Source organism: Bos grunniens, chromosome 29 (genome assembly GCF_055505025.1).
Source record: "Bos grunniens cultivar Pamir isolate PY7600 chromosome 29, Bosgru_T2T1.0, whole genome shotgun sequence".
In the NCBI taxonomy this organism is placed as follows: Eukaryota; Metazoa; Chordata; class Mammalia; order Artiodactyla; family Bovidae; genus Bos; species Bos grunniens.
The window spans coordinates 50,410,935-50,483,023 of record NC_141193.1 but is presented as its reverse complement, the minus strand read 5'-3'; the positions used below and the strand labels follow the sequence as shown (position 1 = coordinate 50,483,023).

At 44.0% G+C, this 72,089-nt stretch overlaps 1 pseudogene; it reads right to left on the bottom strand.

Annotated features, from left to right (window-relative positions):
- Positions 1-41,839: 41,839 nt before the first annotated feature.
- LOC147342643 (etoposide-induced protein 2.4 homolog pseudogene) lies at positions 41,840-63,422 on the bottom strand (annotated as a pseudogene).
- Between the last annotated feature and the right edge of the window lie 8,667 nt (positions 63,423-72,089).

The window sequence follows — 72,089 nt, the reverse complement described above, 5'->3', positions numbered from 1 at the left end:
AGGATGTCTGGCTCTAGGTCAGTGATCACACCATTGTGATTATCTTGGTCATGAAGATCTTTTTTGTACAGTTCTTCTGTGTATTCTTGCCATCTCTTCTTAATATCTTCTGCTTCTGTTAGGTCCATACCATTTCTGTCCTTTATTGAGCTCATCTTTGCATGAAATGTTTCTTTGGTATCTCTGATTTTCTTGAAGAGATCCCTAGTCTTTCCCATTCTGTTGTTTTCCTCTATTTCTTTGCATTGATTGCTGAAGAAGACTTTCTTATCTCTTCTTGCTATTCTTTGGAACTCTGCATTCAAACGTTTATATCTTTCCTTTTCTCCTTTGCTTTTCGCTTCTATTCTTTTCACAGCTATTTGTAAGGCCTCCCCAGACAGCCATTTTGCTTTTTTGCATTTCTTTTCCATGGGGATGGTCTTGATCCCTGTCTCCTGTACAATGTCACGAACCTCATTCCATAGTTCATCAGGTACTCTATCTATCAGATCTAGGCCCTTAAATCTATTTCTCACTTCCACTGTATAATCATCAGGGATTTGATTTAGGTCATACCTGAATGGTCTAGTGGTTTTCCCTACTTTCTTCAATTTAAGTCTGAATTTGGCAATAAGGAGCTCATGGTCTGAGCCACAGTTAGCTCCTGGTCTTGTTTTTGCTGACTGTATAGAGCTTCTCCATCTTTGGCTGCAAAGAATATAATCAATCTGATTTTGGTGTTGACCATCTGGTGATGTCCATGTATAGAGTTTTCTCTTGTGTTGTTGGAAGAGGGTGTTTGTTATAACCAGTGCGTTTTCTTGGCAAAACTCTATTAGTCTTTGCCCTGCTTCATTCCATATTCCAAGGCCAAATTCGCCTGTTACTCCAGGTGTTTCTTGACTTCCTACTTTTGCATTCCAATCCCCTATAATGAAAAGGACATCTTTTTTGGGTGTTAGTTCTAAAAGGTCTTGTAGGTCTTCATAGAACCGTTCAACTTCAGCTTCTTCAGAGTTACTGGTTGGGGCATAGACTTGGATTACTGTGATACTGAATGGTTTGCCTTGGAAACGAACGGAGATCATTCTGTCGTTTTTTAGATTGCATCCAAGTACTGCATTCCGGACTCTTTTGTTGACCATGATGGCCACTCCATTTCTTCTGAGGGATTCCTGCCCGCAGTAGTAGATATAATGGTCATCTGAGTTAAATTCACCCATTCCAGTCCATTTCAGTTCGCTGATTTCCTAGAATGTCAACATTCACTCTTGCCATCTCTTGTTTGACAACTTCCAATTTGCCTTGATTCATGGACCTGACATTCCAGGTTCCTATGCAATATTGCTCTTTACAGCATCGGACCTTGCTTCTATCACCAGTCACATCCACAGCTGGGTATTGTTTTTGCTTTGGCTCCATCCCTTCATTCTTTCTGGAGTTATTTCTCCACTGATCTCCAGTAGCATATTGGGCACCTACTGACCTGGGGAGTTTCTCTTTCAGTATCCTATCATTTTGCCTTTTCATACTGTTCATGGGGTTCTCAAGGCAAGAATACTGAAGTGGTTTGCCATTCCCTTCTCCAGTGGACCACATTCTGTCAAATCTCTCCACCATGACCCACCCATCTTGGGTTGCCCCACGGGCATGGCTTAGTTTCACTGAGTTAGACAAGGCTGTGGTCCTAGTGTGATTAGATTGACTAGTTTTCTGTGAGTAGGCGGCTGCCACGGGCGTGCCACAGCGCAGGCGGCTGCTCCGGGCGTGCCATACCGCCGCCGAGAGGAGCCACCCCACGTCCGAGGTCGGGGGCAGAAGCCAGGAGGACCCCATGCCCGAAGGGCAGCAGCCAAGAGGAGTTACCCCACGTCCGAGGTCAGGGGCAGTGGCTGAGAGTACCAGACTGCGACAGCGCAGGAACGGCTGAGAGGATCTACCCTGCGTCCAAGGTCGGGGGCGGCAGCCAGGAGGAACTACCCCACGCCCCTAAGCCGGAGGCCCGGGGTGGCGGCCGAGAGGAGCAACCCACGCCTGAGGCCAGGGGCAGTGACGAGAGGGGTTACCCCGCGTCCGAGGTCAGGGGCGGCGGCCGGGAGGAGATACCCCACGCCCCTAAGCCCCGAGGCCAAGGTCGGCGGTGAGGAGCAACCGCACGACTGAGGCCGGGGCGGAGGCCAGGGGCTGTGGCCGGGAGGACCAACCCCACGTCCAAGGAGCTGTGGCTGCGCAGGCGCAGGAGGGCCTAGAGGAGCTATCCCACATTGAAGGTCAGGAAGGGCGGCGGTGAGGAGATACCCCTCGTCCAAGGTAAGGAGCAATGGCTGCGCTTTGCTGGAGCAGCCGTGAAGAGATACCCCACGCCCAAGGTAAGAGAAACCCAAGTAAGACGGTAGGTGTTGCAAGAGGGCATCAGAGGGCAGACACACTGAAACCATACTCATAGAAATCAACTATACTTCATTAAAAAAAAACACCCTATTTTTAAAAAATGATACAATAGCAAAAATGTATGAGAGGATTTATACATCTCCATCCAGTCTTGGTTCCTCTCCTAAGCGGCCATCACCATATTCATTGTCTTATATATTCTAAATGTTCTACCCTATGAAACCCTGTTTCATAATATCCCCTTGTCCTTTGAGCTTGCATTAAAAACTGAATATGTTCTCTTTTATCCTGTTTTTGGGACAACCTCCAGGACTGTCACAGCGAGTTGGATGATGTGTCTGCCAGCTGCTCACAAGTAGGGGCACATCCATTGCTAGAACTTGAGCGGTAGGAAACTACAGGACGCCAGGCCGGAAGGCGAGGGGCAGAGCGCCCACTAGTGGGCGGACCACGGTGAAGCAAGGTAACGCCGAATCACTAAAACGGTGCCATTAGCCAAGAGAGAGGAGTGTAACACGCTCAAGAGTTAATGGTAGAGAAATGGAAAGACTCTTTCCTTCTGTTTAAGAGAGTGGAGCAAAGGCCTATAAGGCCAGGAGGAAATACCCAACTAGAAAGTGAAAGAGTAATGAACAAAAACCTGTTCTACAGCACATGGAACTCTACTCAATGTCATGTGGCAGCCTGGATGGGAGCGGGGTTTGGGGAAGAATGGATACATGTATATGTGTGGCTGAGCCACTTCACTGTTCACCTGAAACTATTACATCACTGTTAATAGGCTATACCCCCATACAAAATGTTTTTGGTGTTAAAAAAAAATAAAGTTAGTAAAAAGAAAATAAAAGGGTACCAGGGATAGAGGGTCACCTACGTTGGTGACTGCAAGACTAAAAACACAAGTGCTTTTTCCTCTCCTGTTGCTCCCAAACTACCTCATCTTACATTCTTGCCAAAGGCGACTTCATTCCTTCTGGGTCCCACGTGCATTGTCCTGGTCCATTACACAACCTTGTTGTTGATTGTTGATTTCACTGAGAAGCCCTCACTGGGCTGCTCAGCCCTGGTTTTTACAGCATAGTCTGATTTCATTAATTTAATTTTATTTTTTAAAAGGTTCTTAAAATAATACTTATTTCTTAAAAGTTGACACGTGCATAATAGGAAACCAAAAAACACATAAAGCAAAAAACCAAGTCATCTATAATTACAAGCAGTTTACTGTTTGATATGTTCTTCTAGGTCTTCTTTGTGTATTTACACAACTAAGCATCCATTTTTATGTAATTAAGAGAGAACAGTTATGTATCATACTTTTTCACATACCATGAATATTTACTATATCAAAGTTGATTTCACTAATTTTACAAAGTCAATGTATTAGAGGCAAGTGGGGTGCCCCCAGACAAATAAATGGTTTGCTAAACCATTCACTTTAAATGACAATAATAAAAACATTAATAAGCAGCAATATTTGCATCATGATTTATGGTCATTTTTAACAAGCAATTCTGCTGTGATCTTTGAATGATTTTCTTTAATAGATGACCTCCGTGTTGTCAGATTTGGTCTTGACTCAATGTGTTTATGCTGCCCCACCACATGTGTGCTTGAGTTAAAAAGCCTCTTGGCTGAGTTCCACAACTAAACTCATGAGTCAGACTCCTTATGGATTTTTATAAGTGGTGGTCACTACTCTTCATGAGTTGGGATGGAAGTTGTTGGTGATTTAAATCATAGAATTAAAACCCACTTAGATAAATGACTAGGGCCAAAATCTATTTCCAGCGCAGAATTATCCACATTGAGTCTCTGGACAACTACTAATTACTTAAAATACTTTCAACGTTATGTTCTGCTCTTTAGACATTAAGTTAGGCCACAAAATTCTTAAAAAGAGACTGGGTTGAGTAATCAAAAGACTTTATTCATTCGGAGACCATTTCCACATCTATAAAATGGGAGTGATAATAACTCTTACTTCCCAGAGTTATATACAAGGCATACATGTAATATGTATATGTATATGTATATATCTTATTTAAATGAGATCCTGTACCCAGGTGGCGTTAGCAGTAAAGAACGTACCTGCCAATCCAGGAGACATAAGAGACACAGGTTCAATTCCTCGGTCAGGAAGATCCCCGGGAGAAGGAAATGGCAACCCACTCCAGTATTCTTGCCTGGAGAATCCCATGGACAGAGGAGCCTGGTGGGCCACAGTCCATGGGTCGCAGACTTGGACACGGCTGAAGCGACTTAGTTTGCACACATACCGAGTATCTAGCATAGTGGTGCCTGGTGTGTTATCTGTCATTGTAATTACCAAAAGCAGCTCCCTGTAAGATTTTCCTGAAGTTTCTTAGTCTAATGTGGGCTCGGTCTGGTGTTTCCCTATTTTGGCCTGTCTTTCACAGACTTTACAGGAATCTACAGACCATGCAGGCAGCGTTTTCTCAGATTATATCTACCCTCAAATGATGTTCCTCCATGGAGTCCCTTTGTGTTTTTTTTTTTTTTTCCCAGCTCTTTACCTATCTACTCTCATTGACATGGATCTTTTACAGAAAAGGCTTAGATGGAGGGTGGCATGTTCTGCTTATTAGAAGGTTAACTTAAACTTAACTATGAAACCTCTTTTGTCCAGATCTTGTTGAAAATATTTCTAAATGAGCAAGTTCATTTTTCTGTCCTCAGACAGTTCTATGAACATAGTTCATCTTTCTGTGATGATAGAAGGCCTTGGGCTTCCTGAGTTATCACTGCAAATGTTGGCTTTTATCATCCTGGCCTGAAAGGATGAAGACTGAAGAGCAGGTGCTGTAACCTTTGACTTGTTTCAAAGTTGGCATCAAGAGTAAGTGTTGCCTGGGTTTGCTAGGACCATGTCTTATACAGTTTTACATTGTAGGCATTCAGTACATATTTCTTAAATAAATGATAATTGCATCATTGCTTCCCCCAATCCTCAGTCCCTCCTGCCACCTCTCTTTTCCACCGTTTCCCCAAAATATTGAAGATAGCTTATGAGGATGCTTAAAACAGAGAATGGAGGAGACAACATTTAAGGAGAAATCAGTCTCAGCCCCTTCTTCCCTTTTCTCCTGTTGTAGCCACCTTTGTGCTGCAGTGGACCCTGTTCTGCTGCCCTGCTGATTGGGCCACGAGAGTGTTGTGGGTGGACCCTGTTCTGCTGCCCTGCTGATTGGGCCACGAGAGTGTTGTGGGTGGACCCTGTTCTGCTGCCCCTGCTGATTGGGCCACGAGAGTGTTGTGGGTTCAGGGCTAATCAGACTCTCCTGAGACAGTTCTCAGCGTCAGTGTGACGCCACTTCCTTCCAGAAACTCTTCTTTCTTGGTTTAGTTAGTTTGAGTGGATTCTGTGGGTATTTATTTCATCATAAAATAATAACTTACTTATTTATATTTTTATAAATTTATTTATTTGGATTTTCCTAGTGACTTAGCAGTAAAGAATCCATCTGCAATGCAGGAGACACAGGTTCGATTCCTGGATCAGGACGATTCCCTGGAGAAGGAAATGGCAGTTCATTCCAGTATCCTTGCCTGGAAATCCCATGGACAGAGGAGCCTGGTGGGCTAGAGTCCACAGGGTTGATATTTATTTATAATAAAATAATAAATTATTTATATATTATATTTTATTTCTTTATAATTTTTATCTTTTATTTTATAATAAAATACTTTCATTTTACAATAAAAATGATTTTGAGTGTTTTCTGTTCTTTACAAGAACAGTGAAATCCTTGATAAGCCAGACCACAGTTTAAAATTTTTTTAATTAATTAATCAATCAATCAATCAATTAATTATTTCTGGCTGCGCTGGGTCTTGTTGCTGCCTGCAGGGTTTCTCCAGTTTCGAGGCAAGCTTTCTATAGCAGGTGCAAAGTCAGGAAATGTAGAGGAAGTGTATTTTTATACAGTAAGTCAACTACTTTTTCAAGTAATATGCTTAAGCTCCAGACATCTTTGTAAATGAAGTACCTCTAAATTTTAAGCAGTGGGTCCAATTGTTAATCTGAAAAATGTGCAATAAATGTGAAACAGAGTGTCAAAAATAAAGGTTTCAATACACAGGGAAGACAACATATTTATTCTCATTTTTTTTTTCAGGTGAACAATCTGAAAATTTTTTGTGCATTTATTTTGGACATATATCCATATTAGTAAGCATATTAGTTAAAAACAACTAACATATCATTTAAAAATAAGTTTATCTTAGATTCCCAGACTTTTCAAACACCCTATGGTGGCCAGTGTGAACATGGAAGCTTCATCATTATATAGTTGAGAGAGTCATGAGATAAAAGAGAATGTAATTACTCCAGAGGTGATAGTCTACTAAGGCAGAGATTTATCCTGAATATCCTCATAAAATCTCACAGTTTACCATAACAGAGCGAGCAACATCCTCAGCTCCATCTTTACAACAGAAGAATGCAAATTTTATAGTATTGTTTCTTGTAATACCTTCCAATACTGGCAGATGGTGTTACCTGTGAGCACAACCCAGGAAAAACGCATTTTGAAGGCAAAGGAGACAGTGGGCACCAATCACCCTTTAGTGGCGTTGCTTCAGCCCAGTTTACCATCCTATGTTCAATTCTTTTCAAGAAATACTTATTGGACATTGGTGTGTGTGTGTGGAGTTGGGGGCACACGCTAAGTCACTTCAGTCATGTCTGACTCTTTGCAACCCCATGGACTGTAGCCCACCAGGCTCCTCTGTCCATGGGATTCTCCAGGCAAGAATACTGGAGTGGGTTGCCATGCCCTCCTCCAGGGGATCTTCCTGACCCAGGGATTGAATCTGCATCTCTTATGTCTTGCATTAGCAGGCAGATTCTTTACCACTAATACCACCTGGGAAGCCCAATTGACTATGTATACTGTATATATTGGAAAAATCTACAATTTTCCCTTCTTCCAGTGAGTCTTCCTTCTCAGAGCTGACACCTGAGGTCACCAACTGTGTGGGGTTTCCCTGTCAACAAGTGATTCTCTGAGGCACCAGCTGGGTATCCTACAAGTTAACTCCATATCTAAACCTCTCCACCTGGAGATGGTGTCAAATCCCACAAGCTAAGGTCTCAGGCCCCCAAGAACATTCCCCTCCTCCTTCAGATGCTGATTACGAGTAGTAGGTCTTGGTTACTAATTGGAGTGTCCCTTGTCCCCTCCTCAGGTTCAATTAGTTTGTTACATCAGCTCACAGAAGTCAGAGAAGCACATTTGTCAGTTTATTAAAGGATATGAAAAGGCAGCAGTCCCCAACCTTTTTAGCACCATGGGCTGATTTCACAGAAAACATCTTTTCCACCAACTGGGGTTAGAGGGATGGTTTCGGGGTGACTTAAGCACATTAAGTTTATTGTGCACTTTATTTCTAATCTAATGCTGCCGCTGATCTGACAGGAGATAATAGTCTGTGGCCTGTAGCTTGGGGACCCCCATGATAAAGCATACAGTTGAGCAACCAGATGAAGAGGTAGGAAGGGTGAGGTCAAGGAGGGCCTTGTGCACAGGAGCTTCTGTCTCCATGGAGCTGGAGTTTGTTCCCCTCCTGGTATGGATCTGTTCCCAGCCTGCAAGTCCCCTGCACCCCATGCAGCTGGGATTTTAATGAAGCTTGCGTATGTAAACAATCTATTGTTGCCTCCATTTCCAGCCTTTCTGCCCTCTCTGGAGAGAGGGGAAGGGGCTAAAAATTCCAAGTTTCTAACTGTGACTCTATCTTTCTAGTGACCAGTGCCCAACCAGGAGCCATCCGGAAACCCACCCAGAGTCAACCCACCCATTAGAGCAAAATATGGACCCAGCGCTCTGCTCCTTTCCCTTAGGAATTCATGTGGGATCTAGGGGCTCTACGTCAGGACAGGGTCAAACACCAAATACTAGAACAAAATATGCCCCCAGGGTTCTTAACATTTAGGAAATTAATTACAAGGGTTTCAGGAGCCCTGAGTCAGCAGCCACAGTTCAGTTCAATTCAGTTCAGCTCAGTTCAGTCACTCAGTTGTGTCCGACTCTTCGAGACCCCATGGACCACACCAGACCTCCCTGTCCATGACCAACTCCCGGAGTTTACTCAAACTCATGTCCATTGAGTCAGTGATGCCATCCAACCATCTCATCCTCTGTCATCCCCTTCTCCTCCTGCCTTCAATCTTTCCCAGCATCAGGGTCTTTTCAAATGAGTCTTTGCATCAGGTGGCCAAAGTATTGGAGTTTCAGCTTCAGCATCAGTCCTTCCAATGAACATTCAGGACTGATCTCCTTTAGGATGGAGTGGTTGGATCTCCTTGCAGTCCAAGGGACTCTCAAGAGTCTTCTCCAACACCACAGTTCAAAAGCATCAATTCTTCGGCACTCAGCTTTCTTTATAGTCCAACTCTCACATCCATTCATAACTACTGGAAAAACCATAGCCTTGATGAGACGGACTTTTGTTGGTAAAGTAATGTCTTTGCTTTTTAATATGCTGTCTAGGTTGGTCATAACTTTCCTTCCAAGGAGTAAGCGTCTTTTAATTTCATGGCTGCGGTCACCATCTGCAGTGATTTTGGAGCCCCAAAAATTAAAGTCAGCCACTGTTTCCCCATCTATTTGCCATGAAGGGATGGGACCAGATGCCATGATCTTAGTTTTTTGAATGTTGAGCTTTAAGAGAAGAAACACCAAAATTTATTTTTATTATCTCAGGCTGTGCTAATTGCTAGGAATGCATATATTAATAAGATAGAGTCACTGCTCTCATAGAGTTTACCATCTGGCAGGGATTAAAGACATTAACCAGGAGATTGCAACTCTTTACAAATAAAAACCACCTCCTAGGTGCCAGGCCTTCTCCTGGACACTTTACATCCATTGTCTCTATTAAGCAGATCTTGTTATGCTCAATTTAGGGTACTTAGATGCTTGGAGAAGTTGTTACATACAGATTTGGGATTTGAATTCAAGTTGGCATGATTTGCGCACCTCATGCCAAGAGTTGACTCACTGGAAAAGACCCTGATGCTGGGAGGGATTGAGGGCAGGAGGAGAAGGGGACGACAGAGGATGAGATGGCTAGATGGCATCACCCACTCAATGGACATGGGTTTGAGTGAACTCCGGGAGTTGGTGATGGACAGGGAGGTCTGGTGTGCTGCAATTCATGGGGTCACAAAGAGTCGGACACAACTGAGCAACTGAACTGAACTGAACTGGCATGATGTGATAGTCTAGAATCCTATGCTATCCAATATGGCAGCCACTAGTCAGGTGTGGTTATTTAAATTTAAAGCTATATATACAGATGACATCTAAGCATTTAGGTCCTCAGTCACACTGGCCACACCTCAAGTGCTCAACAGCCACATGGAGCTCGTGGTTACTGTATTGGACACTGCAGATTTAGGACATTTCCATCATCACAGAAAGTTCCATTGGACAGCACTGATCTGAACTCTTGAAGTCTAAACTCAAGTTCAACTTCAAGACCCTGTGCCCAGAACAGATTTTCAAAGCTCAGGAGTCACGATAATTAGCATTGTTTCTTTTCCCTGAGCCATCAGAGAAGAAGCTTCTGAATAGGGAGCTACCCTGGCACACTCTTCGAATGCTGCTAATCTTGGATGTGACCTTAAGGTTCTGTTTGTAATGAGAAGTGTGCACAATTTAATGAGATAATAAGCCACACTTTCAGTGGGAAGCCTGGCACATGGTAGGTACTCAACCAGTGCTCATATAATGTTAAAGAGTGTGGAACGTGGAGTCACATCACTGGATTTGAGGCCAAGTTTATCATTTTCCAACCACGTGGCCTGCACAAATCAGTCAGTTTCTCTGAACCCGTTTCCTTAATTATTACATGGAGACAACATCTGACCCTGGAAGACTGTAAAGACCATGAGCTAACAGATATGAAAGCACTCTGTTAAGTACAGGCTTTGTAAAGTAAGGTATTATTTCTGCCCTCTTTTGTGCCCTGAAAAACATTATTAAAATAATAAATTTCCGATCTTAACTTGTTTACCTGTGCTTTGCCTCTTTTCCCTAAAAATGGGAGACATAAAATATATGGTTTATTGAGGACCAGCATTTCACGAGATTACCCCAGTTTTACAGCGATAGAAAGAGGAAAGAAAGAATAGGGGGACAGTGGAAGCCAGCACAAATCTTTGCTAATTCCCTGATGGTCAGGATCAGGGCTGTGGAGATGGCCGGGTGTCTGTGGAGTGGATGCTGTCCTGGATCTTGCATTATTGAGTCCAGACAGGCCTCAGAGAAGGGTACCTGGTGGACCCATTGGCCACCTGTGACTGGGTGAGGGTTTATGCACAAGTCCTGGGGAGCTTCTGGGGCCTCCATCCTCTGCTGAACAGAGCTGTTCTGAAAACATCCAGGCAGAACACTGCCAGACATGCAGGAGAAACAAGTCACCCTAAATTTAGCTCTTTCCATTCAGGGAGTGAGGGCTAGGAGGGGGTTTTTAGCCCACTTTTGAAAAGGCTTGTTAGAACAGTTCTTTTTTTCTCTCACACCTGCAACCCACACTTATAACCCCAAAGTCAAGATCCTCCCCTGAAGTCCCCTGAGTCACCGGGATCATCGTTTCCATGTTGCTCACCCGTCCTCCTGAAGGAGAAGACGGCGGCAGAGGAGGATGGCATCACAGGTTCAATAGACATGAGTGTGAGCAAACCCTGGGAAGAGAGCGAGGGACAGGGAGGCCCGGGGTGCTGCAGCCCACGGGGTCTCAAAGAGTCCGACGTGACTTAGGGACTGAACAACACCAGCACCACCTGTGCTCACCACGTCCCAGCTCTGAGGTGGGTCACCTCGCTCTTGCTTTTCCCAGGGTATAGGCCTCCCATAGGATGCCGCCCCTGTGTGGGGCATCACTGAGGAGTACAAGTGGGCAGTGTTCACATGCCCTTTACTGTCCAAACCCTTCCCTTTCGACAACATCATCACCCAAGAGCCAATGAACGGGTGTATCAGGCTTTACCAAAGAGCCAGAGTAACTAGAGGGAAAGATAATGAAAGGAGATGCGGATCAGTGAGGGGAAGGGGCCTCAAGATAACCCTCCACGTGTCTGTCCTTGACGTCAATGGTGAAGCGCGAGCAGAACTCAGCCTTCGTAGGGGAACCTCAGGGGGCACACCCAGATCCCAGGCAGGATCGCCGTCCTAGGGAGGAGACATTTTCCCTCGAAGCTCAGAGTGTACCAGACCATCACCTTTAGTGCAAATTCTGCTCCCCACCCTTGGGGGTGTTAACTAACAAAAGTTCAACTGAGGAAATTTGAAGATTGAATTGGTTTTATTCAGCAACTCATGAACCAGGCAACAGCCCATCCAGCAATAAGAAGGAGCTCCAATGAGTGGTAGAAAATAAAAGTTTTCTAAAGGTGGAGAGGGACAGAAAAGGAAAATTATTAGCCCCAAATGCATTGTTTTAGGCGGAATTGCCCTCCGAAGGGAAATGGAAGGGGCCTATTTGGTGCTAACTGGGGTAATTCCAAGTAGACCGGTTAAATGTTACATTTCAAGGGAAGATTGTAGCTGTGGTTAGGTTGGGTATTATGTCTTGGTTTGGTTGGCTGACTTGGGCCCTTAAACACAAGAGACTCCTTTTTTTTTTTCACATGTATCAATAATTACTTTATTATTACCATTATTTTTTACTAGCAAGTTGGGTGGCACTTTATTTTTGTGTGTGTGTCATGAATTTTTTATTTTTTAAATTGTTTTTAATTTATTTATTTTAGGTGGAGGCTAATTACAATATTGTAGTGGTTTTGCCATACATTGACATGAATCAGCCATGGGTGTACATCTGTTCCCCATCCTGAACCCCCTTCCCACCTCCTTCCCTATCCTATCCCTCAGGGTCAAAGAGACTCCATTTATTTTGGGCCTGTTGGCTTTTTTTTGTCTGTGCTGTGAGACATGTGGGATCTTAGCTCCCCAGCCAGGGACTGAACTGTGTCCTGTGAACTGGAGGGCAGATTCTTAACTACTAGACCAGCAATGAAGCTCCTGTTGTTTCTTTTTAACAGAGATTTCTCTAGCCCTAAACACTGGGAACATAGAAATCCCATTAATAACGTTTCACAAAGTCTCTGAGTTGTACCAACAACTCAAACATAACAGAATAGTTTAGAGTTGGCTTTAAGTAGTCCCCTTTGAAGTCTTTTAGCTGAGGCGAGGTGCACATGGGCCTCTTCAGCATTCTGAGTGATCCTGCTGCTGCTGCTGCTTCGCTTCAGTTGTGTCCAACTCTGTCCGACCCTATAGACGGCAGCTCACCAGGCTCCCCTGTCCCCGGGATTCTCTAGGCAAGAACACTGGAGTGGGTTGCCATTTCCTTCTCCAATGCATGAAAGTGAAAAGTGAAAGTGAAGTCGCTCAGTCGTGTCCGACTCTTAGTGACCCCATGGACTGTAGCCCACCAGGCTCCTCCATCCGTGGGATTTTCCAGGCAAGAGTACTGGAGTGGGGTGCCATTGCCTTCTCCCCTGAGTGATCCTAGATACAACTATTAGGGCACTTGGACACACTGGCACACTAACAGCACACACACACATGTTACAATCTAAATCCACATTGACGAAACATGTTTCTAACTTGGAACATGGTCCACTGAAGTACTCTTGCCCCTCGATGAAATAAAATTAATTTGAAGGCGGGGCTAGAAAAATTTTAAACATAAATCCTCTCCCTGCTCGTTTGGACCACTATCCCTGTTTGGTGTGCATCCTGCACCTGCGTTCACTTAACCAGACATCTTAGAGGACACAGGAATGCCTGCTTGACTGACAAGAGCAATTTTCTCCTGGTGCCAGCAAGCTAATTTCTTAGGAGATAGCACTCTTTTCTCAATCCTGTAAGGCCCAACCTTTTTAGCACCAGGGATCTGTTTCGTGGAAGACAGTTTTTCCATAGACTGGCCCGGGTGGGGGATGGTTTGGGCATGATTCAAGCGCATTATATTTATCCTGCACTTTATTTCTTTGTTTTAAATTATTATTTTATTTGCTGGGTCTTTGCTGCTGTGTGGGCTTTTCTAGTTGTGGCATATAGGCTCAGTCGTGACTCCTGGGCCCGAGGGCACAGGTTCAATAGTCAAGGCACAGGGCTTAGTTGCTCCCCAGCAAGCAGGATCATCTCGGACCAGGGATGGAACTCACTCTCTTGCATTGTCAGGCAGATGCTTTACCACTGAGCCACCAGGGAAGTCCTGTGCCCCTTATTTCTAATCTAATTCCACTGCGGATCTGATAGGAGGTGCTGGTCCGAGGCCCGGAGGTCGCCAAGCCCTGCTGTAGGGGGTCACAGTGACCCACTGTGTGCCTGGTATGTGCTGGTCTGGGCTATGCAAATTGTCAGTATGTTATTCTGATGTATAAGGCTTTGTCTCAAGGAGGTGTGTGAGGGACTTCCTCGGTGGTCCATTGGTTAAGAGTCCACCTTCCAGTGCAGGGATACTGAGTTGATCGTGGTCTGGGAGCTGAGATCTCGTGCGCAGTGGGGCAACTAAGCCGCCAAACCTCAACTACACGTGCTCCGGAGCCTTGTGCTGCAACAGAGAGACTACGTGCAGCAACTAAGACACAGCCTAACCAAAAAATAGAGAATAAATATTAAAAAAAGAAAAAAGAACACCTATTTAAGACTGTGCTTTGACCTCTAGTGGGTGGAACAGTCCTTGGAGTTTTCTGTCTCCCTGGTCATAATCCTTGGTTTGCCTTGAATAAAATTCTGCTTCTTTCTTGGACTATTAACTGATGTTTCACTGGCCATGACAGAAGTAGAACATTATACTAGCATGCAGAGTTCTGTCAGTCTCCCTAAGCTCCTTTCCCATGCCTTCTTGGTATAGGAATCGGACTCATTTGGACCATCTATCACTTGGCCACTAAAAACATCTTGTCAGGGCTTGAAAACTGAAGTTGTTTGTTCAGTTTTGGGGGCTTCCCAGGTGGCACAGTGGTAAAGAATCTGCCTGCCAATGCAGAAGATGCACAAGATACGGGTTTGATCTCCAGGTTAGAAAGATCCCCTAGAGTAGAAAATGGCAACCCACTCTAGTTTTCTTGCCTGGAAAAATTCCATGTTCAGAGGAGCCTGGCAGGGCACAGTCTGTGGAGTCCGGAAGAGTCAGACACAACTGAGTGACTGAGTATGCACGTTCGGTTTTCCCTTTGGGGGACGCTTTAGTTTGCAAGGACAGCCATAACAAAGTACCACAGGCGGAGTGGCTTAAACAAGGGAAATGTATTTTCTCACCATTTGAACCTTGGAAGCCTGAGATCGAGGTGTCAGCAGAATTGGTTTCCTCTGAGGTATCTTTCGTTGGCTTATAGATTGCGGTCTTTTTCTGTGTCTTCACGTTGTCCTCTCTCTGCATGTACCTCTAAGAAACTCTTTGCAGGAAATCAGCTTTGGCAGGGAAGCCCCTTTTCCTGTCACTTTCGCAAAGCTATACTGTAACCAACTGTTACAGCAGGCACCCCCATGCTCTCCTCTTTTCTGGCCCAAGCGCACCTTTCAAATCTTTTAATCTCACAATACCTTGCCCAACTTGTCGGTTCTTTCTGTGAGATCAGGGACATAGAAATGAAGAATAAGTAATCAACAGATGACTAGATTTCTTTCCTAGTTTCCCTTCAGTAACCTCCCGAGCAAATTGTGTGACCAAACTGTGAGCAAGATAACATCTAGACCAAGATTACAAGGAATCAACAAGCCTGCACACAGTGGGGAATGGTGATGAGTTGGACCCCTGATTAACCGAGATGACTTCCCTATTCCCCTTCAAAACCTTTCACGGAGAGCAGAATCTTCGGATGTGGTTTTTGGGAGATGCTGAATCCATCCCAGATTGCCAGCATTCTGACTGAAAGCACCTTTCCTTTCTGCCTTTTGTGAGTATTGGTTTTGTAAGTGGTGAGCATCAGGGTTGATTCTGTAACCTCCAAATCTCTTCTTACAAGAACACCAGCCATATTGGATCGTGGTCCACTCATAGGACCACATTTTTACTCAATTGGTTCTTTGAAGAATCTCCAAATACTGTCACATTCTGAGGCTAGTTGAGGTTAGGTTTTCAACATATGAATTCTGGGGTAGGGAGTTGGGGGGTGGAGGTAGGGACACAATGCTATTTTTTTTGCTCTTCTAATAGATTTTATTTTCGGAGCAGTTTTAGGTTCACAGCAAAATTGAGTAAAAGATACAGTGATTTCCCATGTATCACCTGCCCCAGTACATACATAGCATCTCCTGTTATCAACATCCCCTGCTAGAATGACACATTCATTATAATATATGAACCTGCATTGACACATCAATATTACTCAAAGTCCATAGCTTACATTAGAGATCACTCAGTGTTGTGCATTCTGTGGGTCTGGACAAATGCATAATGATGTATATCCATCATTACAGTATCTTATGGACTTGTTTCATCTGTTGCCTTAAAAACCCTCTGTGCTCCATTTAGTCCTCCTTCCCTTTCCCTAACACCTGGAAAGCTTTGATCTTTTTATCATCTCCATTGTTTTGCTTTTTCCAGATGTCATACAGTTGTACTGTTTTTTTGTTTTATTATCATTAATTTTATTCTTTTAGTTATCATGCTGCCTTTATTGTTTTTTTCACTAAACTTTTTATTTTGTGTTGGAGTGTAGCTAATTAACCATGCTGTCGCAGTTTCAGGTGGACTGCAAAGGGCCTCAGCCGTACCTGTACACGCATCCATTAGAGACACTGTGCTGTGCTTTGTTGCTCAGTCGGGTCCTACTCTTTGCTACCCCATGGGCTGCAGCCTGCCAGGCTCCTCTGTCCATGGGATTCTTCAGGCAAGAATATTGGAGCGGGTTGCCATTCCCTCCTCCAGGGGATCTTCCCAAATCTGGTGGTCCTGTGGTTAAGAACCTGCCTTCCAAGGCAGAGGACACAGATTTGAATCCTGGTCAGGAAACTAAGGTCCCACATTTCGTGAGGCCTCTCAGTCTGCATGAAAATTAGAGACATAATTCTGCTCAGAACGAGATGAGATTCAATTTTCAGCCTGGATATTTTTCAACATGTTCTGAAATCTCGGTATTCTGAAGGAAGGCAGCAGGAGGTGCTCTGTTCCCCTGGTCCTAGTGACCCCCGGGGGTACAGATGGGTTGGAAAGGGATGGGCTTGCTCTGATGCCTACACAAGCAGCTAATTCACTCTACACAGACAGCAGGACAAACCCTTGTTCTTACCCGCAACGTATCACTGGGTGCCTCTCCTCCGAGTGTGCCAGAAAATTCCCTGTGACCTCTAACATCAATTTAAACTTGGGTAATGAGTTTTCCTCTCTCTCCTTTTTTCGGACACAATGCTCTGCATACTCCGACTCCTTAATAAAAGACTTAAACAAAAGCTATTGTGATAAGACTTTGGAAATCGAAAGGACCTGCAGAAACTCCACGCCACTCCCCACCAAGAGTTTAGTGCCCGCGTGCTCAATCTTGTCCAATGCTTTGCAACCCCATGGACTGCAGCCCACCAGTCCGCTCTGTTCCCTGCAAGAACACTGGAGTGGGTTGCTATTTCTTCCTCCAGCGGATCTTCCCAACTCGGGGATCAAACTTGTGTCTTCTGCATTGGCAGGCAGATTCTTTACCATGGAGCGTGTGTGGGAAGGGAGTGGGATAATTTATTCAGCTCATTCCACAACCATTTACTAAGCACAGACCTTATGCCAGGCATGTTGCTAAGTTTGAGAACCTCGAAGATGAATAAGATCAAATTCTTCCTTCCAGGGATCTAGTTGAGGTTGATTAGAAAGTAAACAAATGATTAGCATACAGAATAGAATAGCAGCTGAAATAGCCTTAACCACTGGCTGGCTGCTGTGGGAATTCAGAGCCCAGGGGAGGGAGGTCAGGGAAAAGAGCTCTGAGGTGATGACTGAGTGATCCCAGAGGAGAAAGAGGAGAGGACCAGATGGCTACAGAGGGGAGATTCCGGGTGGAGGTGCAAAAACCATCCCTAATGTGGGGATAGAGCCACCTAACTCAGAGATCTATTGTGGGAATCGATGTGAAAAATACATGGATGGAGTGTCCAGCCCAGTCCGTGACAGGTGCTGACCAAAGGCAGTTCAGGGGGCCCATTCTGTCCTCTCAACTCTGGTATTCTCTCCCCTTGTTTCTTTTTGTGGCAAAACCAACCTGGGACTTAGCACGTCTTCCCAAGATCAGGTTGAGTTTAGAGGCTCAAAGATCATTCCTTCTCTGTTATGTCAAAGCTACCCATAGTTTGTTGTTGTTCAGTCGCTCAGTCCTGTCCAACTCTTTTAAACCCCATGGACCGCAGCACACCAGGCTTGCCTGTCCTTCACCATCTCCCGGAGTTTGCTCACGCTCATACCCATTGAGTCAGTGATGCCATCCAACCATCTCATCTTCTATCACCCCCTTCTCTTCCTGCCTTCAATCTTTCCCAGCATCAGGGTCTTTTTCAATGAGTCAGGTCTTCACATCAGGTGGCCAAAGTATTGGAGCTTCAGCTTCAGCATCAGTTCTTCCAATGAATATTTAGGATTGATTTCATTTAGGACTGATTGGTTTGATCTCCTCACAGTCCAAGGGACTTTCAAGAGTCTTCTCCAACACCACAGTTTGAAAGCATCAATTCTACGACATTCAGCCTTGTTTATGCTCCAACTCTCACATTCACACATGACTACTGGAAAAACCAGAGCTTTGACTGTATGGACCCACAGTTTACGCATCTTAATTCCAGAAGTTGCAAGGGGATTCGGCCATCTTGATGGAAGATAAGGGAGTCCAGGAAGGCACGGAAAGAAGCCCAGTGGAATGGTTGGAGAGTGTTGATGCATGCCCGACTTATTCTCTGCATGATCATTTCTATCACGGTAATTAGACTCTGTAATTAAAAATCACTAATGTTTCATGACAGCCTGCAGTTGGATTTGGGAAACAAAGGAAAAGGTTGGGGGTGTACAAGTATGGGGAGGGGACACCAAACAGAGATATCGTGCTGGGAAATGGTGTCATTCACTCAGGGCCATTTACTCACAAAAAGTCTTTCGTTTATATCCAGAAATAATGAGGCAAAGGAGCAGCTTTTAAAAAGAAAAAAGACAGAGAGGGGAGATAAGTAAAAAATGACAGATCACTTAGAAAGCCACAGTAATTTACCTGCCTGCTTTCCTTTTCTGGGAAGATTTTTATCTGCCTGTATTGCTGTAAATTAGTTAGTAAAGCTGAAGTCAAAATTGGTTTTCAGCTTCTTCCACCTCTATTTGACCCCTGTGTAAACAAGAAACCACATCAAGTTTCTTCATATTCTTAGCTATGTAACAGCATGCAAGAAACCAGGATTTCTGGTTCCAATCTATCGTGACCATGGGGCTAACAGACCAACGATGGCAGGGAATCAAAAGTAGATTCCCAGTCCCGCCACGGAGGGTTTCTCCAGGCGGCCTAGGAGCAGGGTACCTACTGGGTTCAGTGGGGCCTGTCCTTGGTACCCCTGACACGCACAAAGTAGCCAGAAGGAGGGGAACCTTGGACGCAAGCTAGCTGCATTCTCACCCTTGTCAGAAAGGGATTTTTCCTCCGGCCTCCGAAAAGCTCTGCATCCTGTGAAAGTAAATTAGGTAGAAAATTACTTTTTGACAAACTTGACTGAGGCTGTGAAAGTCATTCTGCCTAAGTTTGAAGAGTGATTGGAACTGAAGGTTTTTTTTTTTAAACGATTCTCTCTTCTTTCCTTTTTGAAAAACAGATTGCCCCTGGGGAAAGAATAGGAATTCAGGTAGACAGTGAGCCCTTTTCTAGTTTGTCTGATTCTGATGGGGAGTTCTTATCTTCATCTGCATGTCAATACCCAGGGCCCTCTTGGATTTTTTAGGTATTCTGGAATCATTTGTCCAATTTTCTATTATTTCTCAGTGCAAATGTATCACGTTTATGGATTAAGCAGCCTTTCCTGCTAGTATTGGGGGAATGTAACCATCATATTTAAGCTGTTGTGTCTACGATTATTTGTCATCTATTGCTGCATTACTGACTCAATGGACATGAGTTTGAGCAAACTCTGGGAGATGGTGAAGCACAGGGCACACTGGCATGCTGTAGGCCGTGGGACTGCAAAGAGTTGGACACAACTGAGCGACTGAACAACAGCAAGCCGCTGGGTAACAAAGCACCCTAAAACTTACTTAAGCTTAAAACAACTGATATTTCTTATTTTCCTCAATTCTATGGGCTGACCGGGCAGTTCTTCAGCCCCACACGGGGTCACTCAGCAAATGCATTCAGCTGGCAGATGCGCTGCTCACAGGTCCACGAAGGCCTCTGTCTCTCATGTCTGGGGTCAGGGTGTGCTGACAGTCAGCCGGGGTACCTCCGTTCTCCTGGCAGTCTGTCTCTCCACACAGGCTCATCCTCCAGGAAGACAGTGTGGACTGCCTTACAACATGGCTGCTGGCTTCCAAAAGCACGAAAGCAGAGTGCCAGACCTTTTAAAGTCATAAGGGAAAGGCCCAGCACTGGCCCAGTGTCATCACTTCCACCATATTCTGCTGGTCAATGCAAGTGTCATCGCCAGCCCAGATTTAAGGTAAAGGGAAGCTGACTTCACCTCTTGGTGGGAGAAGAGTCTTTGCACAATTAGGACAGGGTGTCTTCCTCAGTGGCTCAGATGGTAAAGAGTCTGCCTGCAATGCAGGAGGCTCAGGTTCGATCCCTGGGTCTGGAAGATCCCTTGGTATCCACTCCAGTGTTCTTGCCGGAGAAATACATGGTCAGAGGAACCTGGGGGACTACAGTCCTTGGAGCTGCAAAGAGTTGGACACAACTGAGCAACTTTCTTTGGAGATGTCTGCCACAGTGGTAAAATGCACCCTGAACTGATGCTTGAAAATATATTCTAGGAAGTTGAGGGTTGTCAGTATTGCTGAATGGGTGCTGGATAAACTGATGGTAATTAATAATGATAAAAAGTGAAACTACCCTTCATTAAGCATCTCCTTTCATGTATGCCAGGCAGGGTGTTGGACGCATTATCTCTATCTTCTAGAAAACAACTCTGAGTGAGTGGTATTGTTATATCCATCTTACATATTAGAAAACTGGGCATGGAGAGTCTGTAAATGGGGACTCCGTGCAGCGAGCCACAGAGATGCAGGATGGGGCCGCTGCCTCTGAGTGGCACTCCCCTGCCCTCGTCATCGGGAGCACCCGCCTCGGCTCTTTGCCAGCCTAGGCCACACCAGTCAGACACCCCAACTCCTCTCCTTGTCTGAAGGTGTGTGATGATGAGATTCTATCCAAATGTGCTTTCTGCTCAGTGACAAAAAGTGCTGAAGAGTTTTTAGGTAAGCCTGTTCCATCAAACATGTTATTCCTTTAAGCTGTCAGCCTTCAATCACCTAGCTAAGTTTTTTTTTTTTTTCCCTTAAAAAGGCACTTAGAAGAGTCAAGAGATTTTTGAAGCATTTAGAAAGTACTTGCTCTATTAAGACTTATTATGAAGCTATCTTAACCTGAAAATGTAGTATTCGTGCCAAAATAGACAGAGCGGGCAGAGCAGAGAGCTGATGCTCAGCCCTGCCCACACACAGAATCACATGTAGAAGAAAGGTTATAGCAACAGGGCAGAGTGTGAGTCAAAGAAGAAGAAATGCACCCTTCAAAGATGGCTCTAGATAACCAGCCATTCGAATGGAGAAGTACAAAATTAGATCCCTACTTCACAACATACACAAAAATAAATTCCAAGTGGATAAGAGGCCTATTTGTAAACAGGTGGAAAAAAAGATGTGACTGTTTCCAGAACATTAAGTGTAGAAAAGGATGTCTTAAAAAAGACACAAAGTTCAAACCATATTGAAGAAAATGGTTAATTCAAATGACATTAAAGTGTAGAATGTCTATAAAATTTAAGATGTATATACCTTATAACCCCACTACTTGAGTTACTGGTAGATCTAGAGAAACTCATGTAGGCATGAGGGGGAATAGAAGGTTGTTCATTGAAACAGCGTGATGTAAAAAATTAGAAAGAGTCTAATTGCTCCTCAGCAGGGAAGTAGCAAAATAAGTTGTGGTTTATTCATATAATGTAATCATATTATCAGTTAAAATGAATAAACTAGATTTATATTTAGCCACATAGATAAATCTTAAAATCATAGTGAATGAAAAAAGCAGGTGCAAAAAAAACATGTATGGAGGGCTTCCCTAGTGGTCCAGTGGTTAAGAATCCACCTGCCAATGCAAGAGACATGGGTTCTATCCCTGATCTGGGAAGATTCCACATGCCGCAGGGCAACCAAGCCTGTGAGCTGCAGCTCCTGAACCCGTGTGCGGCAGCTACTGAAGCCTGTGCACCCTAGAGCCTGTGCTCTGTGGTAAGAGAAGCCACCTCTTATTGAGAAGAGATAGCCCTCACACTGCAGCTAAAGAGTGGCCCCTGCTTGCCGCAACTAGAGAAAGTCCACACACAGCAACAAAGTCCCAGTACAGCTAAAAATAAATAAATAATAATTTAATATATACAATGGAATTATGGCTTTTATGAAAAATTTTAAACATAGGAAATGATATTGAACTTAAAACAATATAGTTACCTACATATATTGTTTTTGTTGTTGTTGTTTAGTTGCTAAGTCTTGTCCAACTCTCTCGCAACCACTTGAACCGTAGCCCGATGTAGATAAACATAAAATATGCACAGGAGGATACAGACCGACTTCAAAACAATGGAAACGAGGAAGGAAAATAGAATTGTGCATAAAGGTCTTCAAATGTTCCTTTATGATTTGTGTCATAACTGTGATCATATTTAGGGGGCTAAATATGGTGAAATATTAATATGCATTAAATCTAAATAAGGGTTCAGTTCAGTTCAGTCACTCAGTTCATGTCCGACTCTTTGCGACCCCATGAATCGCAGCACGCCAGGCCTCCTGTCGATCACCAACTCCCGGAGTTCACTCAAAACATGTGCTTTTATTAAATTACTATATTTTTCTTTTGTTTTAAAAAGTTAATGTTTTTAGAACCCCTGAAGAATGATAGCAAGGGGACTTCGCTGGTGGTGCACTGGCTAAGACTCTGAGTTCTCAATGCAGGGCCCCTGGCTTTGATCCCTGGTCAGGGAACTAGATCCCACACGCCACAACTTGGACCAACTGCAGCCAAATAAAGAAATAAATAAATATTGAAAGAGAGGCTGTGAGGTCCAGGTGGGTATGAGAGAGAGAATTTGGAGGATGTAGACTGCCTGGGACGCTTGTGAAGGGCCTGCTGGCCCATCAGCCTTCCGTCCCAGGGGCACATCCGTCAGACTCAGCCCTGATCCAGCCAGAGCTCCAGCCTGTTTTCTCTGCTGCTTTCCTCTGACCTCCTCTCCAAGCTGCCTTTGGGGACACCCTCTGCAAGTGGAAAACAAGTTAAGCCTTTTCTTATTTTTACTTATCAATTCCAGCTACCCAAGTTCACTCCTGTTCTCCTTTTCATCCTTAGACATTTGAAAACCAGAGATAAATGATGATGCTATTGAAGAAGGAGAGGAAGTCCAGAAGGTCTTACTTCTTGAAAAATCTTTATGTTTTTCAAAGTTGCATCATCTCTATTGTTTCAGTGACTTTTTAGATCAAGCCCATAGACAGAGCGGGTATTTTTATTTCCCTGTTACTATTAAAGAAGCGGAGTCATTGAGAGGTTTAAAATGGGGCTAGGGCATCAAAATGATTGGTGAGGTCTCTGGACCTAGAACCTGTTCTGAAGCCCCAATTTAAGACTGTTTGCAATATAATGAGTTGAGTGTGGTATGTGGTATTATAATACCAAGAGTTCCCAAGGGAGCAATTACTATCATCACAGTAGTAGTTTGACTTGTGTCCCCCTGAGAGATATGTCCTAACAGCCAGTACGTGTGACTGTCACCTTATTTGAAAATAGGTTCTCTGCATATGTGATCAAGTTAAGATGAGGTCAGACTAGATTAGGGTAAGTGCTAAATCCAATGGTTGGTGTCCTTACAGGAAGAGGAGAAGGGACACAGACACTCACAGGAAAGAAGGGCATGTGAAAACAGAAGCAGAAATTGGCATGATACAGCTCTAGCCAAGGAACATCAGGATTGCCAGAGCAGCCAGAAGCTGGAAGAGAGGCCTGGGGGATGGTGTCTCCTTCAGAGCCTCTAGGAGAGTCAATGGGAATCAATCAGCCCCATAGACACCCTCATTTTCTGGCCTCTTGAGCTATGAGAGAATAAATTTATGTTGGTTTAAGACTCTCAGTTTGTGATTATTTGCTCTGGCTGCCCTAGGAAATCAATACAACCTAAGGTTTGGGGTGATTCCAGTGGAGGTGATATCTCAACTGAGATGTGAAGGGCTAGAGTAGAGACAGTGTCAGGAACATGTTCAGCCACAAATAAGAACAACCCCATCCAAAGTGGCTTAAACCAATAAGGCTCCTTTGTTTCCACATGACTAGAGGTTCAGCAACAAGCAGTCCAGGGCCTGTGTAATTGCCCATGATACAGAGGACCCGGGCCCTTCCTGTTTTTCCATCCTACCATCTCTAACTTGGCATCTTTTGTCCTCATGCTTATTGCTTCATGGTTGGAACTGGCTCCTGAGCCCCTCAGCCATATATTTGCATTCTGGACAGAAAGAGGAGGGAGGAAAAGGAAGAGCCTTTTCCAAAAATCACCAGCAGGCTTCTACTTAGATTTTCATGGTCAGAACTGGCTGACATTTCATATGGTCACTCCAGCTACAAGGAAGGAACATAGATCTTTATATTTTTTGCTTTCCAGCCTCTAAAATAGAATGTAATAGGAGGACACACATGAGAAGAAGTTGCTAATCGGTGCTGAGTAAACAGTTCTACAATGCCTCTAAAATACCACTGTTTCAGGTCAAATTTTAAGACTGGCAGCATGCATTGAGAAAATAAAAATAATAGTTTAAACAGATAAGAGTCTGGATGTAGGCAATCAAAGGCTGGTATAATCATCATGAGAAAAGATTCCTTTTTATCTCTTTTCCTTTTAGTATTAGCGTCTATCCTCATTGTCAACTCATAAATCATAATGGCTGCTAAAGTTCCAGCCATCACAGTTTCATTCCAGAAAGCAGGAAGGATGGCAAAATAGCAAATTCCAGATAATTGTCCTTATGAGGCATCGTCCAACCAGTTTCTCTCATTATGTCTCACTGACCAGTATTAGAGAGAAGGGAAGGTGAAAAAATATTGCTTTTATTGAATAAAAACAAGGCTGTCTCAGTAAGGAAGAAGATATATATTGGATAGGCAATAAGCAGCTTCTGCCTCATATGGCAAGTAAGTTTCATCTCAAGTGGCAATTTTACCTTATTTGTAGTGATTTCACAGAGCACTGTGTTAAAAAAGATTCCGAGGCAACGATCTGGGCTTAGTGTGTAGAGTGCAACAGCTGATTATGGATCTTGATCCTGGTCATGAGAGTGAGGGGTAATGATCTGTGTGTGTGCGCCTTGAGTTGGCTATTCCTGGTTATGTTAGCCGGTTAATAAGGGAGTTTAAAGAAAAACAAACAAACAAACACCTGCCTTACATCCTTCCCCTTTGCAGTGTGGCCCCTGATGCCTTGCTGGCCTCTGCACAGCAGCTGGTTGTTGAATGGATTCCTCTTTCAGGAGAAGGGCAGGAAAAGCTCGTTTGCAGGTGATGGGGGTGAGTGTGGGAGGATGTATTCATTTGCTAGGGCTGCCCTGACCAAGTCCCACAGACTGCATGGTTAATAGGAGCAATTTATTTTCTCCTGATTCTGGAGACTGGGAGTCCACGGTGTCCACAGGGTTGGTTCCTGCTGAGAGCTGTGAGGGAAGGACCTGTCCCCTGCCTCTCTCTGGCTTGTGGACGGCCGTCTTCCCCCAGCATCTGTGCAGGGCCGTCCCTCCGTCTGTGCCTGTGCCCACGTCTTCCTGTTCTTATAACTCTAGTCATATTGGAGGAGAAGGAAATGGCAAGCCACTCCAGTGTTCTTGCCTGGAGAATCCCAGGGACGAGGGAGCCTGGTGGGCTGCTGTCTATGGGGTCACACAGAGTCGGACGTGACTGAAGCAACTTAGCAGCAGCAGCAGCAGCAGTCATATTGCATCAGGCCTCATGCTGGGAGCCTCATTTAAACTTAAAAAAAATATTTAATTTTAACTGAAGAATAATTGCTTTACAGTATTGCGTTGGTTTCTGCCAAACAACAATATGAATCAGCCATAGGTATATGTATGTCGCCTCCTCATTTAAACTTAATTACTTATATAGAGGCTCTATTTGCAAGTATATTCTGAGATACTGGGCATTAGGACTTCAACGTAGGATCCTGGCACGTGGTGGGGGTCGGGTATGTTCCATTACAGCCCATGACAGAACACGTTCTTTCCCCCTCTGACTGAAGAAAAATGCATTCTTCAAATGGAAGGGGAAGCAGGAGCTTATTCAAAGGCTATCACTGAGGAAGCCCCTTCTTGACCAGAACGAGTGGTGAGGACTGGAAGAATCCCATCCCATCTGCTACATCATGTCAAGAGGTGAGAGAAGTTGGTGTCCTGTGATTCGTGTGGCATCCCAGCTGGTGACAGCTGTACCCTGGGCCCAGGTGGTGACGGCTGTACCCCGGGCCTAGGTGGTGATGGCTGTACCCCGGGCCCAGGTGGTGATGGCTGTACCCCGGGCCTAGGTGGTGACAGCTGTACCCTGGGCTTAGGTGTGACGGCTGTACCCCGGGCCTAGGTGGTGATGGCTGTACCCTGGGCTTAGGTGTGACGGCTGTACCCCGGGCCTAGGTGGTGATGGCTGTACCCCGGGCCCAGGTGGTGACGGCTGTACCCTGGGCCCAGGTGGTGACGGCTGTACCCTGGGCTTAGGTGTGACGGCTGTATCCCGGGCCTAGGTGGTGATGGCTGTACCCCGGGCCCAGGTGGTGACGGCTGTACCCCGGGCTTAGGTGGTGATGGCTGTACCCCGGGCTTGGGTGGTGACAGCTGTACCCTGGGCTTAGGGCTGGGAGTTCTGTCAATGGAAAGGGGCTGAGAGCCAGCCCTGAGAGGTGAAGGCTAGCAGAGGAGCAAAGGCAGGCACCGTGGGTTGGAAGACTGATTCAGGCGCTGGAGGCCACATCAGGGAGTGTTGAAGGGTGGCTCCAGGGTCAGATGGATCTGGGTTTGAACCCTGACTCTGCTTCCTTCTGGCTGTATCATCTGATCTAATGACAGAGTTTCTCTGGGCTTCCACTCTCCTCTCTGTGGAATGGGGACAACTTACAGAGTCGTGGGGAGGAAGATAACGTACCCAAATATTGCAGGTAACACCCGGCGCATAGTTAGCTGTTCACTCTGCTGAGAACCGAGGGACCTGGAGCAGGGAACTAACAGCTGTCTAGACCAGGTCCAGGCGGCCCGGCTGGAATCCAGCCCCAGGGTGTGGACAACATCATGGTGGGTCACGTGGAGTTTGAAAATACCGGAAGGATTTGAGGTCTCACAGCTGTTTAAAGTCTTGCCCGGAATGAAAAGTAGTTTTGACCAGTTTGCCTGAGGGCAGGAATGAGGTCTCTGTCTTTTTCCTATTTTGCCTGTTAAGTCCTAGTGTCTGATCCCTTCCTGATACTCGTTCATTCAACAAATAGTTACTGGGCACCTGATACTTGTTTCACAGGTATTATTTAATTTAATCATCATATAGTATACAGCAGGAATTATAATCCCTGATTTTTTTTTTATTAATTAATTTTGGCTGTGTTGGGTCTTAGTTGCTCCACTGCAAGTTGGATCTTAGTTCCCCAACCATGGATCAAACTTGTGTCCCCTATATTGGCAGGTGGGTTCTTAACCACTGAACCACATGGGAAGTCCCCTGATTTTTCTTAATGTGAGAAAACTAAGGTTTTGAATGGGTTCAGTGCAGATCAGTTCAGTTCAGTCACTCAGTCATGTCGCAGTCTTTGTGACCCCATAGACGGCAGCTCGCCAGGCTTTCTTGTCCGTCACCAACTCCCAGAGCTTGCTCAAACTCATGTCCATCGCGTCAGTGATGCCATCCAACCATCTCATCCTCTGTCATCCCCTTCTCCTCTTGCCATCAATCTTTCCCAGCATCAGGGGCTTCTCCAATAAGTCAGTTCTTCACATCAGGTAACCAAAGTATTGGAGTTTCAGCTTCAGCATCAGTCCTTCCAATGAACACCCAGGACCGATCTCCTTGAGGATTGACTGGTTGGATCTCCTTGCTGTCCAAGGGACACTCAAGAGTCTTCTCCAACACCACAGTTCAAAGCCATCAATTCTTCAGCTTTCTTTATAGTCCAACTCTCACATCCATACATTACTACTGGAAAAATCATAGCTTTGACTAAACGGACCTTTGTATGCTGTCTAGGTTGGTCATAATTTTTCTTCCAAGGAGCAAGCGTCTTTTAATTTCATGGCTGCAGTCACCATCTGTGGTGATTTTGGAGCCTTCCAAGATAAAGTCTGTCACTGTTTCTATTGTTTCCCCATCTATTTGCCATAAAGTGATGGGACCGGATGCCATGATCTTAGTTTTCTGAATGTTAATTTTTAAGCCAACTTTTTCACTCTCCTCTTACACTTTCATCAAGAGGCTCTTTATACTTTGCTTTCTGCCATAAGGGTGGTGTTATCTGCATATCTGAGGTTATTAATATTTCTCCCGGCAATCTTGATTCCAACTTGTGCTTCATCCAGCCCGGCATTTTGCATGATGTACTCTGCATATAAGTTAAATAAGCAGGGTGACAACATACAGCCTTGATGTACTCTTTTCCCAATTTGAAACCAGTCTGAATGGATTAGTAATCTATTTAAGGTTATGCAACTATTTAACAGGAGGGATTCCCAGGTGGTGCAAGTGGTAAAGAATCCACCTGCCAAAGCAGAAGGCACAAGAGACATGGGTCCGAGCCCCTGGAGTAGGCCACAGCAACCCGCTCCAGTATTCTTGCCTGGGAAATCCCATGGACAGAAGAGGATGGCTGGCTGCAGTCCATGGGATCGCAAAGCATTGGACACGACTGAGCACACACGCGTGAAACTATTTAGAGGTATGATTCAAATGCTGTTCTGTCTGAGATCAAAGACCATTCCCTTGGCATTGCAAACAAGGATGTCTGCCTGTCTGTGTGTGAAGGTGATACAGTGGTCCTAACTGGGTGAGGGGGAGGGTGTCACTGTAGCTGTGCTATCTTTCTTCATTATTATTATTAATTATTTATTTTAAAATAAAGATCTGGCCCTACCAATCATGGAGACTATAATAAGCACATGACTTAGTAGGGGATCAGTTATATATACCATGCCCCTGTCGTCAGAGAATGGTCCATGTAGGGTCATTTAACTCAAACTCAGCCAACAAGACTCCTTCCCTGGCATTTTTCAAATCCATCTGAGAGCAAGAGTCCTCCTTCCTTTAGATCATGAAGTCTGAAGTCTGGAGGCCCTGAACAGCCTGTGCCATGTCCCTGCGGAGTGGAGGAATCCCCCTCACAATAAATTAATGAGACCAAGATGCAAAGAGGAGCAGAGCAGATTGGAGGGTCAGAGTCCCTGCCCGTGGGGCTCCAAGACCAGCTCCACCCATGACCATATAACCCGACCCATCTCCCACTTTAGGGTGGTGGAATCGGGCAACTATCACCGGCAAAGAATCCAGATAATTCCCCAGTAAATAGAATAGAAACACATTCAGCAAACTTCCTGTCTAGTCAATAAGATAACTAATCACAGGCCCCAGATTTTAATTTCTAGTTTTGTTTCTTGGGAACCTTTTTCAATTTGTTGTGCTGTTGCTGTTTAGTCAAGTCATGTCAGACTCTTTAGCCGCCCCGTGGACTGTAACCCACCAGGCTCTGTGTCCAAGGGATTTCCCAGGCAAGAATACTGGAGTGGGTCGACATTACATTCTCCAGGGGAGCTTCCGGACCCAGGGATCAAGTCCACTCTTCCTGTACTGGCAGGCAGACTCTTTACCACCTAACCATCTGGGAAGCCCTCTTTTCAATTTGTTCAGCCAAGTTGTGTCCTACTCTTTTCGACCCCATGAACTGCAGCATGCCGGGTCGCCATCTCCTGGAGTTTGCTCAAGTTCATGTCCATTGAATCAGTGACGTCATCCAACCATCTCACCCTCTGTTGCTCTCTGCTAGCCTGTAGCTGAAGGCTGATGGTTCCCAGAGGAACTATGAAGATGTTTCCAAATATAGAAAAGGGGATGATATTAATATTAACTCATACAGGAAAAATTGTGTAAGTACCAGCTACATATTTCTCTTTAAGCTTTCTTATTGGACCTTTTTTTCTATATACAGATATGGAACCCTTCTGATGGGCTTCTAACAGTGTTGAACTCATGAATTCCCTTCTTCCTTTAACTGTATGCTGTGTAGCATTTATATTTGAGTGCTTGTTAGGAGATCGAGTTTTTCTGGTAGTCATGTATGGATGTGAGAGTTGGACCATAAAGAAAGCTGAAGAATTGATGCTTTTGAACTGTGGTGTTGGAGAAGACTCTTGAGAGTCCCTTGGACTGCAAGGAGATCCAACCAGTCCATCCTAAAGGAAATCAGTCCTGAATATTCATTGGAAGGACTGATGCTGAAGCTGAAGCTCCAATACTTTGGCCACCTGATGTGAAGACCTGACTCATTGGAAAAGACCCTGATGCTGGGAAAGATTGAAGGCAGGAGGAGAAGGGGACGACAGAGGATGAGATGGTTTGGTGGTATCACCAACTCGATGGACATGAGTTTGAGCAAGCTCCAGGAGTTGGTGATGGACAGGGAAGCCTGGTGTGCTGCAGTCCATGGGTCACAAAGAGTCGGACACGACTGAGTGATTGAACTGAACTGAACTGAACCAGGAGATCCGATGACCAAATTGTATTTTCGATGAAGCATCCTATCTAAATAAACACTTAAATCTCTACTCATAACAATATTTACAAAACTTCATGTTGTGACAAAATATTTACTTTCCATTCTGGTAAGGTGGTAACATTGCTAATAGCAGAGAATAGTGGCCTGATAAGTCTGTTTTTTCACTGTATGTAGACACAGGAGCCATCGAGGTTTTGTTTGCCCTTTAAAGTTAATTAATTGCATGATCTAATAATAACTAATTATACCTTCCTTCTGTTATAAAGCTCTTAAAGCATTTCACAATCAATTAGCAGCTCAGGGACATAATTATTATCGGACATTTTGCAATATGAGTGCATTCAGAGTTGATACACAGCGAACTTGACTGTAATGGTAAAGGTGGGGAGAAGTTGTAAGCCAAACCCGCAGACGTTGACGTTTCTTGAAGAAAGCTTTCAATGTCTCAGCAGCTTACTAGCAGGGCTTCATGGTCCCCGGGTTTTATTTCTCTCATATTGCTTTTCTCACTACTTACACAGTGTCCATTAAATCTGGAGCCAGAGCCGAGGTCTGGTGTTTCTCCTTTCCTAGCTGCGTTGCTGTTCTCTCTTAGGTAAGTTAAATGTGTGTACTCACTTGAGACGAAGTCCAATATTGCATAATTATCTGGTATATTTGGTTGGCACAGGCCAGCAACGGGGTGATAGGTCAGAGTGGATTTGAGGTTAAGGTCATGCTAGAAACGATTCAAGACTCGAACCTAAACACTCTAATGTCACTAACCTCTGGTCCAGCCCTTGAAAGGCTGTGGAAGCCCTCCCTGTACAATGCACTATTGTCTCAAACAAAGAGTGACCTGAGAGATGGTCAAACAGTATGGTACACTTTCTGTACAACTTTCAATATAAACGCTGCCCATGGGATGTTTGTTTGAATCAAACACAGGCCAAATTTAAATAGCTCTGTATGGCTCTTCCTAAAGGGAATTTAAGGTAGCTTGAAAACCTCCTGTAATTTACTTCCAGTGTCTGGAGGTTCTCAACATAACTGGAGTAAGTATTCTGCCTTATTCTGTAGTTTAAATCAAGGAAGGCTCTAGGACCCTGGGCGCCCTAAGCAAGCATGTCTGTGCCAAGTCACCTCGCTCAGGTCCAGTTCTTTGTGACCCTATGGACTGTGGCCCACGAGGCTCCTCTCTCCACGGGATTCTCCAGGCAAGAATATGGGATGCCATTCCCTCCTCCAGGGGATCTTCTCAACCCAGGGACTGAATTTGTGTCTCTCTCTTTTTTTTTTTTTCCTTTTTAATATTTTTTAGTTGATGGATCATTGCTTTATAATACTGGTTTGATTTGTCATATAGCAACATGAATTAACCATAGGTGTACATATCTCCCTTCCCTCTTGGATCTCCCTCCCACCTCCCAGCCGTTCCCACCTCTCTAGGTGATTACAGAGCCCCAGTGTGAGTTCCCTGAGTCATACAGCAAATTCTCATTGGCTGTCTATTTACACGTGTTAGTCACCACGCGTCCACGCTGCTCTCCATTCATCTTCCCCCTCCCTCTTGTTCCCCACCCTTGTCTGTGAGTCTGTTCTGTAGGTCTGCATCTCCTCTGCTGCTCTGTGAACAGACTGAACCTGCTTCTCCTATGTCTCCTTCATTGGCACGCAGGTTCTTCACCACTGACACCACCTGAAAGCCCTGGGATGCCCTACAAGGTGTTCCAAACTGGCATGCAGTGCCCAGCTCTCCTCTCTTAAGCAGCCTCTGCCTTCAAATGACAGACGAGAAATGCTTTAGCAATCAGCAGCAGTGTGATAGGCTGAGTAATGGTCTCCCAATATCCTTGTTTTAATCTGTGGAGCCTATGAATGTTACCTTTTCTGGCACAAAGAAAAAAATGAAAGAACAAAAGAACTTTGCAGATAGGATTAAATTAAGGATCTCAAAATGGGAAGATTACCCTGGATCATCTGGGTGGGGACTAAATGAAATCATTTATATTCTTATAAGAAGAGGGGGCTTCCCAGGTGGCCCTAGTGGTAAAGAACCCGCCTGCCCATAGAGTGGCTTATCAACAAAAACCTTTTTCAGAACTGAGAATGTCTTCCTGGTAATGTGGGACAAAATGGTCAGGAAATACCCCCAAAGTGTGGTCGGATTTTTGACCACAAGGAGGCGCTGTCGACAACAAATTCGCACTTGCCAAGCGCATCGCCAACGACTGAGCAAGAACGTTAGCCATCTGCCTCTGCAGAGACTGAACCCCGCGCCGCTGCAGCTGCTGACTCTCAACACCCCCGAGGGGGTTCAGGGTGGAGTGAGGCACTCTGTGCTCCAGCGAATCTGGTGGGACGGGTCTTGAGATAGCTGAATGTTTTCAGGAACAGGTTTTATGATCTCAGTCCTTGCATCTCCTCATATTTAGAGAAGCACTAAACCCCTTCATGGTGACTTCAGATCCTTGTGACTGGCAGAAAAACTTTTGTAAACTGAGTGCTTAATGGTACTGAACTCCGCTTTCACCAAAACCTTATCTATTGACCTTTCCCCACTGCATCCTTGGCGAAGTCTCTCAGAGCATCTGCAGTGCTGCTTCCTGGGCTGCAGTCCACATTTTGCCTCAAAGAAAATTTAACTTGCAAAAAAAAAAAAAAAAAAAAGAACCTGCTTGCTCATGGAGGGGACATAAGAGATGAGGGCTGGATCCCTGGGTTGGGAAGATCCTCTGGAGAAAGAAATAGCAACCCACTCTAGTATTCTTGCCTGGAGAATCCCATGGACAGAGGAGGCTGGTAGGTTACATTCCACAGGATCACAGAGAGTGGGACACGATTGGAGCCACTTAGCATGCAAGAGCAGAGAAGGCAATGGCAAGCCACTCCAGTACTCTTGCCTGGAAAATCCCATGGATGGAGGAGCCTGGTAGGGTGCAGTCCATGGGGTCGCTATGAGTCGGACACACCTGAGCAGCTTCACTTTCACTTTTCACTTTCATGCATTGGAGAAGGAAATGGCAACCCACTCCAGTGTTCTTGCCTGGAGAATCACAGGGATGGGGGAGCCTGGTGGGCTGCTGTCTATGGGGTCACACAGAGTCGGACACAACTGAAGCGACTTAGCAGCAGCAGCATGCAAGAGGGAGGCAGAAGGAGGTTTGACACAGATAAAAAGAGAAAGCAAGGTGGCCACAGAGCCACCAATTACAATGATGTGGCTACAAGCCAAGGAGTGCCAGCAGCCACCAGAAGCTGGACAAGCAAGGACTGGGTCATTTCTGAGAGCCTCTTGAGAAAGTATGTCCCTGCCCACACCTTGATTTGGGGCTTCTGAATTTCAGAACTATGAGAGAACAAATTTCTATTGTTTTTAGGCATCAATTTCTGATAATTTGGTACAGCAGCCCTAGGAAACTAACAAAAGCAGTGAGATTAAGTGATATAAGTGGACTGAATGGAGGATTCACAGGGGTCCTAGGATCTGCCTCAAATCAGGAAGCCTAGAGAATGCAACTGTGGCCCAAAGCTGGGATCCAGAAGATAATTTGAGACTGACTGTTTGCATCTGGTGATGTTAATTGGTAAAGCAATTAACATGAGTTTGAGACTGATGGTAGAAGTTTGGGGACTTCCCCAGACTTGGATTACACCCCACACTGCAGACTGTACAGTGTCCCAAATCTGTCGTGTGTGTCTGTATGTGTAAATTAGATTGCTGGGAAAAATTGAGGACAGAAGGAGAAGGGGGAAACAGATGATGAGATGGTTGGATGGCATGGTTGACTCAGTGGACTTGAGTTTGAACAAACTCCGGGAGATAGTGAAGGACAGGGAAGCCTGATTTGCTGCAAAGACTCAGACACAACTAAGAGAGTGAACAACAATAAGAATGTGGAAGCTTTCCTTTTTCTCAACTCTGTCTTGATCTAATAGATCTTCATTCTGAGAGTTATTTTCTCTGGTTCACTTACTTCTATTTGTGACAGGAGACTTTTACTGAATGGCTCCTCAAATGGTATGACTACATTATGCAAAACTTTTGAAAACCAGTATCTTGCTGGTTCTTTCAGGCAAAGAGGAAAGTCTGGGGGCCAGGGGACTCTGTATGGTGGGGGTGGACATACTCCCCACATCAGGCTGGGAAATCTCAGAGCTTGTGGGGCAGCTGGAAAAGTGAGCCTGGAGCTGCGTGGAGAGGAACTACTGGGCTGTTCCAGGGCCATGTGAGTTTGGCTGTGGAATAACATGTCTGTTGCACTGGGCCATTGCTTCTGACAAGAAGCCCCTGGGGAAAAGTACAGATCAGATGTGCTGCGCATTCTTAGGAGCTGGAACAAATTTGGCTGAATAGAACAAAGTGATTCAGAGGACAAAATGGCTCAACCAAGTGAAAAGGGATTTCAGAGCTGACATCAGCCTGGCATTAACAACCAGGTTCTTATCATTGTCTGCTTTAGTACCTCAGTAGGAGAACGTGCCTACCTTGGATACTGCAAGCACAATGCTTCATGTTTAAAGAGTAAAGCAGCTTTCTGGCGTGTTGGAAAGAAATCCCACGGGAATGGGTTTCACAGCCAGAGGCTGGGCTGCCTCACAAGGGTGTTGCTCTGCAGCAACATTATCTCCTCCTTTCACGAATATCAAGCAAGCCCATGATTAATTCTTTCCATTAGGAGCCCCATCTCCCACTACCGTTATGCTTAGGATTGAAACAGTACAGTCTGATTACCATTGTGTCCTGTGCAGTTTCAATTGTAAGTGCAAAATGTGAAATGTAGGATTATTTTTTTTTAACATCTTGTCACCCCAGATGTGGATATACTTTGGAAGTGGAATTAGAAACAATGCAACGGTAATTAAAGACTGGTGTCTTCCCTGGGATAAAACACAGCATGGTGCCAAGCATTTGATTGGCAGTATGTAATTAAAAGTTGCTTTAAATGGCTATACTAAACATAGCCAGTAAATCTTTAATCCAATTTTCTGTTGATGGGTGGGGCTGTGTTTCCTCCCTGTTGTTTGACCTGATGGTGGGGGTAATGGCCACCTCCTTCAAAAGGTCCTGTGCATACAGTGCCACACCCGACCCTGCAACAGGCCACCACCGACCCACGCCTGCACTGGAGACTCTTGGGCACTCACAGAGAAGTCTGGCTCAGTCTCTTGTGGGGTCGCTGCTCCTTTCTCCTGGGTCCTGGTGCACACAAGGTTTTGTGTGTGTCTTCCAAGAGGCTGTTTCCCCAGTCTTGTGGAAGTTCTGTAATCAAATCCCACTGGTCTCCAAAGTCAAATTCCCTGGGGGTTCCCAGTCCCTTTGCCAGATCCCCAGGTTGGGAGACCTGTTTTTCATCCTAGAACTTTCTTAACAGTGTGAGAATTTACTAGGTATAGTTGTTCTGCTATATAATTGTCACCCTGCTTATTTAACTTATATGCAGAGTACATCGTGCATATGCTGGGCTAGATGAAGCACAAGCTGGAATCAATATTGCTGGGAGATATATCAATAAGCTCAGATATGCAGATGATGCCACGCTTATGGCAGAACACAAAGAAGAACTAAAGAGCCTCTTGATGAAAGTGAAAGAGGAGAGTGAAAAAGTTGGCTTAAAACTCAACATTCTGAAAACTAAGATCATGGCATCTGGTCCCATCACTTCATGTCAAATAGATGAGGAAACATGGAAACAGTGAGAGACTTTATTTTTTGGGCTCCAAAATCACTGCAGTTGGTGACTGCAGCCATGAAATTAAAAGATGCTTGCGCCTTGGAATAAAGAGTTATGATCAATCTAAACAGCATATTAAAAAGCAGGGACATTACTTTGCCAACAAAGGTCCATCTAGTCAAAGCTTTGGTTTTTCCAGCAGTCATGTATGGATGTGACAGTTGGACTATAAAGAAAGCTGAAGAATTGATGCTTTTGAACTGTGGTGCAGGAGAAGACTTTTGAGAGTCCCTTGGACTTCAAGGAGATCCAACCAGTCTATCCTAAAGGAAATCAGTCCTGAATATTCATTGGAAGGACTGATGCTAAAGCTGAAACTCCAATACTTTGTCTACCTGATGCAAAGAACTGACTCATTGGAAAAGACCCTGATGCTGGGAAAGATTGAAGCCAGGAGGAGAAGGGGACGATAGAGGATGAGATGGTTGGATGGCATCACTGACTCGATGGACATGAGTTTGAGCAAGCTCTAGGAGATGGTGATGGACAGGGAAGCCTGGCGTGCTACAGTCCATGGGGTTGCAAAGAGCCGGACACGACTGAGTGACTGAACTCACTGAAAAACCAGCTTCAAAAAGGTGACAGAGGGGAACAATTTTAATACAGAAGTTTTGAAAATTTAGACACATTTAGAATAGTTGTGGAGAAGGCAATGGCACCCCACTCCAGTACTCTTGCCTGGAGAATCCCAGGGATGGGGGAGCCTGGTGGGCTGCCGTCTATGGGGTCACACAGAGTCGGACACGACTGAAGCGACTTAGCAGCAGCAGAATAGTTGTAAAACACCTGCATAAATGCTTAAAATTAAATCCCTAGGGTGCACTGAAAGGGTTATATGCCACACTTTTTGCTTTGTTATTTTCCATAAAGTGATAATTTAGAGTACACTGTTTTTGCAAAAAAATACCAGTTAATGTGTATACATTTTAGGGAAAAGGAGAAGTCTTGAGACAACAAAGTGATAGAATTTGAGATGGTAAATTCCAATATGCCTAGATGTATCCCTTTTTATTGATATACTTTAATATCATTCAAATAGAATTACTTAATATTATTTATTTAGTTAATACAATTAATAATTAAAATTTTGAATTTTTGGTTTTACTGTATATACATTATACCTCAATTAAAAATATTAATTGTTGGTCAATTTGAGTACAGTCTCTTGGTGGAGAAAGAAGAAACATTGGAGCAAAGGAAAGGGGGCTTCTTTCTGCTCCTTGAGCAACATTTACCTGAGGTCCATTCATCTGCAAAACCACTGTGGTGCAATGCCACTAGGAAGTTACCAAAAAGCAGAGAAAAGTTTATTTTAAATATTGAAAAAAATTAAGTTGATTTAATATATGTATTTATGATTTTAAGATAGTTCACATACATTTTGTTAGTGTGTGTTTTGTTTCCCTGGAAACACTACCCCTGATGCTCATGCCCAAGGCCAGAGGCTCTGACAGAATCTGAGAGCCTGCGTTCAGGTCTGCAGGCCTCCCCGGTCCCCTTAGGTGACGGGTGGTGACTAGTGGTTTCCTCACCATTGCACTTACGGTGCAGCAGACTCTGTTAATGAATTACTCACATAACCAGCCCTGAACTTTCTTCTTGCAGAGTTTAAGGAAAAGATGGAACTTACCTGACAACAAATAAACAGGCATAGAAAATCCTGATTGGCATTATTAATCTTCCCTAAGGAAAAACACAGCAGGGCCCTTGAAAATGTCAGGCTGAGAGCTTTTGACACTGAATAGCCCAAGAGAAAAATGTTGCTAAGTGGGTTCACAGCCAGCTCCTCACATCCCTGCCTTCCGCAGTAAACTGCTCTGTGACGTCGGAAGTGGTGGAGGCGAACTTTGCTTCCATCGGAGCAGCGTGGGCTCTTGGTCAGGATTGGTTCCACCCTGACTCTCAGATCAGCGATGGTGACGGTTCAGATGAATCTCTGGAAGGGACTCATTGTCCTTCTCAGCACCGCCAGGGACCTCTGTTGTCACCCATGGGAAAGGCTAGAACTGCTGGTAGGTGTTGTGGGGGACAACATTGTGAACCCGAATCCCTACCTCAGGCAGTCTGCCTGGGGAGGTTACACACACACAGTGCTTATTTGCCACCAGAAAGTAAGGAAGGAGGGGATAGTGGCAGCGAGGAAGAAAGGGAGGGAGAAAAGAAGAAAGAAAGGATGGAAAGAACGAAGGAAGGAAGAGAGGGGAAAGGGAGGTAATTTTATTTTAGTTTTAGCTGCTTATTTTATATTGGAGTGTTGATTAACAATATTGTGTCAGTTTCAGGTATACAGCAAAGTGATTCATGTATCTATTCTTATCCAAATTCTTTTTGCATTTAGGTTGTTACATAATACTGAACAGAGTTCCTTGTGCTATACAGTAGGGACTTGGTTATCTATTCTATTTATTTTTAAAACCTTTTTATGTTGTATTGGGGTATAGCCAATTTGCAATGCTGTGATAATTTCAGGTGAAGAGCGAAGGGACTCAGCCACACATGGACATGTATCCATTCTCCCCAGACTCCCCTCCCACCCTGGCTGCCCTGGAACACTGAGCAGGGCTCCTTGTGCTGCCCGGTAGGGCTGCTGGCTGCGCGTGTTAAACGCAGCAGAGTGCACATGTCCGCCCCAAACCCCCTAACTCTCCCTTCTCCCTCCAGCTTTCCCCTCTGGTAACCAGCAGTTTGATCTCTAAGGCTGTGAATCTGTTTGCAGATAAGCTCATTTGTACCAAAACAGAGGTAGTAAAAGAACTGCTTTCATGTGACCCCTGATCCTGGTTTTTAAGTTGAATTATTTAAGACTAATTTTTAGAGGTTCAATGCTTAATATTTTTTTTTAAAAAACTAATGACTTAGCATTTTAAAGAAATCACATTTAATTTCTAGTAATGCACGTCAGACACTACTTTATCAGTGTTTTGCTACCTACTTTGCTCATAACAAAACAAACAGAAAAGTATTTCCCTGGAAAAGCTCAGCTTTCTGAGGAGAAGAGTGAAAAAGAAGCTTCTTCACTTCTCCACAGGCAGGAGGAGGTGGCAAGAATCCAGAGACTGCCTTGAGTTACGTGGGATCACAAATGGAGACCTGTGTTCCTGTCTTTCCTTTGGGCTTCCCAGGTGGTGCTAGTGGTAAAGAACCCACCTGTCAATGCAGGAGACAAAAGAGACGTGGATTTTCAGTATTTCTCCAACTCTGTGGAAGGTGAAAGGGGTTGACTCACAGTAGAGCCAGCAGAAAAGGAGGGGAGCCACAATCTGACTGAACATCATTTGATTAAAATATAATTCTTTAATATAATTTTGCAGAAATTATTTCAAGTTTACAGAAGAGTGGCAAGAATAGTAAAATAAATTCTGTATAGTCTCCACGCTCCATTCTCTAACCCCTTTTCCCTCATGTGGGATTAACGTTTTACCACATCTGCCTCATCCTTTGCTCTCTGTAATTATGGCTTTTTATTCATTTATTTGGCTGTGCCAGGTCTTAGCTGCAGCCCATGGAATCTTTGCTGCATCATGCTAATCTTTTGCAGCAGCTCAGGGGCTCCAGAGTTCTGGACTCAGTAGCTGTGGAGCGAGGGCTTAGTTGCTTTGTGGCATGTGGGATTCTCCTAGATCACAGATCGAACTCATGTCTACCACATTGGCAGATAGATTCTTTACTACTGAGCCACCAGGGAAGCTCCCTCCATCTTTATTTGGTATTCCATGACTGTAGTGTAATTTTTTTTTTAGCAGTACAGGCTGGTTACTTTTTAGAATGTCTTGCATTTGAGGTTTGTCTGATACTTGCTTATGCTTAGATTTAGTTTATACACTTTGTGGCAGGAATACCACAGAAGTGATGCTGTGTTCTTCTCAGTGAATCATATCAAGAGGCATGTGGTGGTGATTTGTCTGATCACTAGAGATGATAAAAGAGATGTTCCATTCTGTTATCATGCATTAAGACAGTGTCTAACCAAAATTCTCTACTTTTTCCAGTAGTTATGTACAGATGTGAGAGTTGGACCATACAGAGGACTGAGCACTGAAGAACTGATGCTTTTGAAGTGTAGTGCTGGAGAAGACTCTTGAGAGTCCCTTGGACAGCAAGGTGATCAAACCAGTGAATCCTAAAAGAAATCAGCCCTGAATATTCACTGGAAGGACTGGAGCTGAAGCTGAAGCTCCAATAATTTGGCCATCTGATGCAAAGAATTGACTCATTGGAAAAGACCCAGATGCTGGGAAAGATAGAAGGCAAAAGATGAGATTTACAGAGGATGAGATGTTTGGATGGCATCATTAGCTCAATGGAAGTGAATTTGAGCAAACTCCAGGAGATAGTGGAGGACAGGGAAGCCTGGCATGCTGCAGTCCACGGGGTTGCCGAGTCAGACACAACTTAGTGACTGAACAACGACAAGACTTTTATACCTTATAAGTCATCAATACGCATTTTATAGGAGATAGTTCAAGACTTTTTACATGTCCTGAAATTTTTGCCTACTAGTTTTAGCATCTGTTGATGAATCTTGCTGAGTCAATTGTTCTTGTTATAATTGCCAATTTGTTTAGTTCCATTAACCCTTTATATTTATTAGCTGTTATTCTATGATAAGATCAATCCTTCCTTTTTCCTTAATTTCTTTATTATTATGAGTGTGCATTCATGAATCCCTGTTTTATTCTGTGACTTATAACTTGTTGCTGCTACTGCTAAGTCACTTCAGTCGTGTCTGACTCTGTGCAACCCCATAGATGGCAGCCCACCAGGCTCCCCCGTCCCTGGGATTCTCCAGGAAAGAACACTGGAGTGGGTTGCCATTTCCTTCTCCAATGCATGAAAGTGAAAAGTGAAAGTGAAGTTGCTCAGTCGTGTCCGACTCGTAGAGACCCCATGGACTGCAGCCCACCAGGCTTCTCCACCCATGGGATTTTCCAGGCAAGAGTACTGGAGTGGGGTGCCATTGCCTTCTCTGTATAACTTGTTACTATCCTTATTTATTTTGATGCTGAAATGTTGCAGATTTGGCGAGGATGAGCCCTTTTAAGATGGTGCCCATGTTCCTTTGACAGATACTCATCATTTTTGGACCAGTTTCTTACTTTATGGCACAAAATGTTGAAGGCGTATCTTATGCTTTCCCTGCATCAGCCCTGTAATTAGCCATTTTCTGAGGAGCCTTGGTTCCTTTGAAAGAATATCTGTATGTGCTCAGTCTGCTGGGGTGTCATTGTTCTTAGGCCCTCTCAGAGCCAAGAAACGTGTGTGTGTGTACACATGCACACATACACACACAGGTATCGTGGTGGACATGAAAATGTACAACTCAGATCCCCCTACAAGGAAGGACTTGTTGCAGAGACAGGCCTTGCCCAAATCTCACCTTTTCAGCCAGCCCTCATCTAATGACTGATTTCAAGACAGGGGATAAAGATTAGTCATTTTGGTCCAAAGGGAGCAGCTCTGAGAGGCCATGTACGCTCCAGAGCTGAGCTGACCAAGACAGTCCTGGGCCAGCATCGCAGTTCAATGTCCCCTTCTGCCCAATCCATCCCCTTCTACATATTTTGACCCCTAATAAATATCCTAACTCCAAACTTCATCTCAGTGTTTATTTCCAGGGAACTCAATCTGCAACACACACACACACACACACACACACACACACACTCCTATTTCTACATTTATGAAAATACAAGTTCATACAGGGCCTGGAGGGAGGTGGTTGATTCATGGTAATATTGGCTCCAGAGAGACTGAGTGGCAGGGGCTCTCAGAATCTCCTTAGCTGCGGTTCACGTTGGTGAAGACTTGGGAGATTCTCACTGGCAGAAGCTGCAGGAGTCCACAGGAGCAGTGAGGCCTTTGTGGGGCCCTCAGTGGTGAAAGGTGCTGGGGTTCTCCTGCTCCCCTTTTCTTCCATGGAGTGAACTCAGGTCCAAGAGGAGTTCCTGAGCTGAAGGATGGAGCGACACACATATTTTACTAGATTGTTTTCATAAAAATCTGAACAGTCCATGCGTGGATCAGCAGCACGTGAGCACCCTGTTTTCCTGATGGTAAAGCACCAACAAGATCAAGCCCTGAGCCCTTGGAGTGGGAGCACTGACTCCAAGGCCCTAGACAACCAGAGAACTAACCTTAGGGAGTATCAAATAGTGAGAACTCACACAAAGGAAACCACTTGAATATAAGACCTGGAATCACCCAACCAGCAGTAGCACCCTATGCAGGATGCCTCATCCAAGCAACAAACAAAACAAAAATACAAACCCAATCATCATTAGGCAGGATTAGCACCTCACTCAGCCTTGCCCATTAGAGGAAAAACAAACAAACAAACAAACAAACAAAAAAAAACTCAGCACAAATCTCAACCTATGCAAAGCTTACACAAACCACTGGACAAACCTTAGGAAGGAAGAAACAAAAAGGAAGAAAGAATTCAGTCTTGAAGCCTGGGAAAAGGAGACTTCAAACACAACAAGTTAAAAAAAAATAACGAAAAGGCAAAGAAATACTACATAAATGAAGGAACAAACTAGAAACACAGATGTCCAAATAAATGAAGAGGAAATAGGCAAAATACCTGAAAAAGAATTCAGAATAATGGTAGTAAAGATGATCAAAAACCTTGAAAACAAAATGGAGAAAATGCAACAATCAATTAACAAAGACCTAGAAGAATTAAAGAATAAACAGAGAGACAAACAATACAATTACTGAAATTAAAAATACTCTAGAAGGAATCAATTGCAAAATATCTGAAGCAGAAGAACAAATCAGTGAGCTGGAAGTTAAGTGGTGGAAATAACTTCTGAAGGGCAGAATAAAGTAAAAAGAATGAAAAGAACTGAGGATAGTCTCTGAGACCTCTGGGACAATAACAAACATACCAACATTTGAATTATAGGGGTCCCAGAAGAAGAAGAGAAAAAGAAAGGGTATGAGAAATTTTTTGAAGTGATTATAGTTGAAAATTTCCCCAACATGGAAAAGGAAATAGTCAATCAAGTCCAAGAGGTGCAAAGATAAACCCAAGGAGAAACATGCCAAGACACATACTAATCAAATTAATAAAGACTAAACACAAAGAAAGAATCTTAAAAGCAGCAAGGGAGAAGCAACAAGTAACATACAAGGGAAACCCCATGCGCTTAACAGCTGATCTTTCAGCAGAAACTCTGCAGGCCAGAAGGGAATGGCAGGATATATTTAAAGTACTGAAAGGGAAGAATCTACAACCAAGATCACTGTACCCAGCAAGGATCTCATTCAAAATTGAGGGAGAAATAAAAAGCTTTTCAGACAAGCAAAAGTTAAGAGAATTCAGTACCATCAAACCAGCTTTACAACAAACGTTAAAGAGATTTATATAGTCAAAAAATACAAGAGAAGAAAAAAGATCTACAAAATCAATGCCAAACAATTAAGAAAATGGCAAGAGGAAAAAAAATCAATAATTAACTTAAATGTAAATGGATTAAATGCTCCAACCAAAAGACACAGACTGGCTGAAGGGATACAAAAACAAGACCCATATATGCTGTCTACAAGAAACCCACTTCAGACCTTAAGACACATATAGACTGAAAGTGAGAGGATGGAAAATATATTCCATGCAAATAAAAAGCAAAAGAAAGCTAGAGTAGAAGAAAAGCTGAAAAAAGAAGAGAAAAAAAAAAAAAAACCCCACAGTTAGTAGAAGGAAAGAAATCATAAAGATCTGAGCAGAAAGAAATGAAAAAGAAATGAAAGAAACAGTAGTAAATATTAATAAAACTAAAAAATGGTTCTTTGAGAAGACAAACAAAATCAACAAGCCTTTAGCCAGACTCATCAAGACAAATAGAGAGAAGAATCAAATCAACAAAATTAGAAATGAAAAAGGAGAAGTTACAACAGAAAAGGCAGAAATACAAAGATTATTACAAACAACTATATGCAATAAAATGGATAACCTGGAAGAAATGGACAGATTCTTAGAAAAGTTCAATCTTCTAAGACTGAACCAGGAAAAAATAGAAATTATGAACAACTCAACAAGCACTGAAATTGAAGCTATGATCAAAAATCTCCCAAAAAACAAAAGACCAGGGCCAGACGGCTTCACATGAGAATTCTATCAAACATTTAGAGAAGAGCTAATGCCTATCCTTCTAAAACTCTTTCAAAAAATTGCAGAGGAAGGAACACTTCCAAATTCATTCTACGAGGCCACCATCACCCTAATACCAAAACCAGACAAAGACAACACACAAAAAAGAAAACTATAGGCCCATATCACTGATGAACACACATGCAAAAATCCTCAACAAAATTTTAGTGAACAAAATTCAGCAACACATCATAAAGCTATATATCATGATCAAGTTGGGTTTATTCCAGGGATGCAAGGATTCTTCAATATACACAAATCAATCAATGTGATACACCATATTAACAAATTGAAAGATAAAAACCATATGATCATCTCAATAGATGCAGAAAAAGCCTTTGACAAAATTCATCACCCTTTTATGATTAAAACTCTTTAAAAAATGGGTATAGAAGGAACCTACCTCAACATAATACAGGCCATATATGATAAGCCTACAGCAAAGATTATTCTCAATGGTGAAAAACTGAAATCTTTTCCCCTAAGATCAGGAACAAGACAAGGGTGTTCACTTTCACCACTGTTATTCAACATAGTTCTGGAAGTCCTAGATACAGCAATCAGACAAGAAAAAGAAATAAAAGGAATCCAGATCAGAAAAGCAGTAAAGCTCTCACTGTTTGCAGATGACATGATACTGTCCATAGAAAACCCTAAAGGTAGTATCAGAAAATTACTAGAGATAATCAGTGAATTTAGCAAAATTGTAGGATACAAAATCAATATACAGAAATCACTTGCATTTCTATATGCTAACAATGAAAAATTAGAGGAATTAAGGAATCAACCCCATTCACCATTGCAACAAAAAGAATGAAATATATAGAAATAAACTTACCTAAGGAGACAAAAGAACTGTACATAGAAAATTATAAGACACTAACAAAAGAAATCAAAGATGACATAAACAGAGAAATATTCCATGTTCTTGGGTAGGAAGAATCAATATTGTGAAAATGACTATACTGGCAAATGCAATCTACAGATTCAATGCACTCCTTATCAAATTACCAATGGCATTTTTTACAGAACTAGAACAAAAAATTTCACAATTCATATGGAAACACAAAAGACCCTGAAGAGCCAAAGCAGTCTTGAGAAAGAAGAGTGGAACTGGAGGAATCAACCTTCCTGACTTCTGATTATACTACAAAGCTATGATCATCAAGACAGTATGGTACTGGCACAAAAAGAGAAACATAGACCAATGAACAATACAGGAAGCCCAGAAATAAACCCATACACATATGGACACCTTACTTTTGATAAAGGAGGCAAGATATAAAATGGGGCAAAGACAGTCTCTTCAATAAATGGTGCTGGGAAAACTGAACAGCTACATGTGAAAGAATGAAATCAGAACACTTCCTAACACCATACACAAAGATAAACTCAAAATGGATTAAAGATCTAAATATAAGACCAGAAATTATAAAACTCTTAGAGGAAAATGTAGGTAGAACACTTGATGACATAAATCAAAGCAAGACCCTCTATGTCCCACCTCCTAGATAAAAATAAAACTAAACAAGTGGGACCTGATTAAACTTAAATACTTTTGCATAGCAAAGGAAACCTTCAGTTCAGTTCAGTTCAGTCACTCAGTCGTGTCCGACTCTTTGCGATCCCATGAATCGCAGCACGCCAGGCCTCCTTGTCCATCACCAACTCCCGGAGTTCACTCAGACTCACGTCCATTGAGTCAGTGGTGCCATCCAGCCATCTCATCCTCTGTCATCCCCTTCTCCTCCTGCCCCCAATCCCTCCCAGCATCAGAGTCTTTTCCAATGAGTCAACTCTTTGCATGAGGTGGCCAAAGTACTGGAGTTTCAGCTTTAGCATCATTCCTTCCAAAGAAATCCCAGGGCTGATCTCCTTCAGAATGGACTGGTTGGATCTCCTTGCAGTCCAAGGGACTCTCAAGAGTCTTCTCCAACATCACAGTCAAAAGCATCAATTCTTCAGCACTCAGCCTTCTTCACAGTCCAACTCTCACATCCATACATGACCACAGGAAAAACCATAGCCTTGACTAGATGGACCTTTGTTGGCAAAATAATGTCTCTGCTTTTCAATATGCTATCTAGGTTGGTCATTACTTTCCTTCCAAGGAGTAAGCGTCTTTTAATTTCATGGCTGCAGTCACCATCTGCAGTGATTTTGGAGCCCAAAAAAATAAAGTCTGACACTGTTTCCACTATTTCCCCATCTATTTCCCATGAAGTGATGGGACCAGATGCCATGATCTTCGTTTTCTGAATGTTGAACTTTAAGCCAACTTTTTCACTCTCCACTTTCACTTTCATCAAGAGGCTTTTTAGTTCCTCTTCACTTTCTGCCATAAGGGTTAGGCAAGGTGAAAAGACAACTCTAAGAATGGGAGAAAAAAATAGCAAATGAAACAACTGACGAAGGATTAATCTCCAAAACACACAACCAGCTCATTTGTATAATATACAAAATATGCAACTCAATACCAGAAAAACAAACAACCCAATCAAAAAATGGAGAAAAGATATAAACAGACATTTCTCCAAAGATGGCTAACAAACACATGAAAAGATGCTCAACATCACTCATTATTAGAGAAATGCAAATCAAAACTACAATGAGATATCACCTCACACAGGTCAGAATGGCCATCATCAAAAAGTCTACAAACAATAAATACTGGAGAGGGTGTGGAGAAAAGGGAAGGCTCTTGCACTGTTGGTGGGGATTAAATTGATACAGCCACTCTGGAAGATGGTATGGATATTCCTTAAAAAGCTAGGTTAAAAATACCATATGACCCAGTAAATCCACTTCTGGGAATATACCCTGAGGAAAACCAAATTGAAAAAGACACATGTATCCCATTGTTCATTGCAGCACTATTTACAATAGCTCGAACATGGAAGCAACCTAGGTGTCCATCAACAGATGAATGGATAATGAAGTTGTGGTACATATACACAATGGAATATTACTCAGCCATAAAAGGAACACATTTGAGTCAGTTCTAATGAAGTGGATGAACCTAGAACCTATTATACAGAGTGAAGTGAGTCAGAAAAAGAAAGATAAATATTGTATTCTAATGCATATATACGGAATCTACAAAAATGGTACTGAAGAATTTATTTACAGGACAGCAAAGGAGAAACATGGAGAACAGACTTATGGACATGGGGAGAGGGGAAGAGAGGGTGAGACATACGGAAAGTAACATGGAAACTTACATTACCACATGTAAAATAGATAGCCAACGGGAATTTGCTGTATGGCTCAGGAAACTCAAATAAGGGCTCTGTATCAACCTCGACGGGTGGGATGGGGAGGGAGAGGGGAGGAAGCTTCAAAAGGGAGGGGATATATGTATACCTATGGCTGATTCAAGTTGAGGTTTGACAAAAGACAAAGAAAAAAATTGCAAGTTCAGACCAATATTTCCAATTCCAACCAATCACCATGGGTTTACCCCAGTCTCCCTTCCCCCATCATTGTCGTCAATATATTCATTTATTTTCTGTATCCCTCTGTATTTAGGCAATCTCCTAACTGGGCAGGGTGTCTCTTCATCCCCAATCCCACAAGCCTGACCACACTGGTCCTGATGACCTGTCTGGCTGTAGTTAGCTGAGTCTGCAGCAATGAATAAGGATGCAATTCATTGCATAAAACAGGGTTATAAAACTTCATATAAAAATACATTTTATTTGATTTAAAAGTGCATTTAAACTGTATATGATACTTATTTCCTTTTTAGTGGTGACTGTGGTCTATTAAAAATGAAATTCCTTATTAGAATTTCTGGCACATATGATAGGAGAGAAATGTCAAGAGAAGGCCCTAATTTTAGGAAATTGCTCAGTAAAAACAGCAATCATATCCTACTGAGCATTTGCAGAGGTGGTTGGGTTTGAAATGGCTTCTCTAGGATGTACTGGATTTCAATAAATGGATCAGAGAAACAGAAGATAGGACATGTTGCCAAAGAAGAAGCAGAATGAGTAAAATCAAGAAGTACCTGGGGGAAGTGAGTAGGTCAATTTGGCAGAAGAAAAAATTCATGAAGGCAGATTGAGGAACAAAAACATGTAAAGTTAGCCTGTGGAGAGGATCCTGGTGGTGGTTCAGATTTATTTTGTAGGCAATAGAGAGATACCATTCATCCTTTGAGTGTCATGATAAAGATGAGTCTAGCAGCAATGGTCAAGATGCATTGATGGGAGAGAGAGAGTTAGGCCACTCTTGCAGTGGTTTTAGTCTTAACAATAAAGGCACTGGTGGGCTGGTGGGTCAGTCAAGGTTTAATCTGGAAAGCAGAGCTACTCTGAGTATATGGAATAAGGATTTGTTGTAGATAAAGACCTTAACCATCATGAGAGAAGCCATGGAAGTAAGGGTCCAACAAGGGGAGTTGGAACATTCAGGATAAGTCACTAACTAGTCCACCTGAAGCACTGGCATGGGTGGAAAGCTGGAGCTTCAGCTTGGAGGATAGGTGTGTATAGCCTCCAGGGCGGGACCTCAAAGGAGAGGTGGCAGACAACTCTGTGGGAAGTTGTCACTTCTGCATGGCTACTCTTTCTCTGATCTGCAGCCATGTATTTGGTAGTGAGCCTGGGCTACTGTTAGTCATCAGAGCCAACAATTGGGAATGAAAGCTAATCATCTAGTAGGCGAGAGCAAGACAGTCCAGATAAGAAAGAACACCCCTCTTCCTCTGCATCTATCTGTCTCTACTTCTCATCATGATGACCTTCAGAGAGCAATGGCTGCGAATTCACTCCACCTTCCAAGACTTGCACAGATTCTTTGATTATTCTATGTCCCCTGGGAAGTAGAAGCCAAAATGGAGTTAATGATGCAAGAGACTTTTAAGGGAACCATCTCTGCAGGAAACTGGAGAGTCAGGGTAGGAGGGAGGCGAAAGAGCCATCAGACCATGAAGCATATCTGGTCCTGGGTGAAAGAGAGAAGGGAGAAATGATGGTTGGATGGATCAGCATAGTTCTAAGAGACTTTGGCAAAACCATGGGATTCCTTAAGCAAAATCAGAGGCATGTCCATCAGAGGAACCTTCCCTCTCATAGATATGAGCTGCTTTAGTATCCCTGCCACACTCAGTCACTGTTTGAGGGTGGCCCATGGGAAGTGAAGCCTGGGTGCTTACGTGGTGATGGATTTTAGAATCCAGCATCTGACACCAGTCAGTTGCACTCCCTGTAGCTGGAAATCCAAGAATCTTCTCATAGCCACCACATTCTTCTCTTGATCAAGTCTTCAGTTCAGTCGCTCAGTCGTGTCTGACTCTTTGCAACCCCATGAACCACAGCATGCCAGGCCTCCCTGTCCATCACCAGCTCCCGGAGTTCACCCAAACTCACGTGCATCAAGTTGGTGATGCCATCCAGTCATCTCATCCTCTGTCGTCCCCTTCTCCTCCTGCCCACAATCCCTGCTAGCATCAGGGTCTTTTCCAATGAGTCAACCTGAAACCATATAGGGAAAATACTAAGTTCTAGCCTAACTAAGGCAGTGGCACCCCGCTCCAGTACTCTTGCCTGGAAAATCCCATGGACGGAGGGCCTGGTGGGCTGTAGTCCATGGGGTCGCTAAGAGTCAGACACGACTGAGCGACTTCACTTTCACTTTTCACTTTCATGCATTGGAGAAGGAAATGGCAACCCACTCCAGTGTTCTTGCCTGGAGAATCCCAGGGATGGGGGAGCCTCGTGGGCTGCCGTCTATGGGGTCGCACAGAGTCAGACATGACTGAAGCGACTTAGCAGTAGCCTAACTAAATTAGCCACAATTGGTAACAGTAGGGATAAGCAGAGGACTTGGGAAATGCCTCAAGAAGGCAGACAAGGACAGGGGTTGGTGACTGGCTGGATGAAGGGGCCAAGCAGAAGAGGATCAAAATGTGTCTTGTCTAGGCTGCTGGGTATCTTTAAGAGAAAGAGAAAAGAAAGTTCAAAGAAAGAGCTGGTCTGAAGGAAAGCCAGCAAATCTAGTTTTAGATGAATGAGAGATCCTGGAAGGATATGCAGGGAGAGCTTTCTAACAAGCAGCTGGAAACACTTCACTAGTTCTTGGGCAGAAGCACAGAGAGAAAGATTTGATGGTCATGCACCAAGGAGATCAAACCAGTCAGTCCTAAAGGAAATTAACCCTGAATATTCATTGGAAGGACTGATGCTGCAGATGAAACTCCAATACTTTGGCCACCTGATGCAAAGAGTTGACTCACTGGAAAAGACTCTGATGCTGGGAAAGATTGAGGGCAGGAGGAGACGGGGGCGACAGAGGACAAGATGGTTGGATGGGATCACTGACTCAATGGACATGAGTTTGAGCAAACTCTGGGAGATAGTGAAGGACAGGGAAGCCTAGAATGCTGCAGTCCACGGGGCCACATAGAATCAGACACAACTGAGTGACTGAGCAACAACAGCAACAACAAGGATTTGTGGAAGGCATGAGAATAGGTGGATTCTAGAGAGTGGAGAAAGAAGAGAGGACTAAATCCAGGCTTTTACCCACATCTAGGGAGACTCTGAGACCAAAGGGACATAAAGATCATTCTGAGATAGAAAGAAACTGGGAACCAAGATCACAGATGGCAATAAGGGCCAGATGAAGTAGAGTCTCAAGGAGGAAATGATCTTGGGTGGCCTTGGTTGAAGCGGCTTGAAACAGGGCTTTGCTTCCTGGAAGAGGTTGAGGTTGGGTTGCAATAGTGAGAGCACCAAATTCTAGCCCCTAGACCAGTGGTTGTAATCTTTGAAGTCTCACCCATGCAGTGGATGTGCTACCTGGGACCTTTTCCCAACTGGGACTCCAGATGTGCTGTGACATGGGACTTACCAGGGCTGATTAAGTCTGATATTGATTCAAACCTAATTTGCCTTGCCTTGGACACTGAAAAAAAGATCTTAATGACCCAGATAACCACGATGGTATGATCACTCAGAGCCAGACATCTTGGAGTGCAAAGCCAAATGGGCCTTAGGAAGCATCATTATGAACAAAGCTAGTGGAGGTGATAGAATTCCAGTTGACCTATTTCAAATCCTAAAAGATGATGCTGTGAAAGTGCTGTACTCAATATGCCAGCAAATTTGGAAAACTCAAAAGTGGCCACAGGACTGGAAAAGATCAGTTTTCATTCCAATCCCAAAGAAAGGCAATGCCAAAGAATGTTCAAACTACCCCACAATTGCACTCATCTCACACACCAGCAAAGTAATGCACAAAATCTTCCAAGCCAGGCTTCAACAGTACATGAACCATGAATTTCCAGATGTTCAAGCTGGATTTCGAAACGGCAGAGGAATCAGAGATTAAACTGCCAACATCTATTGGATTATCAAAAAAGTAACAGAGTTCCAGAAAAACATCTACTTCTGATTTATTGACTACGCCAAAGACTTTGACTGTGTGGATCACAACAAACTGTGGAAGATTCTCAAAGAGATGGAAATACCAGACCATCTGACCTGCCTCCTAAGAAATCTGTATGCAGGTCAAGAGGCAACAGTTAGAACTGGACGTGGAGGAGTGGACTGGTTCCAAATTGGGAAAGGAGTACGTCAAGGCTGTATCTTGCCACCCTACTTATTTAACTTATATGCAGAGTACATCATGCAGAATGCTGGGCTGGAAGAAGCACAAGCTGGAATCAAGATTTTTAGGAGAAGTATCAATAACCTCAGATATGCAGATGATACCACCCTTATGGCAGGAAGTGAAGAAAAACTAAAGAGCCTCTTGATGAAAGAGGAAAGTGAAAAAGTTTGCTTAAAACTCAACATTCAGAAAACTAAGATCATGGCATCTGGTCCCATCACTTCATGGCAAGTAGATGGGGAAACATGGAAGCAATGACAGACTTTATTTTCTTGGGCTCCAAAATCACTGCAGATGGTCACTGCAGCCATGAAATTAAAAGATGCTTGCTCTTTGAAAGAAAAGCTATGACCAACCTAGACAGCATATTACAAAGCAGAGACATTACTTTGCTAACAAAGGTCCATCTAGTCAAAGCTAGTTTTTCCAGTAGCCATGTATGGATGTGAGAGTTGGACCATAAAGAAAGCTGAGCACTGAAGAATTGATGCTTTTGAACTGTGTTGTTGGAGAAGACTCTTGAGAGTCCCTTGGACTGCGAGGAGATCCAACCAGTCCATTCTAAAGGAGATCGGTCCTGGGTGTTCATTGGAAGGACTGTTGCTGAGGCTGAAACTCCAATACTTTGGCCACCTCATGTGAAGAGTTGACTCATTGGAAAAGACTCTGATGCTGGGAGGGACTGGGGGCAGGAGGAGAAGGGGGTGACAGAGGATGAGATGGTTGGACTCGAGGGACATGAGTTTGAGTCAGCTCTGGGAGTTGCTGATGGACAGGAAGCCTTGTGCTGCGGCCTTGTGTGCTGCAGTCCATGGAGTTGCAAAGAGTCAGACACGACTGAGTGCGTAAACTGAACTGAGACCAGTGGTCAGTGACAAGGTCCTGCTCTTCAGCTTTGCAAACAAAGAATTCCCATGAAAAGGGAAAGTAGTGAAACAAGTAAAGTGTCTTATTAGGAGGAAAAAAAAAGAGTACAGTACACGTTGATAGCCACACAGGCGAACTCAGAGAGAGAGAGAGAGTTGGGCCCTCGTGTTAGTTTGAATCACTTTTATGGGGCATTTCGTTTGAGTTTCCTATAGCCAATCATTTTGATTTGCCTGGTTCTGAGTCCATATTTGCTATGTCTCAGGATCCTCCTATGTGTGCACATGTATCTCTTAGCCAAAATGGATTCTACTGAAAAGGCCTGCGGGTAGTTAGCATCACTTACTATGGGATGGCACCCCTCTTCCCATTTTGATCTTGAAGGAGGTTTTCTGCACATGCTTAGTCCAAGGGGTCCTCTTTCCTCAGAAACACCAGCCATACGGTAGATCCAGAGACACTAGGAGATTGAGGACACAGCACACCTGCTGTTAAATTTGGGATTAAAAGCCCATTTGAGTTTTTGCATAGTGTAATTTCCAAGGAGAGGCAGAGGTGAACACAGTTCTTTGGACATGAAGAAAGGAAGTGTTAGTCACTTAGTTGTGTCTGACTCTTGGTGACCTGATGGACTGTGTAGCCCCCCAGGCTCCTCTGTCTGTGGGGTTTCCCAGGCCGGAACACTGGAGTAGGGAGCCATTCCTGTCTCTAGGGGATCTTCCCAACCCAGGGATCAGACCCAGATCTCCTGCATTGCAGGTAGGTTCTTTACCACTGAGCCACCAGGGAAGCCCTGAGGAAATGAGCAGCAGGTTAAAAAAGTGGTGGCTGCAGGAGTAGGCTAGTGGAGCCGTCTGTCCACATGGAGAACCATGGAGGGTTCTCAGGTGAGGGCAGATTTGAGCAGGATTGTGTGCAGAAAGGGAGGAGCCGATAGAAAAAAAGAGAGGCTGGTAGTGTTACAAAGGACAATACCCTGAAAGGGCCTGGAAAGGTGGAACCAAGAGCTCAGCAGAAGGAGGGGTTGCTGTCAGAAGGAAGACACATGGACTTCTTTCACAGATACACCTCCTCCCCTGCCCCCAGCGGAGGTAATCCTGACCTCTTCTGTAGATGTCCTCCCTAATATCCTGAGAGTAATTAGCTCCATGCATTTTATTACAAACAGCACCTCATAAGCCAATCATACTTTCACAAATTAAAAATATAAGTCTCTTGGCTTTTTAACACAGCTTTTGCTTATTAAAACTAACTTCATGGAGCAATTAACAAATAGAAATATCTTGCAACTCACTAGAGAAGAATCATCCATAGATGTCAGAATTCTGGCATTTTATTCCTACATTAAATCTAAGGACATGGGGGTTTGTTAAAGTGCCTTTTTATTTGGAGATTTGTGGAGTTAGCATCTTCTGGCTGTCTTCAGCAAGATAATTTAGGTAAGAAAGTTTGTGCATATCTTTTAGCGCAGGTGACAACTTCCAATGAAGGATTTTACAGAGAGCAGAACACGGGCATTAATAACACAATGTCCTCACCAGTCACACATATTTCTTTTTTATAACAAGCATCTTGTTTGGTAATGCCAGGACAGCAGAGTGAAGATCCTGCCACATTGAAATTCATGAAGTCCATTCCACTTTATGAAATGCACACATAAAGACTTTGTGCTCAACTCTTTCTAAATTGCTGTATCTATCCTTATGACTTAGGGATTTGTGAAATACTCTCCTGATAATAATACTTTAAAATGCATCTCCCCTGCAGTATACCCATTATGTCGATTGAACTACATAAGAGATTCTTAAAATACAGACTGTCTTATTTGTATAAGGATCATTATCTGGGGAGGATGCCATGCTTGGGAGTAGGGGGAAGAACTAATGGCTGTATTAGAGGTCTGACTGGGGCTCAGCATCTTTGGAAGAGCAGCTGGACATCCATGCTGTCAAAGTACATGAGGCAAATCAAAAGACTAGAATTCATTTCCTTTTGTAAGATGAAAGGGAACGATGAAGAAAGTGTGCACTCACCATCGCTCTGGTTCAATCCTTTTCTGTAGGCCGCTCTGCCAAGCCTGGCTTATTGAGACTATCTAGGGAGAAGAATTGTCTGATTTATGGAATGTTTTCAAAGAAATTCACTTTTTATACTCCTAAACGCAAATAATCACTCAATAATAGCTCAGACTGGGTCCACATTTTCCCATGTGGGTGTCCTGACGAGCTGACAACGATTTGTAGTTAGCCTAGTGACTGTTGTGCAATATGTTGATGCTTCTCAAGGGCTGTCTTTAAGCACGCTTTTTACTCTCAGTATTCTTCCTGAAACTTTGTTTATTCTAGTAAGTAAACTTTTAGGAATAAGCTTTAGTCATGTCTCTGTTCCATGAATTAAAATTTAGTGGGGCCTCAAGTGAAGTGAAGTGAAGTGAAGTCGCTCAGTCGTGTCCAACTCTTTGCGACCCCATGGACTGTAGCCTACTACGCTCCTTTGTCCATGGGATTTTCCAGGCAAGAGTACTGGAGTGGGTTGCCATTTCCTTCTCCAGAGGATCTTCCCAACCCAGGGATCACAAGGAGGATTTATTTGTGTGTGTGTATGTGTGTGCACATTTGTATGTATGTTTTTAGCCATTTTATTTTTAACTCAGGAAGGAGAAAAAGAAAACAGCAAGTTATCACCAAGTTATAGGCCACAGTGTCATATAAGCTCTGAGCATAGTGATTAGAACATGATCTCAAGGGAGGTGAATTGGTTTTTTTGAATGTATGCTGTGCTCCAGACCATGAATTAGGTGATTTTGTGTTAGAATCCAGGATTTAGAAATCTCGACATACTGCATGCATGGTCACTATGCTAATTGCAAATCACTGTGGGTTCCAGTCACGACACCCACCTGGGAAAAGAGATTCTTGTAATCTAGTATTCTAATCATCTAATATCAAAATATGCTCCCTGAAAAGACACAGAAAAGCTTGAGATTAGGCCCTGGGACAGAGAGTAATCAGGAGGCAATTAAGTGGCAGCCTTGACTCACTGAAAAAAGCAGACGACCTAGAATAAAGACAAAGAAGGAAAAAAAACCAAAACCAGTGTCCCTCAAGATAAAAACAGTAACAAAAAAACCCTGAAGCAAAATCAAATACAGAGCGAGTAAAACAGATAGACTCAAATCAGCAGACTTAAGCTCACACGCTTTTCATAAGAGTCCAGCTTCATGATTCTTCACTAAGAATCAATATAGTCTTTTTCTAAGTTTTTTATTGTAGTAAAATTTACATAACATGAAACATACTATTTAGCCATATTTAACTGTATGGTTCCATGGCACTAAGTACATTGACATTGTTGTACAATTTTTATCATCATCCATCTCCTGAATTTTCATCACCTTCCTAAACTGAAACTCTGTCTCCCTTAAACATTAACTTCCTATTTTCCGTCCCCACCCCTCCCACCCACCCAGCCCTGGGCCTCTACCAATGTACTTTCTGACTCTCAGTTTGACTGTTTAGGTACCTCATGCAAGTGGACTCAAACAGTATTTGTCTGCATATTGTGCTTCCCTGGTGGCTCAGTGGTGAAGAATTTGCCCTCTATGCAGGAGCCACAGGAGCCGCAGGTTCGATCCCTGTGTTGGGAAGATTCCCTGGAGAAGGGCATGGCAACCCACTCCAGTATTCTTGCTTGGAGAATCCCATGGTCAGAGGAGCCTGGTGGGCTACGGTTTATGGGTTGCAAAGAGTTGGACGTGACTGAAGTGACTGAGCAACGTATATTGGAATGCATTTTTAGGGTTAATTTAATGTATGTCCTACAAACAGTCTTGTGCCTTCCTTTTCTATCCCCTGCGCTGTATAGGTTCTCACTAGCTATTTTATACACGGCAGTGTATATACATCAATCCCAATCTCGCGATTTATCCCACCCCCTTTCCCTTCTTGGTGTCCATACGTTTGTTGTACACATCTGTGTCTCTATTTCTGCTTTGCAAATAGGTTCATCTGTACTATTTTTCTCTATTCTTATATTGGACACAATTTTAACTCACTTCAATGAGTGGTTTCTGGTTTCTTAGCCAATTAAAGATTAGCAGCAACCTGTTCCATTAAGGTGCTGGTAGTATCACCTGTAATTCTAATAGAAGGAGCAGCTATAGCCCACTATGTCTAGCAGATGTCCAAACTCAACATCTGCCACTCCAGGGTCTCTGACATAGAGGGTGAAGTGCTTCAATAATCCCTACATATACTTCTGTATTATAGCACAGAGAAATATGACTCTGAGTCATCAAGCAAAGAAGGGTTTATGTCCACTGAACTCATGTTAAGGTGGGAAAGATATCCAAAATATCAAAATATTTTGGAGTATAGTTTCTAATGCATTTAAATTTTATTTTTTTAAAAATTTTATTGTAATATAGTTGATTTACAATGTTGTGTTAGCTTTAAGTGTACAGCAAAGTGACTCAGTTCCACATTTATATATTCTACTTTACATTCATTTCCATTATAGGTTATCACAAGATATTGAGAATAGTTCTCAGTGCTATACAGTAGGTCCTTGTTTATTTTATATACAGTAACGTGTATATGTTAATCCTAAACTCCCAATTTATCCCTCCCCCACTGTAAATTTTATTGATAAGGGATATTTAATTCATGACAGAGATAGAAAAACACTAGTTTTTCTTTTATTTCATTCTTTTCCTCAGTCATTTACTTACTCATAATTTTTATCCATTCAACAAAATTTGATGTGGCTGAGATATGTCTATATTAAGACATTAAGGAAGTACTGTGTTTTCAGGTGGTCTGATTTCCAGTTGATTTTTTTCTTTATGGCCACATATAGCTGGGTAATGAGTTGTTTAACGGATTCCCTGTTGGACATGCAGATTACTTATAGTATCTTCTGCTACAACAGAACTGCCTCATTTCTCCAGCCTGTTCCCTGAGAGGGGCTGACCAGTGCCCGGTGGCTGAGCCGTGCCCTGCCCACTGCCCTCCCGTCTTCCCTGCTCTCCAGGTCGCCGCTCTGACCCATGTGCTTGGACGCTCCCCCCCCCCCCCTCCAGGGCCTTGGCCTGATCAAGCGTGGCCCTGCACCTTCCTCCTGTTTAGACATCTCTCCTCTTGGATTGGGACATGCTTCCAGTGCAAACCCCCATCTCCTCTTGAGGACTCCCCTGAATCCCCAGGTAAGGGGTCGGGGGCTCTCTGTGTATCCTATGTCCCTTGGCCAAACAAGAACCTCTTTTGTTGGGTTCTCCCTGGCCTCCCGCTGGGGTGAGAGTCTCCTTCCCAGCACAGGGCCTCGATCTTGCTGCTTTCTCAGGAAACACCAGGGGAATGAGCCCCTTGGGGTGGCATCAGGGGTCCCCATCCTCATGGAGGGGTAAAGTGTACCTGAACACCCAGAAGGTCCCAGGCAGGGTGGGAGAGCTGGAGTGGGGTTCAGAAACCAGGGGAAGACAGGATCATAGCTGGCCAAGAGGAAAGAGGGGGCAGTGATCACTGGTGGGAAATTGAGGGGATTCCTGGGGAGACAGAGAGGCGGGGGAAGGTATGGCAGGCTGTGAGCTGAGGAGTTTAAAGGCAGGGAAATGGAAGATGGGGCGGGGCCTGGCCCTGAGGGCTGGAGCTTAGGGAAGAGCCTCAACCAGCCCGCCTCGCTGGGTGCAGGCAGGGCTTCAGGACTGGGGGTCTGAGGGCGTGGGATTTGCTACTCAAGCACCTGAGAACGCTGTATGAAAGAGGGCAGGTGGCAGCTTACTCTAAGTGCCTCAGTCTGCCTGTTTGTGGGGTTGGAGAACCCTCCCTGGCTTGGAGAAGGTGACCCAAGCCTTGCAGTCTACTGCCTGCTTGAAGCTGGCACGGCTTGTTTGGCTCTGCCTGGTCCGGGTTCTCAGGGGGCTGGCTCCCCTGCTCCCCCTCACAGTCCTGGGATAGAGACCGACGCACACGCTCTAGGAAGGCTCTGATGGGGGCCTCCCCAAGTTGTCCTACTCGAGAACCATCTGGGAACTCAGAAAAAATTTCTGGTGCCAGAGGCCCCCCCAGCCTTGGTGACGGGGAATCCCTGGGGCTGGGGGCTGGGTGTGGGGCCTTTGAGGTTCCCCAGCAATTCCACTGTGAGGCTGAGTTGAGACCCCCCCTACCCCGCAAGCTGCACTGGGCAATGCTGACCACACAGCAGAGGAACCAGGCCTTTCCTCTTTTGCAGTGCTGGCCACGGGCCAGCCTGACACTGCATGTGACTGCCACCTGGAGTGGCCTGGGCGCCTAGAATGGGCAGCAGGTAGATTCACCTCAAAGCTATCCCCTCCTCTCTCCCCGTCCCACTGTAGAGGACATCTTTGTTGATCACGTCTGTCCTGGGCAGACTGGCTGACCAGCTCTACTAGTCCTGCGATCACGCTGCCTGGGCTGTCAACGCCACAGTCCTCTATGTGGAATCCGCTGGCTGGCGGACACTGAGCACAGCCCTCTGCCTCTCTCTGCCACAAGTGACATCGCCCCCACCTGGAGGCTGAAAGGGAGCACCTGAAATCCGGGGCGGATGGGCGATAGGCGGGAGGCCCAGGGGTCTTAACCTCTCTGCTTTTCTTCCTCCTGTCACCGCTTCACTGCCTCCGTCCCCAGTGCTGCTGGAACAGTTGAAAGAACGGATGAACAAACAGAGTTCCTCAAAGCTGGTGGCTTTAAGCAACACAAGTCGATCATCTTCAAGTTCTGGAGCTCAGAAGTCCAAAATGAGTCTCCCTGGGCTAACACCAAGGGGTGGGCAGCGCTATGCTCCTCCCATAGGCTGCAGGGGAGGATCTGTTCCCCGCCTTTCCAGCCCCTCAAGGCGTTCCTCCGCTTGTGGCCTCTTCCTCGTCTTGGAAGCACATCCCTGCAGCCTCTGCTTCTGTCGTGACAACTCCTTCTCTGCCTCTGAGCCTCCCCTGCCTCCTTCCTGTGAGGATCCTCAATTAAACCCCATCTGTAAAGGCCTTTTTGCCCTAGTAAGGGAGCACACATCCTGGGGATTAGGATGCGGACATCTTCAGGGAGGGTGACTGTGTTCCTAGACCCAGGAAGAGGAAGTAACTTGAGGTCCTGGGCAGAGGTGGTTGGTGTGGCTGCCTTTCCCCAGGTCCCTGCGTCCTGCTTGCGCTGTCATCAGCAAACATCCTCAGATAAAACAGCCAGGAGTTTCCATTGGCTCAGGGCTTCCAAAAACCACAAGGTTTCTAAAACTTTCAAACAGTGGTTTCCTCCCCTCTGCAAATTTTCGGTGTGGCTTTGTTCAGCGTGCCCTGACCCAGAAAGCATGGGAGAAGCAGGGCCTCCGCGCCCATGTTTCCTGGTGGCAAAAGAGTCTCAGATCCCTGAAGGAGGGCGGGTTCTGATTGATCTTAAACTACACAGATCTAGCAACCTTTAGGATCCAAATGCGACCTGGGGAAATGTTTCCTGGATGAAAGGGAAATGAAGAGCTATGAGGGAGCCATAAGAGCCAAATCACAGCCCAAAGCATTTCCTTTGGGGAAAGTTTAATTGTAAGTAAATGAATGCTCTGTCATTAGCACAGATCTTGTGTACATAAACAGAGAAAAACCATTTGGGGCAATGTTATAGATTTAAAAGAATAAAAGGGAAAAGGAACAGAGGAGAAACAAAGAAAGAAAAGGAAGAAAACACTAAAACAGGAGGAGGAGGCCTGTTTCAGAGCATCAAGCTACCTCTCAGCTCAGGGTAAACTCTTTGGCTGCACCAAAATAATGTACCAACCCAAGAGATACAGAAAACCAGTCTGAACCATGTTCTAAGGCAAAGCTTACTCTGCTTGAAAACTCTCTTTCAAAGTTGGGTTTCGTTTATGCGTACAGTTGTGTTCAGCTAATATCTCAGACATTTATTTAGCCTTAAAATATTGTAGGGTTATTCAATCTACGCACTCTATTAAAACTATCCCTTACCAATTAGTTCCAAAAATATTTGGAGAGACACACATACGCCAACATTTGTATTACTTTTAAATAATCCTAATCAAGTGTACCACTTCTTTGTGATCACTGTCTTTTTGATCTCTGGCAGCCTTGGTCAGCAGTGACTTGAAGCAGAATTTTGATTCCCAGCCAGAGACTGAGGGCGGGTCATGGCAGTGAAAGCTCCAAATCCTAGCCCCTAGATCGGTGGTCAGTGACAAGGCCTGGCACTTCATCTTTGCAGAAAAAGAATTCCTACAAAGACAAAAAGTAGTGAAACAAGTACAGTATTTATGAGGAGGAAAAAGAGTATAGTACGTGTGGGTAGACACACAGGCTGACTCAGACAGAGACAGTTGTGCCCTTGTGGTACTTTAAATCACTTAAATGGGGCATTTTTTCCAGGTTTCCTTTGGCCAGTCATTTTGATTTGCCTGGTTCTGAGTCCATATTTGGTATGTCTCAGGCTCCTCCCATGTGTGCAAATGCATCTCTTAGCCAACATGGGGTATAGCGAAGAGGCCTGTGGGTAGTTAGCTGCACTTCCATGAGGTGATGCCCCCTCCCCCCCACTTTTTTTACAGGTTTAATGGGTTTAATAAGTTTACGTCTTCAGTTCCTATTTGCAGCACCCAATATTCCTTTGAAACACCAGACAGACCCAGCAGTGGCCAGCAGTCAAGTTCAGACAGCCAGAGTTTAAAAGTTCAGCTTCTCTGATTCTGTGCTGCAGTGGCACTTGTTGGAAATTGGCACCTCCCTATCTCTGGGGGAAATTTAAATGTAGATGCCTGTAAAGGGAGTGACCAGGAGCAGGGGAGCCTCCGTCCCTCCCGCATCCAACATGTGTGCTTCACAGAAAAATAATAATAATAGGTCCACAAAATACAACAGCTAGAATTACAAAAGTCCATTCATCCAAGGGCAGCAAGAAGGTGGTGGGGGGCAGGCAGAGGAAGTGGGAGGGGAAAAGGTGCAGGGAGAAAGGGGATTCAGGTCAGTCCAGGCATGGGGCTGGCAAACGCTAGAAAAGAGCTGTAGAAAAACCTGCGGTCTTTTCAGACTCACTGGTGTTTAAAATCCATACTGGTGTCAGGAAGATTCTGCCTTACATGCACCAGAGACAAAAATCCGGATTCCTCAGAGAGAAGGGACTGCGGACAGGGCTCTTGACAGGCAGGCCCTGCCTCCCCTGGGAGGGGTGGAGGGGAGCCAGCGGCTTCCAGCCCAGCCAGCCCCTCTGGGTGGCGGGCGACCCCTCCGCGGCCTGCAGCAGCCTTCAGTTTGACAGGAGCTGGTGCGGAGAGGGGGACTTTTTCCGCAGAAGTGGAGCTCCTTAGGGCCGCTCGCAGGTAGACCAGCTTGTGGAAGAGGCTATTGCTTAAGAAAACCACCAAGGAGAAGAGGCGCACCTGGAAAAGCTATGCTTTGCCGGGGTCTTTGCTTCACTGGCGCTGATGATGAATAGAGGAAAAAGGAGAGAGAAGAGGATCCACTGAGAACGCAGGAGGACCGCCTTGTGAGGAAAGCCAGGCAAACCAATCCAAAGTGGCAAGGCCAGTTCCTTTCTATGTCTGACAGCCGTGGGCGCATTTCGATTCCTGAAGGAGGAAGAGGGCCTCAAGCAAGAGGTTGAAGAGCGTGTCAGCGACGCCAGGGAACGGGGGAGGCCTCCTCACAGATAGCTCTAGTGCCAGGTCAGCTATGTCCTGAAAGCAAATCGCACCGAGGACTTTGCTGAGCACAGAGACGGGGAGCATCCAGACAGCACTGAAAACTGACGTGAGGAAGAATCCCAGTCACCAGCAGACATCCCCGGGTAGTGACAGATCACCAATCTGGATCACCCAGATCACCAGTCTGGGCCGTTACTGACTGAGGACAGGAATAAACACTGGATAAAACAAGAGGAGCCGGAACCAGACACAGACCACCCTTCCAAGCGCAGCACCGAAAATCTCTGCTAACAGCCCGGTGGCTCACCCCTACTGCTTCCCCTCTAGCTCTGGGCTCTCCTCTGAGCCAGGACACCTCTTGCCCTTCTCCGAAGCCTTCTCTCTTTTGCTGAATTCGAGCATTCAGCTTTGAGAGGACACAGATTCCCCAGATGGCGTCTTTGATTCCCCTGGTAAGGTCCTGCGGAAAGGTTTGACCCTGTCCGCCATCTCGTTACCGCCCAAACTCTCAACAACACGTGGGAGAGAGCAGTATCCCCAGACGTTCCATCGGAAGGACCGCGCAGCTTCGCTGCACGGCTCCGGCAGAGCGCCCGCCGCGGGTCGCCTCTCTGAGGCCTCCGCGCCTGTGCCCGTCTGACCTCCAGTGTCGCAGGGAGGTCTCCTGACTGAGGATGAGAAAGTGTGGTTTCCTGTCCTCTGTCTGTGCAGGGCGCAGCCTCCGCTCCCAACCGTCCTGCTATTTTCTTCTTGGAGTATCTTCTTTTCCTAAACAACTAGAAGCCAGAGACATCAAATCTTCCACACACAGCCAAAGTAAGTGTCACAAAACTGATTCAATAAAACTGTGAAATGGGCTCACTTGATTCTCTTTGCTTTCATGACTTGCCTTTCTTGTAACATCTTTTAATTTCCTCATTTATCTTCATTATTAATTTCCTCATTTATTTATTGAGCACTTACTATCTGCTGGTATTAAAACATCTTAGAAAATACTAAGAATAATTTTTTTGACTTATTTTAGGCTGTGCTTTCCTCACTGCTGCACGAGCTTTTCTCCAGTTGCAGCATGCGGGCTTCTCACTGCAGTGGCTTCTCTTGCTGTGGAACGCGGGCTGCAGGTGCACAGGCTGCTGTAGTTGCAACTTGCACTTTCCAGGGCACAAGGGCTTCAGTAGTTGTGGCTCCCCGGCTCTGGAGCACAGGCTCAGGAGTTTGGCCGCTTGGGCTTAGTTGCTCCGAGGCATGTGGGATCTTCCTGGATCCGGGATTGAACCTGTGTCTCCTATATTGGCAGGTGGATTCTTCACCCCCAAAGCCACCAGGGAAGCCCCAAAAATATTTTGATATAATTTGTTTGTTTATTTCATTAGTTGTTTAAAGTTTAGTTTAGTTGCTCAGTCGTGTCGGACTCTTTGTGACCCCATGGACTGTAGCCTACCAGGCTCCTCTGTCCGTGGGATTGTCCCAGCAAGAGTACTGGATTGGGTGGCCATTTCCTTCTCCAGAGGATCTTCCCAACCCAGGGATCGAACACGGGTCTCCCACATTGTAGGCAGACGCTTTACCATCTGAGCCACCAGGGAAGTCCTATCATTACTTGTTAATTTACTTACAAATGAATATCTATCCATTCTTTTAAGTGTCAAGCTAGGTACTGGTGTTGCACTAATATACAAGATAAATATATCTATAGTCTAAGAGTATGGTCTGTAAGTCAAAGTGTTGCCTTCCCCAGGATATCTGCTTTTAAACTTTTTCAGATTGTAGAATAAAAGACTTTGAACTGTAGGATATTTAAAGAAACCTCCTTCTCTACCCTCTTATATGTGTCTGGAACCTGAGGATTAAGCTGACAAAAGACAGATTAATGCACAGGTGGGGAAAACAGGTTGGGGATAAATTGGGAGACTAGTATATATATATTATATATATACTACGTATCAAATGGGCTTCCCAGATGGTACTAGTGGTAAAGAACCTGCCTGTCAATGCAAGAGATTTAAGAGATGTGGGTTTGAGCCCTGGGTCAGGAAGATCCCCTGGAGGAGGACATGGCAACTCACTCTAGTATCCTTGCCTGGAAAATTCCATGGCCAGAAGAGCCTGGCGGGTATTAGTCCCTAGGGTCACAAAGAGCCAGACTTGACTGAAGTGACTTAGCACATGCATAAAATAAGTAACTAATGAGAACTTATTGTATAGCAGAGGGGGGAAAAAAGATGGTACAATCTGTTTGTCGGACATATATTAAATTCACCTTAAAAGTGCATTTCTGACAAAACGAGTTCTGACAAAATGTGGTTCACTGGAGAAGGGAATAGCAAACCACTTCAGTATTCCTGCCTTGAGAACCCCATGAACAGTATGAAAAGGCAAAAAGATAGGACACTGAAAGATGAACTCCCCAGGTCGGTAGGTGCCCAATATGCTACTGGAGATCAATGGAGAAATAATTCCAGAAAGAATGAAGAGATGGAGACAAAGCAAAAACAACACCCAGTTGTGGATGTGACTGGTGATGGAAGCAATATATTATATATAATATATAAATATATTATATATTATATAGAATATATTATATATTAAATATTACATATATATATATATATATATATATATATAAAACCAAGGTTGGATGCTGTAAAGAGCAATATTGCACAGAAACCTGGAATGTTAGGTCCATGAATCAAGGCAAACTGGAAATGGTCAAACAGGAGATGGCAAGAGTGAACATAGACATTTTAGGAATCAGTGAACTAAAATAAACTGGAATGGGTGAATTTAACTCAGACCATTATATTATATATTATAATTATAATATTATATAATATTATATAATATATATTATTAATAATATATAATATAATATATAATATTATATAATATATCTATTAAATAATATATAATATAATTAATACATAATATAATATTATAATTATAATATTATATAATATATATAATATTTATATATATTGTATTATATATTATATATAATATATAAATTACATATTATATAATACATAATATAATATTATATAAACTACATATTATATAATATTAATATTATAATTATAATATTATATAACTTAGACCATTATATTATATATGACCATTATATCTACTACATGGTCAGGAATCTCTTAGAAGAAATGGAGTAGCCATCATAGTAAACAAATGTCTGAAATGCAGTACTTGGATGCAATCTCAAAAACAAGAGAATGCCTATTCTCTTCCAAGGCAAACCATTCAATGTCACAGTAATCCAAGTCTATGCTCCAACCAGTATGGTTCTATGAAGACCTATAAGACCTTCTAGAACTAACATGCCGAAAATATGTCCTTTTCATTATATGGGACTGGAATGCAAAAGTAGTAAGTCAAGAGATACCTGGAGTAACAAGCAAATTTGGCCTTGGAGTACAAAATGAAGCAGGTCAAATGCTAACAGAGTTCTGCCAAGAGAATGCACTGGTCATAGCAAACACCCTTTCCAACAACACAAGAGAAGACTCTTGTGGTCAATACCGAAATCAGATTGATTATATTCTTTGCAGCCAAAGATGGAGAAGCTCTATACAGTAAGCCAAAACAAGACTGGGAACTGACTGTGGCTCAGATCATGAACTTATTGCCAAATTCAGACTGAAATGGAAGGAAGTAGGGAAAACCACTAGATCATTAGTATGACCTAAATCAAATCCCTTACAATTATAAGGTAGAAGTGAGAAATAGATTCAAGGGATTAGATCTAATAGACAGAGTGCCTGAAAAACTGTGTATGGAGATCCATGACATTCTACAGGAGGCATTGATCAAGACTATCCCCAAGAAAAAGAAATGCAAAAAAGTAAAATGGTAGTCTGAGGAGACCTTACAAATAGCTGAGAAAAGAAGAGAAGCTAAAGGCAAAGGAGAAAAGGAAAGATATACCCAATTCAATGCAGAGTTCCAAAGAATAGCAAGGAGAGATAAGAAAGCCTTCCTCAGTGATCAATGCGAAGAAATAGAGGAAAACAATAGAATGGGAAAGACTAGAGATCTCTTCAAGAAAATTAGAGATACCAAGGGAACATTTCATGCAAAGATGGGCTCAATAAAGGACAGAAATGGTATGGACCTAACAGAAGCAGAAGATATTAAGAAGAGGTGGCAAGAATACAAACTTGCCATATACAAAAAAGATCTTCAGGACCCAGATAATCACGATGGTGTGATCACTCACCTAGAGCCAGACATCCTGGAATGTGAAGTTAAGTGGGCCTTAGGAAGCATCACTACAAACAAAGCTAGTGGAGGTGATGGAATTCCGGTTGAGCTATTTCAAATCCTAAAAGATGACTCTGTGAAAGTGTTGCACTCGATATGCCAGCAAATTTGGAAAAGTCAGCAGGGGCCACAGGACTGGAAAAGGTCAGTTTTCACTCCAATCCCAAAGAAAGGCAATGCCAAAGAATGTTCAAACTACCACACAATTGCACTCATTTCACAAGCCAGCAAATTAATGCTCAAAATCCTCCAAGTCAGGCTTCAACAGTACGTGAACCATGAACTTCCAGATGTTCAAGCTGAATTTAGGAAAGACAAAGGAACAAGAGATCAAATTGACAACATCCACTGGATCACTGAAAAAGCAAGAGAGTTCCAGAAAAACATCTACTTCTGCTTTATTGGCTATGCCAAAGCCTTTGACTGTGTGGATCACAACAAACTGTGGGAAATGAAGATCTTCAAGAGATTGGAATACCAGACCACCTCACCTGCCTCCTGAGAAATCTGTATGCAGGTTAAGAAGCAACAGTTACAACTGGACGTGGAAAATCAGACTGGTTCCAAATCAGGAAAGGAATACATCAAGATTATGTATTGTCACTCTGCTTATTTAACTTACATGCAGAGTACATCATGCAAAATGCCGGGCTGGATGAAGCACAAACTGGAGTCAAGATTGCTGGGAGAAATATCAATGACCTCAGATATGCAGATGACACCACCCTTATGGCAGAAAGTGAAGAACTAAAGAGCCTCTTGATGAAAGTGAAAGAGGAGAGTGAAAACGTTTGCTTAAAAGTTAACATTCAGAAAACTAAGATTATGGTATCTGGTCCCATCACTTCATGGGAAATAGATGGGGAAACAGTGGAAACAGTGAGAGACTTTATTTTAGGGGCTCCAAAATCACTGCAGATGGTGAGTGCAGCCTTGAAATTAAAAGACAGTTGCTCCTTGGAAGAAGTGCTATGACCAACCTAGAGAGCATATTAAAAAGCAGAGACATTACTTTACCAACAAAGGTCTGTCTAGTCAAAGCTATGGTTTTTCTGGTAGTCATGTATGGATATGAGAGTTGAACCATAAAGGAAGCTGAGCACTGAAGAATTGATGCTTTTGAACTGTGGTGTTGGAGAAGACTCTTGAGAGTCTGTTGGACTGCAAGGAGATCCAACCAATCAATCCTAAAGGAAATCAGTCCTGAGTGTTCATTGGAAGGACTGGCGCTAAAGCTGAAACTCTAATACTTTGGCCACCTGATGCGAAGAACTGACTCATTGGAAAAGCCCCTGATGCTGGGAAAGATTGAAGGCAGGAGGAGAAGGGTTCGACAGAGGATGAGATGGTTGTATGGCATCACTGACTCAATGGACATGAATTTGAGCAATTCTGGGAGTTGGTGATGGACAGGGAGGCCTGGAGTGCTGCAGTCCATGGGGTCACAAAGAGTTGCACACAACTGAGCAACTGAACTGAAAAATGCATTTCAGTAAACACCAGGTGCAGACAAATACTGTTTGATTCCACTTACAGTCAAATTCATAGAGTCAGAAAGGACATTGGTAGGTGCCAGGGTTTCAGGGATTGGGAGTGGCAGTGGGGGAAGGGGGCTTGGTGTTTAGTGGGGACAGAGTTTCTGTTTAGAAAAACGAAAAATTCAGCAGATGAATGAAGGTGAGAGTTGCATAACAATGAGAATGTACTTAGTGCCACTGAACTGTACAGTCAAATATGGTTAAAATAGTATGCTTTGTATTATGTGACTTTCACCACAATAAAGAGCATTTTAGAAAGGACAAATTAAGAGGAGAAAAGTCACACACAAATTTTACTTGATGGTAATACTTTATTTTTTACGTGCACAGAGAACTTCACAGAAAAGTTAAGACTCAACAAGGCAGTTAAACCTGGGGGCTTATATACTATTGTATCAAAGGGCAATATATTTACAGAAAAACGACAAGACAAGGCAATAAATCGTGGAAAGAGAAATATTTGAAAGTGAAAGTCACTCAGTAGTGTCCGACTCTTTGTGACCCCACGGACTATACAGTCCGTGGAATTCTCCATGCCAGAATCCTGGAGTGGGCAGCCTTTCCCTTCCCCAGGGGATCTCCCGGAGTCGAACCCAGGTCTCCTACATTGCAGGCGGATTCTTTACCAGCTGCGCCACCAGGGAAGCTGGGGAAAGCTAATGGAAGGTGGGTGCTGTTTCAGCAAGACTCGTTTGTGCAGACCCATCTTGGGGCTTTCTGTCTCCTGGCTGTTCTCCTGATGTGGAAGACAGGAAAGAGAAAATGTTTGCAAAGGAAACTTTTTAGTCAGCTTTCAGGCAGGTAGGGCGAGGGCAAAGAGCTGTTTCTGAATTTGCCACTTCTTAACTTGTTTAACTCAGAAATAATCTCTATGCCAAAGTGGCACATCTTAGGGTGTCATATTCTGATCCTTTCAGTTCCTTATTAAAGGGGTGAGGGTACTGGGGCCCAGAGACGGAATCCCTGGGGACCACATCCCATCTGGATGAAGGCGTTAGGAACCTGGAGGCTTGAAGGGCTTTCTTTCTGGACCAAGGTACTGGTTATCATCTGCACAGCATACTCTCCAGTCAATCCTTTTGCATTGGTTTCATCTAAGTCACTGAACTTGCCTTCTGTTAATTAGCCTTTAATTTGGGCTTCTAGTGGTTGAAATCCCTGGTTTCATCCCTGTGTTATGCTCATCGCTTTCCGTTTCTCTGTCTTCTTCACCACTCAACCCCCTGCCCTGGTGGAGCTGATTTTCCTGGGCTGTGAGATTTCTTGTTGGTTATAAATGTAGGTGAAAAGAGGGCCTTGGAGACATCAAATCTGCACTCCTCAGTCTACACCTCAGTGACCTTGGGCAAGTTATGTAATTTTCTAAATCTCTGTTTCTTCAGCTATGTTGTTGTTCAGTCGCTCAGTCGGGTCTGACTTTTTTGTGACCCCATGGACTGCAGCCCACCAGGCTCCATTGTCTGTGGAATTCTTCAGGCAAGAGTACTGGAGTGGGTAGCCATTCCCTTCTCTAGGGGATCTTCTTGACCCAGTGATTGAACCTTGGTCTTCTGCATTGCGGACAGATTCTTTACTTTCTGAGTCAACAGGTTCACTCTATGTACAGTGTTGACATTATGTACATTCAGTTCAGTTCAGTCGCTCAGCCGTGTCTGACTCCTTGCGATCCCATGGACTGCAGCACACTTCCCTGTCCATCACCAACTCCCAAGTTTACTCAAACTCATGTCCATTGAGTTGGTGATGCCATCCAACTATCTCGTCTTCTGTCATCCCCTTCTCCTTCTGCCCTCAGTCTTTGCCAGCATCAGAGTCTTTTCCAATGAGTCGGTTCTTTGCATCAGGTGGCCAAAGTATTGGAGTTTCAGCTTTAGTATCAATCCTTCATATGAATATTCAGGGTTGATTTTCATTAGGATTGATTGGTTTGATCTCCTTGCTGTCCAAGGGACTCTGAAGAATCTTCCCCAACACCACAATTCAAAAGCATCAATTCTTTGGTGCTCAGCCTTCTTTATGGTTCAACTCTCACATCCATAAATGACTACTGGGAAAACCATAGCTTTGACTAGACGGACCTTTGTTGGCAAAATAATATCTCTGCTTTTTAATATGCTTCTAGGTTTGTCATAGCTTTTCTTCCAAGGAGCAAGCACCTTTTAATTTCATGGCTGCAGTCACTATTGGCAGTGATTTTGGAGCCCAAGAAAATAAAGTCTCTCACTATTTCTATGTTTCCCCATCTATTTGCCATAAAGTGATGGGACCAGATGCCATGATCTTAGCTTTTTGAATGCTGAGTTTTAAGTCAGCCTTTTCACTCTCCTCTTTCACCTTCATCAAGAGGCTCTTTAGTTTCTCTTCACTTTTTGCCATAAGGGTGGTGTCATCTGCATATCTGAGGTTATTGATATTTTTCCCAGCAATCTTGATTCCAGCTTGTGCTTCATCCAACCTGGCATTTAGCATGATGTACTCTGCATATAAGTTAAATAAGCAGGGTGACAATACACAGCCTTAACATACTCCTTTCCCTATTTGGAACAAGTCTTGTCCCATGTCCAGTTGTAACTGTTGCTTCTTGACCTGCATACAGATTTCTCAGGAGGCAGGTGAGGTGGTCTGGTATTTCAGTCTCTTGAAGAATTTTCCACGGTTTGTTGTGATCCACACAGTCAAAGGCTTTGGCATAGTCAATAAAGCAGAAGTAGATGCTTTTTTGGAACTCTGTTGCTTTTTCTATCATCCGACAGATATTGGCAATTTGATCTCTGGTTCCTCTACCTTTTCTAAATCCAGCTTGAACATCTGGAAGTTTATGGTTCACATACTGTTGAAGCCTAGCTTGAAGAATTTTGAGGATTACTTTGCCAGCTATCAAAGAGGGCTAATAACAGCTGCCCAAAGACTCTGAGAATTTTATGTATTGAGAAACTCTCAGTTACTTACAACTAATATTTATTGAGTATTTATGGAATACCAGGCACTTTTCTAAATACCTGAAGTATATTTATCTCAGTAAATCATTTTAACCAGGGTGTAAGTAGACGTCATTCTTATACTACTTTTATAGAGGAGGAAAGTAGAGGGGAGAGAACCTAAATATGGTTATTTAGGTGCTAGAGCTGTTTGGGATTCACTCTATCAGGCTCCAGAGCTCTGGTTTGTAACCTCTATCTTACTGGCAGCCAGCCCAACCACATTTTCTCTCATTTTTTTGAGTGTCCTCAATCTTGCCTAGGGCTTCCCTGGTGGCTCAGAGGTAAAGAATTTGCCTTCCAGTGCACGAGACACAGGTTTGGTCCCTGGGTCGGAAAGATTCTCTCGAGGAGGAAATGGCAACCCACTCCAGTATTCTTGCCTGGAGAATCCCATGGACAGAGGAGCCTGGTGGGCTACAGTCCATGAGGTCACAAAAGAGTCAGACACGACTGAGTGACAGAGTCCTGACGCACGCGCGCGCGCGCACACACACACACACGCACGCACATACACACACACACACACACACACACACACACTACACACACACACAGAGCTTGCCTGCTGTCCTGCTGGTCCTCTCTGCTGACCCCTACTGGACACCACACAACAGGGCCAGTCGTCCCTTGGGTGGCTGAGGACGTGTTTTCATAAGCCTGAGGGATGAAACTCAGGAACCAGCTCCTTAGGAGCCCCTCCCCCTGGCCTATTGCATCACACCCGCCACCGACCAGCAGTAATTGCCCACAGGTCTCACCAGCTGCAGAAACTCCGAGTCTCTGGAAAGCAAACACCAAAGTTCACAGGGTCTGGCATTCAGATCCTTCTCTTCCGGTTTTGACCCAACGCCCAGATTAGCCACCTAAACAACAACGCAGCAAGACTGGTTTGATGCGTGATTTTCTGCTTGCATTTGTTTTCTCTCCTGATAGCTGGCCTCATGTAGATG